General features: G+C 42.2%; 3 protein-coding genes and 2 long non-coding RNA genes across 5 annotated transcripts in view; 2 read left to right on the forward strand and 3 right to left on the reverse strand.

The window, feature by feature from the left end:
* The window catches only part of LOC119887378 (G-protein coupled receptor 4-like), a gene marked incomplete at its 3' end in the record, with an annotated part of 5,142 nt that extends 4,625 nt beyond the window's left edge, over window positions 1-517 (reverse strand). The window contains exon 1 of the mRNA XM_038698190.1: window positions 321-517. Coding sequence (XP_038554118.1) covers window positions 321-487 — 167 coding nt within the window. The remainder of the gene's footprint in view (window positions 1-320) is intronic.
* Window positions 518-22,602: 22,085 nt separating this feature from the next.
* Window positions 22,603-25,088, forward strand: LOC119887375. The gene is made up of 2 exons (XR_005441699.1): window positions 22,603-22,650; window positions 24,574-25,088. It is a non-coding gene; the product is annotated as an uncharacterized LOC119887375 (long non-coding RNA).
* A 1,072-nt stretch (window positions 25,089-26,160) lies between these two features.
* LOC119887377 (piggyBac transposable element-derived protein 4-like) lies at window positions 26,161-27,508 on the reverse strand. The gene is made up of 2 exons (XM_038698189.1): window positions 26,490-27,508; window positions 26,161-26,365 (listed from the first exon to the last, which is right to left on the reverse strand). The coding sequence occupies exons 1-2, from the start codon at window positions 27,372-27,374 to the stop codon at window positions 26,162-26,164; spliced, it is 1,089 nt and encodes a 362-aa protein (XP_038554117.1). The 5' UTR covers window positions 27,375-27,508; the 3' UTR covers window position 26,161.
* Window positions 27,509-33,563: 6,055 nt separating this feature from the next.
* On the forward strand, window positions 33,564-37,980 carry LOC119887376. The gene is made up of 3 exons (XR_005441700.1): window positions 33,564-33,698; window positions 36,961-37,173; window positions 37,797-37,980. It is a non-coding gene; the product is annotated as an uncharacterized LOC119887376 (long non-coding RNA).
* Window positions 37,981-44,831: 6,851 nt separating this feature from the next.
* Window positions 44,832-58,669, reverse strand: LOC119887374 (G-protein coupled receptor 4-like). Its single transcript, XM_038698188.1, has 4 exons — window positions 58,539-58,669; window positions 56,029-56,180; window positions 45,492-45,679; window positions 44,832-45,382 (listed from the first exon to the last, which is right to left on the reverse strand). Exons 2-4 carry the CDS (start codon window positions 56,029-56,031, stop codon window positions 44,869-44,871), a joined length of 705 nt encoding a protein of 234 aa, XP_038554116.1. The 5' UTR covers window positions 56,032-56,180; window positions 58,539-58,669; the 3' UTR covers window positions 44,832-44,868.
* Window positions 58,670-63,877: the final 5,208 nt, after the last annotated feature.

Consider the following 63,877-nt stretch of genomic DNA (forward strand, 5'->3'; position numbering starts at 1 on the left):
TTTCTTTACCTAATTTTATTTAAATTCAATTTTATTTATATAGCGCCAAATCACATCAACAGTTATCTCAGAGCGCTTTTCATAAAAGAGCAGGTCTAGACTGTACTCTATGATGATATTTACAGAAGCCCAACAGTTCCCACCGAATGAATTTAAAATACTAGTAATAGTATTTTAGAGAGTAAAAAGCCCAAAGGAAATCAACCCTAACTGGTTTAACCTCAGTATTCTGTCCACCTACAGTCCAAAGCTGTCTGCTTGTTCATTTATCTGTTTAATTCGTTCTACATAAAAGAAAAAAGGAATCTGACTAAATGTACCCGGAAAATCTGCCAGACCACCTGAATGAGTTCCTCCTCCAGAGTCCGATGTTTTGTCCTCTGCAGCCAAACCTCAAACATGGCCAGTGACAACATGCAGCAGGGTGACGATGATATATTGCTGCTCTTCTGAGACAAGGGAGTGTCTTATCCATACATTCTCTCATGAGAGGCTCCTTCCTTTGGCATCTGTAACTGCCAAATCTGGGCAAGTTGGGTCAAGTCAACATACTAGGTGTGTTTCATAATATCTCACATCAACACAGAACGAACCACATTTTAAACATCCAACATTGATCAATACCCAAGATATCTCCAAACACAGGACATCAAAATGTGCGATTCAAAGTAGGAGTAGAATATGTGATACATCTAATTAATGATACAAGTATAACTTCTTTGAATGTAGCTTAAGGACTCACATGTACAGGCTTGCCTGCCAAAGCAACAGGCTGATAATAATCTCTATCTGCTCTGAGATGTGATTGGGCCAGCCCAGTGTCAGTATAGAAAATTACCAAATGGGCCGTGTCCATGCTTTTACGACAAAGAGAAAAATACACTGCTACAGACTACCAAGGGTAGTCTGATGGTGTAGAGATTTAAAAAGAGGACAAGGGAGAGGATGAGCTTTCTGCGGAAGAGGACACACAGAAAACTGATGAAAAGGAAGCAGTAGAGATCTACATTCACACACGAGATGTATTTAAGCGCATGCCTGAACACAATCAGCGTGGCAGAGAAAGAGATTCCTTTTAAACTCAGGTTCAACAGAATGAGTCATCGTACTCTAACACTAAGCAGAATATTGGTGCTTTAAACTCGTCTTCAGGACTTTAGGTGTTGTTTTAGATTCAGTGATTTTCTTTGAGTTTCACTCTAAACGATTAGTTAGTTAACTTGGAATATATCCTGGTGTCAGAGGCCGAACTGGAGACGATCATTCATGCCTTTAGATTACTGTAACAGACATTTAACTTGTTTGAATAATGTGACAGCAATTCTTGTTTTCAACACCTGAGGCAAGCATACCAAAAAAAAAAAATCTGTAAATCCGTGTGTGGCTCGCTCTTCATTATTCAGTTTTGTAATGGAAATTTCATGATAACCATCTATAAAACGCTGCCATGTAACTAATCTCACTAGGGGCCTCCAGCCTCTTGGGTATGGGGTCAATGGAAGGTAAATGTGTGTGATACTTTAACATATGTCCAGAGGGGTCAGGACTTTAAGGGGTTCACCACATGTACCTTGGACACGGGTGACTTTCTATAGATCCAGATTGAGAGTCCCCAAGGGAACACTGAAAGACACCATGTTCCTCTATTATAGCACTCTGACCCTGAGACAAAGATAAAAGCTGCATGAGCGGTTACACTGCAGCTCACTCGGATGATACTCTCTGATGTGTATGTGTCCCCGTGAGTTCCTTCTGCAGAAGACTTGAATAAAATTCACAGAAAGAAAAGTGTTTGCCTGAGCTGTTTATTCAAACACACTTTTCCCACCACAATTTTGGCGTTGTCGGCTCGTCACACGCGTGAGACGACTTGGACACTCGGAGCTGCAGGTGAAAAACCGTACGGCCGGAGTCTGAGAATCTGGGACTTCAAACCTCCCCTCCAAAATACAGGTGAGACGTTGAGGGCCTGACGCCTGAGTTTCTGAGGCTCCCTCACCGCTGTGATCCAAAAAGAACCTGGTGGCTGGCAACACTCTCTTTTTGGTGAGTAGACTGTTCAAGTGGAACGAGATTTAGAGATTTAGGACCCTGGGTGAGAACGTGCTGTGAGGCCGGTGGGTGGGGAAAGACATCAGATCAAAATGTTGACTTTCAAAGTCTACAGGTACATTGTAAAATATTTTCTTTGTAGTGAATGAGGTAAGAACTGTTCCAGAAACAGATTTTCTGATATCAAATTTGATAACCATGAGAAAGCCCTCTAAGAGATTTAAAAAAAAGTCATGACAAACAAATCTTTGTGAAAGATGTCTCTAGATATAACACCTTCCTGATGATGACCATGAAGCTAGCAGATCCAACCTGCAGTCTGTTTCTGAATAATATTGTTGATTGTTGTGATCACTGCAAAAGGGAAAAAGAAGAGCCCTCTCACCCCAAAGCACATTGAAGCATTTTAGACCATCCTAAAATGAGAGGCAAAGAAACAGGTAAATTAACTTTTTATGGATGACAGTGTTCACATTAAGGCACCATCGGCAGAAACCGCACATGGGGAAGGCCTGAGATTTTTTGTTGATTTAAAACTGGCTCTTCAGTCTCCACCGACCCTGGGTCTCCCCGACTGTAACAAACCTTTCACACAGACTGTTGACAAAAAGGGAGGGTACATGACCTCAGTACTACTACAAGACCATGGGGGACGATTGAGACCTGTAGCTTATTTTTCATCCAAACTGGACTTTGTTGCAGCAGGACTGCCAAACTGCCTGAGAGCTGTGGCAGCTGCTGGAAAAGCAGCCATAGCATCACCTGACATTGTGGGTTATTCAGAGTGGACACAAAATCAATAAACAATTTCACATGTTTTTGAAGTGTTCAAAAGCAAGTTATTTTCCTTGCTCCATTGAACAACATTCTCCACCTCCTGGCGATAATGAGATTCATCGTTTGAACTAATCAGCCCAATGATAGTTGTGTCATCGGCATATTTGATCATCACATTATTAGCATTGGATACTTCAAGGTCATGAGTATACAATGTGAACAATAGGGGACTCAAGATACACCCCTGCGGTGAACCAATGCTAACATAACTCATCTGAAATACAACCATTAACTTTGACCCTTTGGTCGACAAGTGAGAAAATTAAAAATCCATTTACAAATGGCATCATCGAGTCCAAGATATTTCAATTTATGAGAGAGCTTTGTTGGGACCATTGAATTAAAAGCCGAACTGTAGTCTAGAAATAGCATTCTAGCATATGAAAAGGAAATAGCATCTTCAACACTTCTTTTTTTCCCATATGCAAATTGTAGTGGGTCCACAGACACAGGGATTTGATCTTTAATAAAGTCCAACACCAACCTTTGGCACTGGAATTATGATTGATCTTTTAAAGCTAACTGGAACAGTGCACCTCGCAAGTGACAAGTTGAAAAGATCAGTCAGAACAGGACTAAGTTGCTCAGAGCACAGTTTAAGGACACGAGGAGGAACACAGTCCGGTCCAGGTGCCTTCTTGACCTTCATCCTGGACAAAATCCTCTGAACGTCCTCCTGAATGATGGTAAAACTCTGCTCATTACAGGCAGGAAAAACAACAGGTTCAACATTTCCAATTTCAAAACGACAATAAAACTTCAGTTTAATTTGTTTGGCAAGGATAGGTCATTAGTAATGAGTCCTCCTTTAGGTTTCCAAGCGATGATAGAATTTAATCCTTGCCACATACATCGTGGGTCCGCCTCCATGAAATGTCCTTCTATCTTAGCTCCATAGGCTCGTTTAGCAGCTTTAATTGCTCGCTCCAAAGAATATCTGGACAACTTGTAAGCAGCAGCGTTACCTGATTTAAAAGCCACGGCCCGCTGTTGCATTTTCCTATTCACATCACCATTGTAGCACGGGTTCTGACTAGCATACCGTTTTCTGACCTTTTTTGGAACACAACAATCAATACAAAAGTCAATGTACCCAGTCACTGCATCACAATACTCATCCAGATTATCTGAATGGAACACAGACCAGTCAGTAGCATCAAAGCATCCTTGTAGTTTCTCTTCACTCTCCTTCGTCCAGCACAGAACAATCCATGACGAGGGTTTTGACTGTTTATTTCTCTGTATATATGTAGGAAGAAGTAACACAGAGGAGTGATCTGATTTTCCAAAAACTGGTCTGAGACTAGATTGATAAGCAGATTTTGCATTGCTGTAACAGTGATCCAGGACATGTGCTCTCCTAGTTGGATGTTTAACATGCTGATAGTAGTTGGGAGAAACAGTTTTAAAATTACTCTTATTAAAGTCACCAGTTACTATAACCACAGCATTGATATGTGAGTTCTCAAATTTGTGTACAATGTCACTTAATTCCCTCAAGGCAACAGAAATGTCTGCCCGTGGATGTATATAAACACCACACAGGAATATAACCAAAAACTCCCGTGGCTAAATGGACATTTTACTCTGCCCGGTAAAACAAATAAACATATTAATCAGCAACACAACAAATTCTGGAGATTCTTAAACAATACAGTAAGGTAACACAAAGAGAAAGGAACAGCGCGTCAGCCAGGTGTCACGGTTTGGTGTGGGTGAGGCCGGTTGGAGGACCCAAACGCAGGACGCAAGGCAGGAAGAGGTACAGTACAAAGGGTTTTAATAAACAAACAAAGGCGAGCACACTTACAAACTGACAAGACAGAAACACCAGGTATATATACACAGGTACTCACGAGCAGGGCGTGAGCAACACAGGTGAAAGACATGAGACTAACGAGGCAGGCAGAGAGAGAGACAGTGAGCAGAGGGAAACAGAGAGACTGACATGCAGGCCGAGTGACAACCGGGGGAACAGACGGAACACAGGTCACTGAACACAAAACAGACCAGAGTGAACACTTAACATGAACTAAGGTACAGGACTGGGAACAAGGACAACGAACTAAAACGCAGGAACAAGAGTTAAGGCAGTGACTAAGAAACAATATAACAAGTAGAGTACCAAACCAAAGCAATATCAAAACAACACAGGACTACGAGCTAGAACACCAGACAAGACATAAACACTAAGGACAAGGAAACGAGAAGAACAGGTAAACAGAAGGACACCAGAAACAAATGGTAAAAACTCAAACTCACAGGGAAAGACTACAACTCATGACACCAGTGCACTCCTGGGCGAAATCACCTCAGTAGCCTTCAGTATTAGACTGAGCTACTACATTAAGTCAAAAACCCAGCTCATTTGGAACTTCGCTTGAACCGGACCGTGTGGGACGCAACGAGATGGCATAGGAGGACGAGCTGCCTTGTTGGCCTTTGGATTAAAGCTACACTGGCAGATGCAGTCAGCTGTTGGTGAAAGGACAAGCAGGAGCTACGACGCTAAAGCCGGCTGTCGGGCAGCGGATCACCGGAGCATCGCAAGGCGCCCAACGCAAGAGGTATTTGTAGCGCTACACTTCTTGGCCATTTAAATTGTGTGCACACATAAAGGGGGCATAAACCCAATGCATTGGTTGCCAGATAAGGCGGACAATAGACTTCTCACTGACTGTTATGGCGAACTTTGAGTGACTGACTTTTTATCATGGAGACGCGCGACACAGCATCGGACACTAGCGGGACTGGTGTGCTTAAAGTTACAGCTGGTAAACCCAGTAGTGTGACTAGAGGTGTTCAAGCACAAACTGGAAAACGGGTAGTGAAGCTAACTGCAAAAGCGCTTGCTGATAAATTGGACAGGTTGCAAAATGCTAGAAAGGCTAAGCTTAACAAAGCCAGTGTGTTAAGAAAATCAATGCAAGCCCTGATATTAAAGGGTGATAAAACACAGGTACTGAATGCTCTTGGAGAATTGATTGATGTATGTGATGAATCAAAATGCATGCATGAATCCTTGCCACATGAGGAAAATGAAAAACATGAAACGTGGTTTAAAGCAAAAATGCTGTTTAATGATGAGTGTATTGCTGATACAAAAAGGTGGGTTTCAAGCAATGACGGTTATGACTTTGCAAATGGTAATATTGATAGTACTGACGTTAATCCTTATGACAGCGTTTCCCAGGTTGGAAGTAAACGTTCAAATCAGAGGAGTGTTAACAGTGCATCCTCTGTACGGATTAAAGCAGAGGCAAATAGAGCTGCACTGGAAGCTCGTGCGGCAGCGTTAAAGGGGCAACATGCTTTAGAGGAACAGGAGCAGCGGCTGAGGAGGAAAAGAGAGCAGCTTGGTTTGGAAGCTGAACTAGCTGCATCCAATGCTATGCTGGCAATATTACAGGCTGCTGATCTGAAAGGTTCTTCTCAGGCATTATCAAATGGTATGAATTCCTACCTAGAAAGGGAAAAGGGCAAAAAGTAAACTGTCAGTGTCTTAAACCCTATGGCAAAGGAATATCAGCCTGGAGCCAGGAAATCAAACCAACAAAATGACATGACAAAATGGTCATTTCCACCGGATAAACAACTATCAATGGATGTGCGACAAAAGGAAACTGATCAATGGGTTTAAAGCAATATGTTGGGAACACTGCATTATTCCCAATGCCAACCAACAACTGCTCAAACGAGGGATGTGTAAGGAACGCAATCCTAATCTGGGATCCGTCAAAATCCGCCTGGAGACATACTTAATATCATGCACAGGCAAAATGAAATATCAGCTGCTTTAGTGCAGCTGCAGCGTTCGTTGTCTCTGACACCGCGAGACATTTCCATCTTTGAAGGTTACCCTCTCCAATACAGAGCATTTATCAAGGCTTTTGAGCAAGGAGTGGAGGAAAAAGCAGGAAGAGCAGATTGTTTGTACTATTTGGAACAATTTACAAGAGGACAGCCACAGGAACTGGTGCGTAGCTGCCAACATATGGAGCCTGGGCGTGGCTATGTAGTGGCAAAGGGCCTTTTACAGGAGCACTTTCGCAATCAGTATAAAATTGACAACAGCTTGAAAGGGTTTTTACCTGGCGACGAATACGAGCTGAGGATGTAAAGGCAATTTAAGCCTACTCCTTATTCTTGCGTGGCTGCTGTAATGTAATGGAGGAGCTCCAGTACATGCAGGAACTGGATATGCCTGTTAACATGAGAGCCATTATTGGAAAGCTGCCATTCAAAGTAAGAGAGCAACGGAGGACCATGGCTCATGATATAATGAAAAGAACTAACCATAGAGTTCATTTTGAGGATTTGGTCACATTCATTGAGCGTCGTGTTAGTATTCTTTCCGACCCTCTGTTTGGCAACATACAGGATTCACCACCCGACGTAGCTGGTACGAAGACTCTCACCAGGTTTAAATCCCAGCCCAGGAACAGAATAACTGGAAATATTGTTGCCACCACAGTAACATCTAGGCACTTGTCTGAGAGAGTAAAGGAGCTAACATTGCCTCCAGGGAAGGAAAGGAAAGCTGGATGCCTTTGTTGTGCTCGTAGTCACCCGTTGGAAGAGTGCAAACAGTTCAGTGGAAGGAAGCACAAGGAAAAGATCTACTTTTTGAGTTTGCTTTGCATGTCTAGGTCATGGTCACATGAGCAGGGATTGTGACAGGCGCTTGACATGCCAAGTTTGTGGCCAAACTCATCCCACCGTGCTGCATATCAAAAGGCAAACAGCAGCTACAGTTAGAGGAGCTATCTAATAACCAGCCAACTTCTCAGGAAACATGGGGCCGGTAAGGACCAATGCGTTCTGTCCATTCTCCCTGTAAAGGTGAAATCTGCAAAGGGAAATTGCATCATAAACACCTATGCTTTTCTGGATCCTGGAAGTTCAGCCATGTTCTGCATGGAAGATCTAATGCAGAAGCTGAATGTTACAGGCAGAACTCCTTTCTTATTGCGCACTATGGGGCAAGAAACTGTTTTTCCAGCCTTCTTGTTGACTGATTTGGAGGTATCTGAACTGGACAGCAATGGCTTCTATATGCTCCCGGAGGTTCTCACGCAAAAGAAAATGCCAGTTACTTTGGATAACATGGTAACGCCTGAAGATCTGGCTAGCTGGCCGTACTTGTCAAAGGTACGCATCCCAAGCATAAAAGCAAATGTTGATCTCTTAATTGGAACCAATGCTCCCAAGGTATTAGAACCTTGGGAACAGGATATCTGTGGGTAAACTGGAAGAGATGCTGACTATTCAGTACAATCACGATTTCAATGAAAAGAATATGGAAGGGAAGGAAATGTCCAGAGAAGATCGCAAGTTTCTTGAAACTATGGAGCATTCGGCAGTACTTCAAGATGGAAAATATTGTTTGAAATTGCCCTTCAGGAACAAGGAAGTCTATCTCCCCAACAATTTTGCAGTGGCTAAGCAGAGGATCGAGGGTTTGAAGAAAAGGTTCATTAAAGATAAACACTTGCACCAGGAGTATACAGGATATATGAATAATCTCATTAGTAAGACCTATGCAGAGCAAGTACCTCAGCAGCAACAGCATTGTGAGAGAGGAAAAGTTTGGTATATTCCTCACCATGGTGTCCACCATTCGAGAAAAGTTTCCCTTCGTGTGGCGTTCGACTGTGGAGCCACTTGTAAAGGGGTCTCGCTAAATAGTGAGCTCTTGCAGGGTCCTAACCTCACCAGCTCGCTGCTAGGAGTTCTAACTCGCTTCAGACGGGAACCCGTGGCTTTCATGGGCGATATTCAAGCCATTTTCCACCAGGTGAGGGTGGCTGAGGGAGACAGAGACTTTCTGCGCTTTCTCTGGTGGCCAGATGGAGACATCAGTAAGGATTTTGTGGAGTTTAGAATGACGGTACACCTGTTTGGCGCAGTTTCGTCCACCAGTTGTGCAAGCTATGCACTGAGAAGAACTGCTGATGATAATAATTCTGAGTTTTCAGCTGAAATTCTTCAATGCGTTAAGCATAATTTTTATGTGGATGATTGCTTGAAGAGCTTAGCCACAGATGAAGAAGCTATCCAGATGGTAAGGGATCTAATTGCTCTGTGTCGAAAGGGAGGCCTTTTGGAGAAATGGATAAGCTACAGTCACATCGTCTTGCAAGCCATAGCCGAAGATCAGAGGGCTAAAGACCTTAAGGAGTTGGATCTAGACCGAGATAAATTTCCAGTAGAAAGAGCTTTGGGTCTACAATGGTGTGTGGAGACTGACCCTTTCTGGTTCAAAATGGAGATAAAACACAGCCTCTTACTAGACGGGGTATGTTGTCAGTTAACAGCTCAGTGTACGATCCGCTTGGGTTTCTGGCACCGGTCACTTTGCTTGCTAAATTGATGCAGCAAGAACTCTGTCGGAGACGTTGCTCATGGGGATGATGCTCTGCCACAGGACATCTTGCGCAAATGGGAAAGGTGGTTGAAAGACCTGGATCTGCTGACTGCCTTTAATGTGGATGGGTGCATTACGCCAGTAAATTTTGGAGAGGTCAGGCATGCGAAACTGCATCACTTTGCTGATGCCAGTGAAGGTGGATATGGGACTGTAACCTACATCCGGATGTTAAATCAGGAAAACAACATCCAGGTCACATTTCTGCTTGGTAAAGCCAGAGTGACACCACTGAAGGCCGTAACTGTTCCCCGACTTGAGTTGACAGCAGCTGTCCTTGCTGTCAGAGTGGACTCAATGTTAAAGGTGGAATTGGACTTGCAGTTGGAGGAGTCAGTATTCTGGACTGACAGCACTTCAGTGTTAAAGTACCTTAACAATGAGGACAGGCGCTTCCACACATTTGTGGCCAACAGAATCTCGACCATCAGAGAAATATCTGAACCCTCACAGTGGAGACATGTTGGTTCTAAAGATAATCCAGCGGATGATGCATCGAGGGGTCTGAATGTCTCTGACTTTTTGAAGAAAACCACGTGGCTTGAAGGTTCTTTATTTCTTTGGCAGCAGGAGGAAGATTGGCCTAAACCTGTGATTGAATTGTCGTTGGACTTAAATGACCCAGAGGTGAGGAAAGAGACTACAGCAAATGCCATCAACGCTTGTGCCGTGTCTAGTCCTACTGACCAGCTCATTGCCTACTTTTCTGACTGGAGGAGGCTGGAGACAGCAGTTGCTTGACTTGAGATTAAAGGTCATGTTGTTAGCAAAAGATCGTCAGAGGAAGCAGTTGGAGGCTGCTGTGGCCGACCATCCAGAGGAAACCAGTCAGGATAGGTTAAATAACGGTGAAGGACAACGGGGCACAGTGATATCTAGGAGTGGAATCCTGACACTGGAAGATCAATTAGAAGCAGAGATTGCCATCATTTGCTATTGTGAACAACAGAGATTCAAGGGAGAGCTTTCTGTTCTGTTATCTGGGAAAGCAGCAGTGAGTAGACAGAGTCCCATATATAGACTGGATCCAATGGTGGAGGAGGGACTCTTAAGAGTTGGAGGAAGGTTGAACAGAGGAGCGATGCCTGAGGAAGTCAAACATCCCCTCATTCTCGCCAAGGATCAGCATGTTTCCATGCTTATTCTTAAGCATGTAAATCAGACTCTGGGCCATGGTAGACAGGCTCATACATTGTCTAAAGTGAGGAAGAGGTTTTGGATTACCAAGGCCAATGCAGTAGTTAGGAAGGTTATTGCTGAATGCAGCTTTTGTAGACGTTACAACGGAAGAGCAGTGGAACAAAAAATGGCAGACTTCCCAAAGGTGAGAATCCTTCCTGATCTTCCGCCATTTACGAACACGGAAGTAGATTACTTTGGACCAGTTGAAGTAAAGAAGGGACGATCGACCTGTAAGCGATATGGAGTTATGGTGGATGAGACCATGTAGTGATCAAATGCCAATGCTCTCTCTCTTTCCCATATTTCAAATGTGTAAAACTAATACCGCAAAACTCATCGGGATCAATCTTCTATGAGTAAGTTAACATTTTTACAAATGCAAATTTTACCCTTGCTACTAAGACTTACTACATGACACGCAACAGTAGTCCTCATTTTCTGAGCTGCTTTTGTCAAGCTTTGTGAGACGTGAAAACATTTATTTCAGCCCCACAATGTTTCTACATCATTGAAAAGAGCATGTGAAAATCTAGTTTTGGGGAGAAGTCTGTTTCTGCTTGTGATAAGCTAGCCCCGAATCACACCATCAAAACTTCTAGTTTCATACTATATACTTGCAGGATTTTTACATGTCAACATTAGGTTATTGCAGCAAATGGACAGCAGAACAACAAAGAAGCCCCCTGCTGTGAAGAAGCCATTTGAGTAACATACATTAGTATGTACCACCGGTTGTTGTGGCACTAAAACTGAGTTGATGGCTCACTATGACTCTGAACTGATAGTAAAACACATACTTTTGTATTTGTATGTTGTATTTACCATGGGGTTCATGCCCTTCCCTTCTCATGTTCGCCTGTTTGTCCCTCTCGTCTGTGTTCTTGTTACACGGTGCAAAAGGAAAAATCTTATCCATTTTAACCAAAACAATACATATATATATATATATATATATATATAATATTTACAACTTTACTACAAGTGTTATGTCAGTTACAGGATATTATAAATCTAAAACTTCAAAGCAATGTTAATTACATTTTCATTAGCTTCAGAGTATTCTACAGCAGCTGGCTAGGAGGTGTATTAAGTCATCTGGAAAGAGACATCATGAAAGTGATGGCGATTTTTAGTGAAGTTATTTGTAATGTGCACTTATCTGACCAAATACCAGTCTAAAGTGAAAAGGGCAAATGCTTGAGTGACAAAAACAATGCAAAGCAGGAGAGCAAGAGTCAGAGAGACCAAACTGACATAGGTTTATATGGGGACAAGCAGCTGTACTGTCCAACAAAATACTAATGAAGACACTCATTTTAAATTTAAAGTTTGGTGATGACACTGACTAGCATTAAAATAGCTTTAAAAGCGGCTTGCAAGTTATACGTTCCTATTCGGGCATACCTGTAGAGATGTGCCTTCCAGAGCAGTGTTAATATATGGGGGTGGAAAATAAAAAAATGTATTAAGAATAAATTTAACATAATTTAATAGACATACGGTAGCTTTGCTTGGCCTACATGCAATGAATCAATGGCCTGACTCTCTCTTCCCTGCAGAATGTACAGGCTAGTATACCACAATATAGTTGATCATGTGTTATACGCTAATTAAATAATTGTTTCTTGATTCCCATGTGGAGAGACAAAACTTTTTAAATGACGTGTACATTTTAACTGGTTTTCCACAAATGTAGCAGTAGGTTATATTACTTACTAAAGAGGATGTGTTTAAAGACCGTCACCAGTTTCACCACTATCCTTAACAGACGTGTCTTCAGTATTTCCATTATGAACTTTAGACCGAACTCCTGATACTTGTATTTGCTTCATTTCTCTACAAGTATTTTCAGTCTGTGTTGTGTTGACTGCAGTCTTAGTGTTGGACATTTTAATATCAGGTTCTTCTGAGGGTTGCACATATTTTAAACTGTATTTTACCTGTTTCGGTTCCAGGTAATTCCACGTCACTCCAGCGCGCACTTCAGGAAAGGCAAATTCCTTTCCACCGTACTGCAAACAAAGCCAGGCTTTTCCAGCTCTACACAACCACCTGCAACACCAGTACAGCCAACCGCTCGCTTTCGCATTCCAGACCCAGCACCACGAGCATGCGGCACACCGGAGCATCACAAACCGCTCCAGCCCCCACAGAGGGCCAGGTTGTATCTCCCCCAATGCCTACCTACCACTGTGGACTCCTTCCCTTGGCACTATCCAGAATAGAATTTTAAATCATTCTTCTTACCTACAAAGCTCTTAATGGTCAGGCACCATCTTATCTTAAAGAGCTCATAGTACCTTACTACCCCACCAGAGCACTGCGCTCCCAGAATGCAGGGTTACTTGTGGTTCCTAGAGTCTCCAAAAGTAGACTAGGAGCCAGAGTGTTCAGCTATCAAGCTCCTCTCCTGTGGAACCAGGTTCCAGTTTGGGTTCAGGAGGCAGACACCATCTCCACATTTAAGAGTAGGCTTAAGACTTTCCTCTTTGATAAAGCTTATAGTTAGGGCTGGCTCAGGTTACATTACAATTTTAAATTTGTTGCTTCTTTGCTCTGCACAAACTGGTGTTTTATATGTAGTAAGTATTTCTCATCATTTTATCAATGCCAATACAGGATTTAGTATTATTATTCCTCAGACATAGTCCAAGGTGTTCCACTCAAAGTAGTAGGTGCAGATAACTGCTAGCTTACATCAATCAATCAAACAATCAAGCTTCAACTCAATGCATGAGTCACTGCATATGGATGAACATGAAATTATTTTAATTCTCCATTAGATGTCACTATAGTGCACAAAAAAGAGTAATCGACTGCCAAAAGCATGTCACTGGTTAAAGCCAACCTTCCAGGCCCTTCAATGGCTGCATAGAGGAATTTTTGCAGACAGTATAATGTGGGTGTATTGAGTATGAGTATGTGACGGTGAAAGCGAGCATAGCAGAGGCCATTAGCAGCAAGTTCATTAGGCATGTGATTGGTAAAGGGCAAAAAAGCACGAAAATATACGGAGACCCACCACCTTGATCAATCTGGCGGCACCTCTATTATAACATGGATGGTAAAGCAGGGTCCATGACAATAAGTTATTTGGTGGTTGCAGTGGGAATCAAAGACAAGTGTCTAATCCATCGCTGCTCCATCGCAACCTCTCAATAATTGGCATTGTAATGCACACTCAATCCATACCTCTGGCAGAACTCCAGTGTAGCTGCAAGTTCCACTGGATAGTCAATGTTGTGCAGGTAATATGATGAACATCATCTGGAACGCTTTAGTAAAGCTGGGAAGCTGTTCAGTGACTATAACCTGGTCCACTGCAACCATGAACATCTTGGCAGTGAGTGGGCTGTTACCAGTGAAAAGTGCAAGTACAGTATGATTACCATGGCCAATAAATAGCAGGTATAAGGATCCAATGAGGTTAAGTAAGCCAGGAGCTGTGTTGAGCACACTGCTTTGTTAACTTTATTACTGAATAGCTCACATTCTGTCTATACTGCAAACAGAAACTGTGCCAAGTAAAAATACATAAGACAAGGAACTTTAACAATAACACAAGAAACTATGTTACATGATTTCTTCAGCTCTAAGCATGTTTGTTTTTGCAGTGTACAGTGCAGTCATTCTGACCCATTATATGTGTTAACCAAACGTTTCAAAATAAGTAATTTCACCTACAGATGAAAATCAATTTATAGCACAACCTACCACAGACCACAATGCAGGGTGTCCAGGGTCAATGTTTCCCACATGTTAATTTATTTGTGGCAGCCTGCCACAATATCAACGCTGACCACTATAGATTGATTTTCATTTTTTTTACTACGCGTATTTCATTGCAGAGCGCTGTAGTGCATTCGCGCAGCACTTCCTCTCGCTCTCTCACTCATGGAACACGCTCCACAAATCTTTCCAACACAACACTGTCAATGTGTGAGACCCAGCTTAAAATTTATTAGCCAGAATGCAAGGAGCCTAGCTATTAAGGAGAGCTAAGTTAACGTGAGTGAGATGTGACAGAGCAGCGGTCAACCAGCTCTCCTCGTTGTCGAAGGCAAGATGTTCTGAAGAGCAGCCTGCTGTGAAGTTAGTAACGTCACCTGTAGCCAGTGGGGGGAAAATACAGCACTTGCAATTGTAGTCTGAACAAACTTAAAATGCAGCAAATAACACAACAAGAAATGCTTAATTGTTACGTGAGAAAATCATTGATAATTCATAAACCAAGAACCCTTCTTTAAACTAACACTTGGTGCACATGGTCAGACTGTGCTACCGTTAATGTTAAGTGGTAAGGTATCGTTACTTAGCTAGCTAACGTTAGCTTCATAAAGCCACCGTCGGTAAACGTTTCTAGTCTTGCATGGTAGTTACTTATTTCTTACCTTCTTCTTCAATTGGGGAAACAGTGGAAAAAGTGTACAACAATGTTAGGCCATCGAAGAAAAGACCGCGTCATCCCTGCTCTCAGCAGACTTTGCGATGAGCATCAGTGCGCAGCAGCAGGCAAGCTGCAGAGTCAGTTCCTATTGGTCTGCTTGTTGCTGGGTAAAACTTGATTACCAGTGAGACAATTTAGAATTCTGATGATGCTGAAACAACAATGGCCATTGCACAGTAAAAAAGTTAAGTGTGTTAACATTTATAAAATAAATATGTGAATTAAAAACAAGATTATTTGTGTTTCATTTAACTGGAAAAGGCCTGCTGTTCAGAAAAATCGTGTGATTTCCACATTCTGGAATTGTGCAACAAAACCATACATGCTATTATTATTGATACTTTTCTTAAATCAAATAAAGTAGAATCAGCTTTATTTACACGTGTTAAACACAACACAGTCAATCCAACATCTTTACAGAGACAATGGTGAACAGATGCTCATCCTATACACAAACACACTCATAAGGTATACAACCAGCTTTAAGTGTTTGGTTATCTGATCAGAATGTGAATTTGTTACATGCTCCTGTTCACGCTGTACACCCACAATTCCATCCCAACACGGAGAGAACTCTTTCCATCACTGGCCGGATATTAAACGATGAAACTCTTCATATCTGGAGAACAACCTGTTTAACAGGTATTTTAAGAAAAAGGAGACAAAGGCACATCTACCAATCCACCTACATATCAGAGGAGCTGAGGTGGAGCAGGTGAACAGTTTTATGTTCCTGGGAATCAGCATCACAAAGAACCTGACAGGGACATCTCACATCTTCACACTGGTGAAGAAAACACAAACGGCTGGATTTCTTAAGGAAATGTAAAAAGGCTCAATTCCTGTGCCAAGTTCCTGATAACCTTTAAGCTTCCTGACTGAATCCATCACTAACTGGCATGGGATGCGGTCTGCAGTGTGTAGATCATTGGCATCCATCTTCCAAGCAACGGAGTTAGGAAGGATACTTTGGAAATGTAATAGGTTACCGATTACAAGTTAGCCTATTTAAAATGTCATAGTAGTGTCTTTCAATTACGTTTTCAAATTAATAACACTTATTGTATTTAATTTCTTTTTGATTACTTATAATAAGAAGTGTTTTTTTTATGTGTTAACTATTTTCAAAAGATTGCTTCAGAGGCAGTACAACTGGCAGACGGACGGTGCTGCAAATTCAAACAGGAGAACCAATCAACACATCAGAACAGCATCAAACTTTACCAAATGGCTGTGTCTGGAAACGTCAAAGGGAGACATTGTGCACGTGAAATACATGCAAAGCAACAAAATGAGGATTACTCAACATATGGGCTAGTTTTATACATAATATATTCAGTAAGCCCCAATGTTATCATGAACATTTTCATAGGTAATTGTTATTTAATTACACATTTTTACCTATTCACTGTAGAAGATTACAGCTACATGTAACACTGCTGAGCATCAGTGATATTGGTGAGGTAGCCCAAAGGACATTAAAAGACCCACCAGCCGAACCCTGTTAATGCTGCTGCTGTTTGGCAAGAGATAAAGGTGGATCTGCTGTTGCACCACCAGACTAACAGAGCAGCTTCTTTTACCCAGGCTATGAGACTCCTAAATTCATCTTCAGCACTGCAACATTTAAAACCGTTTTCTTTCTGTGACTTCACCCATGTAGTGTGTGATGGCCACAGCCGTGGCCTCACAACCAGATGAAGAGCGGTAACCTCATGCACTGAGTTTATGTTGTGTTCTTTAGGATTAGTTTATATACCTTCATACACATTAGACATTTGTTGTAAATATTTATTTGGTTACAAATAAACTTACAGGACACTTAGTTTATTTTGCACACTTTATTTTAGTTGACTATACAGAAGCATCTTTTGGAACCATTAGTTACTTTTGGATTGTCATTTTGTTATAATTCTTGTTTCTGAGCTTACCAGTGTTGGATGCCACACCCAGGAGAGATCCAGGAAGTCTGCTGGCTTAAAGGGTTGGTGCTTGGAGCAGGAGCAGCTTTATAGGAGAGGTGGCCTGATTGGACACTACCACTGCTTGCTATGTCTGGGGGGTGGCTTTATTCTCTCCTTAAATATTTTGGGGTTTAGATTTATATTATATTTGAGTATTTTTGAGTTAAGGTTAAGTAAATGTACATTTCTTTTGGAATAAGTTTTTACATAAGTTTTGTTGTGTTTGTAGTTATGATGTAATGTTGTTGTTAGTCTTCCCCTGTGTGTCAAAACTGGTCTGATCAGCCAATATATATAAGTCCCCTTTGTTTGGTGTGTAGAAGGTCAGTTGTATTTTTGAGTCTCTTATGTTCAGAGCTTTAGTTATTGTTTGTTTATTTGACCTCTTTTATGGGCCCAAAACTTTATCTTTTGTTGCAATGATTTTTTGGTAAATAAAACCCTTTTTCTTTAAATTTCCCTCTTGACTCCTCATGCCTAACTGCCTGGTCCCTCACATAGTGTATATCATTTTTTAATATAATGTTATGTGTGAGTAGCATAAACTACAATCTTCATCTTACAACCCTGTAAAATATTAAATAAATCAACCTTGTACTGTATGTACTGGTGAGGAATTAATAAAACTTCATTGATCATTATTCATTTTTTAATCATTCACTGCAATGAAAACACCAATAAATACACACATTTATTTTCTTTTAAAACCAAATCATCTTTCACAGTTGCTACGTTACAACGCTGAAACAATTGCTATTGGCTGATTTACCGTGAAGCTTTGCGCATGATTGGTTAATCTGACTGAATCATTCAGGTAACTGGCCAATGACAATTTTGCGCGCCTCTTGGTCAAGTTTGAAAATACGTCTGTTTGAGTTGGTGTGCTGCTGCTCTTCATCCACTGCAACATAACGTTAGCCTGCTAAGATATTAAGGATTTCAGGTAAGAAAACTTTTACCCTGTTGTTTTTTCTAACAACCTAATGTTGGCTGTTTAGTGTTCATGTCCTTCATTCAACATTATGTAACGATAGCCCAGTTTTAAAAAAGTATATCATTTTGACTCATGAATATGTAAACAAATAGAGATGAATAAATACAGTTAAATGCTATTTTTTAAGAGTGAAATAGGGGAATAAATACATCTTTGTCATTGTCTTTACATATAATTTAGCAATTAGTGCTCAACCTAAACCCAGAGGGTCTACGGCTGTCTATCTTGCATTTTGTTAATTTCATTGGTTCTTAGCAAATTGTCGACCAATGGGAAAGGTCGATGGGCGGGATGTAAGGCAACGCAGTAGAGTCGCAGGATAGCGAGAAAAGAAAACACACCGGCAGTTAGTGGTAAAAGCTGAACTAGAGTAACTATGGACATTAAGAGTTTTAACAACGGGTAACTGACATATTGTAACCTGCCGAATGCAAGTACCTCTTTGAGTACCGCTTGATCAAGATGTAGTGTGTTGCTAATCGTGAATATGCTGCTAATAATGGTGATATTAGCTCCTATTTGAATGTAACGTTAGCTGTTGTTACTGTGTCTTGCTAGTAACTTATGTGCTAACGCTGTCAGTCAGTTTAAGTTCGGCGTGAGAAGTAAGGAGCTCTGTAAGAAGATAAGATGTTTCCCGGTCAGCTGTTAACTTCATCTGGACTCCTCGATATGCTTCGCCCAGTTTCTCCACTCATGTTTCACATGACATCTCAAGGATGTGTAAGTAGTAACACAGCCAACCAATGAAACAGCTATTTTAAAATAATTGGTTTCCGCAGTGTCTAAAAAAGTGTAAAACTGTGGAAGTGCAGAACTCGGCTTGGTTAAAACCAGTCGCTAGCAACGTTTTTTTTTTTTTTAAACCTGTCCTGCCCAGCAGCCTGGTATAGAGTATAATGAGCTGGATACCATATTGTGCCAGACAGATTTTACTTTAACAAGAGAGTATTAAAATACTCTTTTGTCTGTTTTATTATTTATTTAATTATGTATTGATTTGTCACCGGGCCGGACAGGGGGGCAGACACGGGGATGGGGGGGCACAAACAGGCAGCACAGAGAAAGGACAAGACCTGTAAGAGAAGAGGGATGGAAGGTGGGGACAACAGGGAAAAGCAGAGGGAAACACCAATTGCAGAAAGCAACGAAACTTGCAATAGAACAGAGAGGGGGGCTTGGGAAGGAGAAAAACAACAACAAACAAACACAAACAATAAAAATAATAATAATAGTAAAAGACAACCAGCCGAACAGCAGCAATGAACAGCTGACATAGTAAGACAACTAAGAGAACAATGAAAACAAGAAACAGTCACACACACTAAATAAGCAACACAGCACGAGAGCTGGAATAATAATTAATTTAAATAAGTAACTGAAAGAAAAGCATCAGGAATAATTCTACCAGGGACAACCTACGTTTGTTTGTGTGTGTGTGTGTGTGTGTGTGTGTGTGTGTGTGTGTGTGTGTGTGGGTGTATGTGTCTGTGTGTACATGTGTGTGCGCATAAGCCTGTTAAAGAATGTAGTTGTTAGTGAGAGTGAGACGCCACGACTGTAACAGGCAGGCAAGAACCCCAGTAGCCAATAGGGGTGGCTAGCAACGTATTTGAAGCATCCTGTCGCGACGCCGCTGATCTCACTCTCCTCATTCTTCAAAGGAAGATCGAATGTGAGAGAGCGGCAGAATGTTTATTAGAATTAAGTTGTCAGGTTACAGCTCTGTAACCTGTGCATCTTGGTAGTTAAATTAAATAGAAAGGACAGTGGTGACCACACATACAGAGGTTAGTAAATGTTAAAGAAATTCAGGGATGTAAACTAGTCCTTTTAAGGTAATGAGGAGATTATTCTTTTGGATTTTGATGTACAAATGAAATGCTTGTAGTTATACAGAAGGGAGGTGGTTCCCATGTTGCCTATTTTTTTTGTTAATGTTAATTCTACAAATGTACAAAGCAATACAGACACAAAAGGCAAACGTGAACGTGTCCTATCTGTAATAATTGCCTTTATGCCCTTATAAGGGGGTGAGGCTCAAAACAGTGTGGTGCTGTGCAATGTAAAATTTATTTTGGAGAGCAAAAGTAATTAAATGACTTTTCCCAGATCTAACGGTAACCCCCCCTAGACTTCTTTAGTTTAGCTTTTGGGGTGTAGTTTATTCAAAATCATGTGGAATTGCATTTTTCTTTATTGGAAAACAAACATTTTCTTGGGGTCGGACCACCAAACCCCCACTCAAATTTGTGGCAGAGCAGATTGATGTAGTGCGCGTACACACATACACTCACTCAGAGTCAGGCATCCACAAACTTATGCTTATGTTTGTTTGTTTTTTTAACAATGCATCTTAATTTGTTCAGTACTGTTACATTTGAATACATTTATTTACTCTGCATGTAATTTTTTTCATTGCATTTCCTTTGTAGTTTTATTCTTGTGATGTCGTGATAGAGATCCTAAATTTCATTCCTAACGTCTAAAATTTGATGGGGCACGTGCCTTCTTCCTTGCCTCCTGACCTCTCTGTTGAAACACCTTTACCTGGCGCGCTCTTCTTTGCGTGTCGTCATGGACATTCTCTCGTATTTCTCAGACGCCCGCACTTCACCTGTGGTCGTGGTGCCTCAGAGCCACAGGGGGGTGATGCTCATGCACGCTCATTACTCACCTTACAAAAGCCACAAAGGGTTCAGTGCAACACACAGTGAACTTAAACAAGTAGCATATTGGCCAAACATGCAAAAAGATGTAGCAGACTACATCAAAACCTGTAAGGTTTGCTGCCAGTCTCAACCAGCAAAACCATCACACAGAGCCTCCTTACAACGGAGAGGCATTTCTTCTCCCTTGTCAAACCCACAATTTGACAAGAGGGAACCCCAAACTGAACCAGCCAGAGGAAATAAACATGTCCTCACAGGCCAAAATAATTTAGACAACAGCACACAAAGATGCAAAGTCTATAATGACCAAAACGCATCTCACAACAAGCTCCGAAGGGGGGACAGAGTTTGTCATCACATCTTTGCCCCACTAAGGAAACAGGACGGCCAGAGAACAGGAAGACTTGCACACAAGTTCTCTCCCCACTGGACCGATCCTTCTGTGGTCACAGACAAACATTCACCTGTTCTGGACCAAATCAAGTTTCACAAAAATCCCATGGGACTTGTCGGGAACGATAACGTCCTAATAAATTAATAATTAACAGAAATCCTCAGTAGCTGCTAGTGGTTAAAAAGGTCATATTAGAGTTCTCGTGCGTGCCTTGGTAGTGGGACAACGGTGTGGATTTGTGCATTTTTATTAAATAAATGCCCTAAGAGTTTGACCAGCGCAACAGGCCTTTGTTCGCTTGAAGCTAACAACAATGCAATTTCAACAATGCATCTTAATTTGTTCAGTACTGTTACATTTGAATACATTTATTTATTCTGCATGTAATTTTGTGATTGCATTTCCTTTGTAGTTTTATTCTTGTAATGTCGTGATAGAGATCCTAAATTTCATTCATAATGGTCTTAAAACGTCTAAAATTTGACCAGGGTAAACCTGCAGAAACCCTGGCTAGCTTGGACTAGCAAGTGAAGAGCTGTTTATTTTTATGTTAGGTCACTACGCTCACAAACAACGATTTAGACCTGCATCATTTTGTTTTTGCTTTAAAATAAGCAAAATAAGCTTGTGTTGACTCTGTGGCCCTTCAGTTTTTCAGGAGTTTTTGAATTGGTAAATAAGACAGAAAAATGTAATATTTCAGAACTGAATTTAAAAGAACAGATCAATGGAAATTGACTGTAAATTAAAACATTTTAAGGAGTTTGAATTCTAAAGGGAAATGCATTACAGTGTTTTGGTACACTATTTTATACCTGTTTTATTATATAAAAGTAAAATATTTGTTTTTCATGTAACTAAATTCTTTATTATTTGTAATTCAGCTACAGGCAGCCTGATTTGGTCTCCCATAACATAATAAAGAGCCTAAGTCCCTCCCTTTCTGGAGGATCACCATGTTCGTTTACCATTTAGAGGGCTGTAATGCCATTATAAAACAATTATTGATGCATCTTTTTCTTATTCTATACAGGATTTCTGGATAGTTTTAAACATTTTATTTGCATATTAAAATCCAAAAGAAAGGTCTCTTCATTAGCTAAAAATGACTATTTTGCGACCCTGATGTGCCTTACGAACCTCAGGTCCTCCATTGTTACCACTGTCCTTTCTTCAACAACCAGTTGTCAGACTTCTTTGAAAACTCAAGATGTGCAGGATGTGTACAGGACATAGCTGTACACCAGTTTAATCTAAGGTTGTAACTGATGTTCCCAACCCTAGACAAGGAGGTAGTACTGACATGTAGCTAATTAACATTACTTTGTCACTAATTTAACTAATGTTACATAACAGCCAAAAACGTGCTGTACAGGGGAGATGTCTGACAGCGCTAACTGCCTTTACTTTTCCAGCAGTACCGTTTGACCACCCTGGAACTGACCAGTCTGACATTGGTGTTGCCAATAACCAGGATTTGTGTATCTACTGGGGATGATGTTGCAGAGCGTTCCCATCAGTAATAATAAGAATGTAGCTGTTGAATAATATTTTAAATGCCCATGTCTCTGTCAGTAAGTTAATAGTTAATGTGTGTGTGTCTGTCTCTCTGTTTTTCCCCCCATCATGATCCAGATGTTTCAGGAATGAAAAGTTTCCTGCCAAAAGATCTTCAGAGGCAGTGAGTATTTATGGCATTCTGACATAAAGACAATGAATGGATAGCATGTACACTAGTAGCCTAACTAAACCATGACTGAGAGACTGGAAAATTATTTAATTATTTTCTTGGAGGCTTTTTGTTAATTACCTTTTAAGACCACCGTGTCCGCGTCTTTAACGTAAAACAACAAGCTGTAACAATAGCCAGTTACGGTCAGTGCTGCTGTGCACCCCATGTGTGTAACATTCAGTGTGACCAGCAGAAAATCGGACATTTGTTACTGTTCACCAGTCATGGTGAAGATGAAAATGGCCAATTCTGGTCCCAGCCGATCAATCGGTGCATCCCTAAAAATGTGTGCCTATGATGAGTCCCATCACGTCCATTTATTGTCTTGACTGGGCCCCACAGAGTTTGCAGCTGGAGTTTTATTTTGTGCAAGCATACATGAACAAATGTTCACATGTGACATGGTTATCTTTTATTAGCTATAGTTGATAAACACTATTGTTTTCATTTATTAACACAATAAATAGTTATATTTCACTCTCACTTTTGCTACTTTTACTTGCTGACATCAAACTTGGAGATGAAAGAACACAAGCTTACCAGGCAAGGTTGAACGTTACCTGATTGGGCAAGTGTGTCAAATATGTACTTGCACAAAGTAAATTTTTACTTGCCCCTATACAATATTTTTTATTTATAAGCAGCTATCAAATAACAGGACTTAAGTTAATAATTGTGGAGCTGCATGATTAAATTAATCACAATTTCAATTGCGAAGTCTCCCTGTGCAATTACATAACTACAAATGTGATTTAACTAAACAAAAAAGTGCTGTGTGACACTAGTTTCTATGTGTGCTGCTACTACAACCTAACCTTCGCTAAGCCATGCCCTGAATACAGAGCTGGCCAATCACAGCGCAGTATAGGACTCGCTCTAACCATAGACTGTATATAAGAAATGCACGTGACGTCATCTGTTGGTTTGTGGACCGCCGTTTTGAAGCCTCAAGTATGGCCGATAGGGCGCCGCCATGTTGAGTTTTTGCAACCAGGAAGTGTGATGATACGGAGGTGCTAACAGCTGTATGCGGAGCTAGCTAGGTTGCTTAGCTAGGTGCGTCTGTAATTAACTGTCATGATAACTTTGTCTAGAGAACTACAGTCTTAAATCTAAATGTACTCACCAGAGAAAGTGAACAGCCGACTCCTAATAAGCTTTTTCAACAGTGCTGGTTAAATTTATACAGAGCCGAGGGTACGAGTCACTCTAGCCTGATTGACAGGTCACTATGGTAATGTCCATCAAGCCCTGAAACATACTCTTTCTGGTCTATTTTAAAACAAATGGGACCATAATTTACTAAATGAACATCATGCTGTGTTGAAGAAGACTTGAAACTAGAGACTGAGACCATAAAATCATCAGGAAAGTGTTTACTGAGGGAATAAATCAGCTGACAAGTAGAAACATTTTCTACTAATCGACTAATCTGCCGATTAATTTAATGATTATTCGACTAATCGTTTAGTCTATAAAATGTCAAGAAATTGTGAAAAATGCTCATCACAATTTTCCAGCGCACATAGTGACGTCTTCACATTGTTTAATTTGTCCAACCAATAGTCCTAAACCCAAAGACTTTTCATTTACAACCATAAATGACAAAAAATAGCAGCAACTCCTTACATTTAACAAGATAAAACTTAAAAAATTACTGAAATGATTATCAATCATTTTCTTTTGCCAGACTAACCGTTGCAGCTCTACAGTGTATCGCAATCACAATGTTGTCCATAATAATCGGGGTATATTTCGTTTGTTTTACATATTTATATGATAAGCCAGAGATGTTACATATGGCCCAAAACCGTTATGCACAGTATGTGTAAATGCTAGTAATCATAAGAAACTTGCTTCCATTTTTTTTAGATCAAGCATTGGAGCAAGGTTTACAGGTGGAGAACAGCGAGAAAAGTCCATCACTAGTAAGTATCAACTACAACATATAGGACAAAGTTTCTCTGATGTTTTTTATTTTTAAATGGATTAATCTAGTGATTATTCTAAAGATAATTATTTTATAACTCAATTAATAAAACATTTAATATATCCCAAATCAATATAAAATTATCTGCCATTCTATATCTTATTTAAAAAGTTACTCATAAAAGCATATTATAAAAATGATAGTAGCATATTTTAAAATTAATCTAATTTTCAAGTCAAACCCTAACAAACCCTATTTGTCGGATGCCTGATCATAAAAATACTGGACGTCAAATTCAAAAGGATTGCTGTGACACAGAGAAATTTAAACAATTTAAGTCTTTCCCTGAACAAGTGAGTCAGTATTTTTACTGACGTATTTGACTAAAAACTTGACATTTCTGTCTAGGGGTGTGCAATATGTTTCGTCTCTGATAATAAATCGTACATTTTAAAAGCACCACATTGTTGAGTCTCTGTCTAAAATACATACAGATTTTAAATGGTACATTCACAGTGCAGGCTTTAATGCTCAATTTGGATTTATTGCCCAGATTTATTTTTTTAATTGACTGTTCATAATTTTTTTAATGTGGCCCATATTAGACCTCAATGTGAACTGGCCATGGCCTGAAAGTGACCTGAAAGTGACCCGCAGCGCAAAAAAATAATGTGACGTCACACACAGCACGTAGTACAGAAGTAAACATGGAGGAAGTTAGCAACAGTTTTATTTGATTGATGTGTAAGAAAGTGAATTGGTGAGCAAATGATAACAAGGGCCAGAATAATTTTTATTTATTAAGTCGCTTATACCTAAGGACATTTTTGGCTTTTGCAATTTTGATTTTATTGCCATTTTGAGTGTGTTTATGCAATGGGCATGATTTTTGGTGAAGTTTTTTTTTTCTAAATTTTTAAAAAAGTTTTGAAATTTTTTTTGTGTGGAAAATACACTTTTGACAAAGTGCTGTGGAGCTTCCTCCGCTGGAGTTCCGTGTGCATCTGTGGGACTTGTAGTTCCAGTATTCCTAGAGCGTCGTGTTGAGAATGAGAGCCCCCTCTGAACTACAAGCCACACAGAATTGGAAGTGTGGAAATCCACTACAGCTTTTTATTACCATACCAGATACATTTATGTAGGCATTTAGGCTACAATAAAAATGCCTATTTGTAGCCTATCATTTATTCATCCTGATCATAAAATGACCTAAAAATGTTTGTTTAATGTGCATGTATTCTCCATACTGTAGCCTGTGTTTGAGTTTATTATTGTATAGGATAAGTAAGCACACCTTGAGAAATGTACAATCCAGAGTCAAGTTCCTCATATGCGCACACAGCAGATGGCAAATAAAGCTGATACTGATCGCAACCAAATATTGTTGCATTTTCTAGGCATACCATTGAACGTTTTTACTTTCTAAAAACACAGGATATTACATTAGCTATTTTGCTCTAGAAATAAATCACAAAATGTTAACTTTGAACAAGAACAATTTTATTAACACAATTTAGGCTAGAACAACATTTAGAACGTGTGGATGGGGGCTGGTAGTGTGTGTGTGTGTGTGTGTGTCTGTGATTGTGAGGGGGGGGGGGGGGGGGTCTTCCTGGCGTTCCAGTGCAGGTCGACAGTGGTCCATACAACAAAGGCGTTGTATGCCGAGACGTCCAGGAGATTGTGGAAGAGCGTAACCGGCCAGCGGTTTGTTTTTCTCCTGCAGCTGACAACCTGCAAATGATAAAAACAAAAAAATAATTAGCCTAGCCTAAAATTTATGTCAAGCAGATATTCAGAAATAAAAAATAGCCTATGTTGCCTTTATGTAGAATAACTACTGTGAAATTGCACATACCTTGTCGAGGTTGTCGACACCACCCTTGCACCTATTGTATGCCAGGATGATCGCCGGTTTCTGTTTTCCCAGGCGGATCTCTGGCCGGTGGTGCTTGGCGCTCAGGAGCAACACATTCCTCCCCCGCTTTGGGATGTAAGACACCGCTGTGGCCGTGCGGGTGAAGGCGTGGATCGAGGAGTGTGTCGCTCGTCCCCTCACCTGCAGCAGTTGGGGAGGGAGCTTGGGCTTGTTTTTTCTTATTGTGCCCACAAGGGCTATCTTGCTCTTGAGGTGCTCCTCCGCTGCTCCATATGATGTAAAAAAATTTCGCAGGTGACAACACAGCCCCGGAGCCCCTCTGTCATCTCGCGGAGGACCCGCTTCCCCTGTCCCACCTCTGCGGGACGTCCAGCCGGCCTCCCCGTATATTAGATAGATTTTGAGGCCATATTTTGCCGGCTTGCTTGGGATGTATTGCCTAAAAGCACATCGGCCTCTGAACGGCACCAGCTGCTCATCCACACAGATGTCTCTCCCTGGGTTAAAATTTACAGGGAGAATGCTGGTCCATTTCTCCCACAGTGTCCGGAAGGCCGCCAGCTTGTCATTTCTGAAACACGCTCGTCTGGTCCTTTTATCATCAAATCGAACATTGTCGCTGATGAGGCGGAACTTCTTCAGGGACATGGTGGCCCGGAAAATTATCCGCCCGGTCTCCTCTTCCCACAGGCTCGTCAGTGACTCGTTTTTTGAGCGATATACTCCGGCTAGAAGCAGCAGCCCAATGTAGCCCCTTAGATCTACCAGGTCCAGATCCATCCACTCCTTGTTGGCCCGTCTCCCCTGGAGGTTTGTCATTTTCAGTATCAGGTCCATGATGTCTTCCGTAAGAAACAAATCCATACTGGACTCCAACGTGGCAGCGTTTTCGCGTGGGAGGTAGACCACCTTATTCCGTTCTTTGACAGCCAGATTTCTTCCGCCTCGGTCTCCTCCGTCTCTTCCCCTCTCTCAGGCGAAGAGTCCTCCTCCTCCACACTTTTCTCCTTTTCCTCCTCCTCCATATCCCCACTCACAACTCTCTCCTCGCTCTCCATCTCGCTATCTTCATTCTCGATCTCGCTATCTGCATTCTCCGTCTCGCTCCCCGACTTTGTGCAATACTCCACCGCTTCCTCCAATCTTACATTCTTCCTTCTCTCCATCTTGTGCACAAAATTAAGACTGAGCCAGCTAGGTATACTTATAGCTTTGGCTGCGATCGCAGCTGCATAAACCTACGGAAGGTCTCAAAACAACCCCCGGGGATGTTTTCATAATCCCCGAAGCTGCATCTTTGAAATAGCCTAAGATGTCCAGCTGTTTTATTACTTGAAAGAACGCCCGTGTGTACTGTGTACATGCCAATAATATGGACAGACACACACAAACACACACACACATACACATCAAAGCTTAGCCTGAGAGGGGAAGAGAGTAATTTCTGGAAAATTAAGCCTATTCTAATTCTTATTTCTGAATAGCCTGTCACAACTGGACACACACACAGCAATGTCAGTTCTCTCTTTTTTATTATTAGACCATACAAGTAGGCTATTCCAGAGTGGGTTAGAAACAGATAAAAGGAGAAAGGGATAATAAATAAAGCTATCACCCGAGCTCCATGGGTGACCGGCGCTGGTGCATATGACCGACCGCAAGAGAGTGACTGCTTCCCGTGACACTAGTGCTGCTAAACAGCGCCGGTTTACTCTCACGCCAGGCTTCTTATTGTATTGTTAGAACGTGTGCACGTGCACCCGTATGTGAATGAGGAACAGATAAACTGCAGGAGAAAGAAGCAAGAAGCAAGAAAAAAATTCTGTCGGAGCTCCGTCGTGACACCGACACTACGGTCCATGTCGACCCGGCGGAGGAGCGCTTGTAGGCGGCCAGCATTTCCGGGAACAGCCGGTCTCTGGTTCTCCCATCACTCTGATTCAACCACATGCCACACAAAGGTAAGCAGTGCCATCTGCTGGGTGAAACTGATAATCGAAACTTACATCTTTATTTAACAGACAGAAGGGGTGAGACACTTTCAAAAATGTTTTTATGTGGTAATTTAAGCTAAATATTTGAAATATTTTATAATGGATTTAAATGAGGACAAATTCGTCTTCGGGGTTGGCTTCGTAACAGCTATTAAAGGGATACATGAGTGACATCTGAGTCGTATTAATTCCGATCTGACTGTCCAGACTGATGGATCTTATATGGAATACAAATCCGAACTGAAAAAGATCAGATTCTTGGGCTGTTCACACTGTTCATCAAAAATTCATCAGATCTGTCACATATGAGCAAGAATCATCTGAATGGGTCACCTGTAGTCCGAACACAGCCTGTCCTCTAGGGGAATTCCTGCTTTAACTGGGCACAACACATAATCGATGACTTCATAAGATTCTTGCACCTTGGCAGGCTTCCACAAGTTGGCCAATCAGAAGAAAGTGGGCTTTTAGGCAGAGGAGCCTTAAAGAGACAGGAGCTAAAATGTAATGTCCAGGGCTGAACAATTTTGGAAAATAGTCTAATTGCAATTTTTCAATACGTTTTTCAAAATTGTTTTTTAAGCTCTTTATCTTCTGTATTATTCAAAACAGACAAGCAATAAAGCATGATATTGTATGACGCACCTATAGCATGGCTAAATTAGTTATGAATTTTAATAAATGTATGAGAATTAATATCCAGTTATGAATTTTAATATTCAGAAAAATAAAAAAAATCCATAAAAGCTCTCGTTAAAAGGGCACCACCGGAGTTGTTATAATCCTAGAGTCTACGGACCTCTAGGTAGCTTTTAATAATTATTACAATTATTACTAGTGATCAATTAGTTTAATAATCGCTAATAATTATCTTAAATCAATCAGTCAGTCTCATATCTAAAGGGTCAATTCTCTTGGCAGGGACGTGGAAATAGGCAACACACAGTTTCCTGATTACAGTGAATTTATTAATAACTAAAGTTAACTAAATCGATATAAACGGGTGGTTAAATACAGGGAAAATAAACAATTGCTGAACAATGAGAATGGAGGTTCGATTGTGGGAAGCATTTGACTCATACGGCAGAGGAGAACTAATGAAAGTAAGCTATGAGTTTAGGAGTTAAAAAGCGAAACATTAACGGACATCCCTGATCACAGAATGTTGTTAAGTCTTACGGCTTGTCGGCCTGCTTTGGCCTGTTGCACGGGTCCCACGCTAGCTGCCCGATCCTGGCTTTTTGCTAGGGATTCTCCGGGGTTCGCCGTCTCTGACTGAAGAAAACACCTCCTCCGTCTGGCAATTCGGCTGTTTTCAGGTTACCTTCGTTGCTGCTGGCAAGACCACGTGGCTTGGTCTGACCTCGGTGAAGTTGGCTCAACGAAAAAGCTTAAAAGGGAACTTGGTCGTTCCTGAATTAGTCCAGTGTAACTTAACGGACTGATAACTTCAACAAAAGAAAGAAAGAAAATAAAACAAACTGAGGGGCAGATCGATGTCGCGGCACTTCGCGTGTGTAGCTTCAAGCGAACAAAGGCCTGTTGCTCGTCGACTCTGAGGACGTTGCCTGGAGAGATACCCCGGACGCGTGCCGAAGCGTCCAGAGAGCAGAGCGGAAGGCCGAGGGGAGGAGAAGAGCAGAGAGCGGACAACGTCGCGTGTTGCTCTTTTGTTGCCTGGGGCGTGGTTCCCCAGAGGGCGTTTCAGGTTTCCCGAGGGACTGCCTTTCTAAACTTAATGTCTAAAAGAAAAGAAATCTATTTGCGCGTATTATAATCAAATATTTTGCACAATCTAACCTCAGCGGTCAAACGGTTGTACTGTTCTAAGTTAAGCATTTGGTAACAGGAAACAATTGTCACATTATTGGTCAGGATATTTTTACATTTAACGGCATTTCCAATGATGGTATGTAATACTTATTTTGTCCACTTGGGGGAGCTCAGATTACATGAGGAAAGCTTAGATTAATCCAAGATCATCTTTCCTTAGAAACTGGGGAATTTAGTTATTCAGCCTTAAATTCAAGCTGGATAATTAAGAGTATAGGATGACATTTCTTTATCATCATTTCTAAAGGAATTATGTGAGAAAGTATTGTGAACAAGTATTGGTTACACATTAGATGAAGGAGTGTCCTTAATCTTGCTGAAAATAAAAACACTGCAAAAATAATTTATTTAGATTCTTTTCAGCACTAATATCAACAGATACAGATATAGAACAGATAGCAACAACATGTTAACATAAATATTCAAATTGAGGCAAACGTAATCAAGTAACTAAAGATTTAATTAAACTTTATTAAATGCTTTGAGTCTTTGGAGACTGCAGTCTTTGGTTATTTAAAGTTCAGGAGGTTTATGTCACAACTAGGCGTAAAGGGGGTATCCCTTTGATGGGGTAATGAAACACGGAGCAAGGTCAGTTGCCACGGTTACATGGGGGGGCAGTTTTGATGGGCTGTTCAGGGAAATGCTAACCGTTGGTTAGTTTCCCTTTTGTCAGTTTAACAGTCAGGCACCCCGTTATCAGCTTCGTAGATCAAAAAGGTGCCAGTTTTATGGTCAGGGATTGCACTTAGAGAGAGCAACTTTTCCACCCCCCCTGCCGTTGGGGTCTCTTCAGCAGTCTGTTGAAGTTGATCTCCCAGAGAGGAAAAGAGGGATTTGGAGTAGCTCCAAATTTATTTAATATAAAATGCACAAATCCACACCGTTGTCCCACTACACAACACAATATTAGATAAAAATACACTGTTCCCCTTCGAGGGACCTCGAACTGCGTCGGTTACGACACTATGGGAACGCCTCTAGGCGAAGCAGGTCTGAACTTGAATGAAATCACTCCAATCCTATTGGCTTGTTGCTAGAACGGTAAGGTGTGACGGAATAACCGGAGGAGTATAAAGCACACCTGTACACACTCATCATTAGCTTTTTTCTATTCAGCTGGCGCTCTGTATGTTGTTTGAAGAAGCTCCAGTCCTACAAGCAGTGAATGTCTTACCTGAGGAAGAAGTCTGCCAGCATGTCCGGCAATCAGATGTACAGAAGGTGTGTTTTTTTCCTTGCCCTCGGTACATCACGGATGGAGATTCTCATGAGATGTGTGTCTCATGTTTGGGGATGGAGCACGCCCGGGCAGCTCTCGAGGGGGCTGCCTGCGGCCATTGCAAAGCCCTTTCCGTGTGGGTACTGAGGTCCCGCATGGCTCTCTTTTCTGAGGATGGCCGGATGTGTTCTTTTTTTCTTTTCGGGACGGCTGAGGCTTTTACATGGGTTTCGACTACAGTTCAAAACCCGCTCTCCAAAATTCAACAGAAGAGAGGGGGTTGTTTGGACTGTGGTCCACCCGGAGCAAGGTCCGGTGTTGGGACAGGAAGTTCGTACTCTGCTGAGGAAAGGAGACTCAGCTGTGGCTGCAGGTCTGCAGCAGCAAGACGGTTGTGAGAAGTTCAGTTGGCTCTGGTAAGCTAACATTAGCTCATCCGGCTAAATTTAAGCCATTAACTGAGGAACTGCTTCTCTAAATTAGTGAACAGGATACTTAATCAGCAGTATTAAATTGGGGATGTTACTTTTTGAGCGTGGAATATGTGAATTACTGAATTACAGTAGGCTATTTCAAAACTAGCTTAAAAAGCTTGGTATGAAATATTACAGATATGAGATGACATGTTGAGTGCATCATCAATGTGTGTTTAAAGTGTGTTAAAGTACCAAAACTGACCACTAGTTGGTGTAACAGCAAATGAGCAAAAAACATAAACACACTTACACACTTCATGTTGCAAAATTGTGATGTTTCAGGACATGGGAGATTTTTGGTTTAGAGGCATTCAAGGAGCATCTAGAACTCTGTAGTGAGCTTGGAAAAATGAGGACCTCCAAAATGTCTTCATTTTTCCAAATGTCCTGATATTGAAGGTGTGTTATCATAAAAATGTCCTTGGTTGTCATGAAAACAATTGCACACACACACACACGCTTGCTGATCTGTTGTTTGTGTTATGTTTTTGTATGATTTGTTTTATTGGCTTCATTTCATTTTGCTTAGAATAGTTAATAGTGATTTACTTGCTAAAGTTGTTGATCATTGATCTCTGCTTGAGTTGAATTAATCCTGTTATAATTTTAAGAAGTCGTTGCCTGTGATTATTTGTGTATAATGTTGTAGTAGGAGTTGGTTACCACGGCCAGTGTACAAACCCTCTTTTAGACTGATCATACTTGGCTCATATTTGGTTATTGGTCCCTGATTCAAGGGTGGTGCCCCGTATTTATTTATTATAATTAATAATTTTGATTATTAATAATTTTTAAAAAATTTCTAGAATATCTTTGATATTCAGCTAATAACCAAACCTGGCTGTATGACAAAACCCCCAACATACCAGTATATACTGTTACTTATACTACTACTTCTATTACTACAAATACTAGTACTAACTAGTACCACAGTCTTCACCTATCCTACCAGTACAAGTACTAGTAGGTTTGGAGCAGGTTTTGGAGATACGGTTTCACATGAGGCCCGCTGAGAGTAACGATAGTGGCGCGGTTTGCTCTGTTAATAGCATGTTAGCGTAAGATGCTAGTGTGGGCCACACGTCTCCACTGTTTTAGGTTAGAATAATATACTGGCTGGCTCCATAAACGATATGTAGCATGTTGGAATATTTTGGAAATGGTGTTATGTATTTATGTGCTTTAGTGATGAATACTGTTATACTGTCAGCGAGTCAAGAGTCATATTTCGTGGCGTCAGAGTATCCAGTGTATTTTGCACTGCAGTAATAGCCAAAAGTATTTGGACAGACGAATATGGAAATGGTTGTGAAATGTATCCTTTAAGAGAAGTGAAAAGAATGCATTTACAGAAACAGGCGGGCAGATATCTTCTGTGTTCATGTGTACCATGTTTGGTGTGATAACAGACCATTTACAGGTGACCATGACTCATCTGCATTAGAGATCAACCAATCAGCAAACATACATCATGAGCTGTTCTGTCACATCCTGTCTGTGTCTGTATATAAGTTGCAGTTTCTGGTATTTTGAAAAAGCAGAACTCCGGTCGACGCTGTTTTGCTCTGTTCTTTTCTTTTTTGCTGATTGTACTTTAATAAAAGACACTTTGAGTAAAGAATCTCAAAGATTATTTTTCCTCTCCTCCTCCTCCTGCTGCAAGGTAAGGTTCTTCCACACTGCCACACACTGAGCCGAGGGCCACACTGGTCTTATTCTCTAGATCTGGAGTTTAGGAACTCGTTCCAGGTTGTGTTTGAATACTCTACTCCCTGATGAGAAACGGGGGAGAAGCGGGGGACGGCGAGGAAAGGTAGAAAGTCTGGAGTTAGACTTTTGATACAGAGGTAGGCCAGAACCGGATATTGAAACTAGCTTGTTATCAGGGGCCTCTCTCTGTCCTGTGGAGGATCTGAACATAATGCGCCGGGGTCTTTGGGTGGCGACCCGAGACAGCCGGGTTTCTAGGGGTTAACACGAGGCTACGTGGCGCCCGACAGCGTGGCTGGAGAAAAAACAGTAGTTGGTTCTCCTGTCTGTACACAGGCAGGGTGCTAAATGAACTGTTTTGTCCACCAGCCAGTAAACGCTCAAAGTCTACCACTCAGTAGATTACCATTGTTTTTAGCTGCTGATGAAGTAAATCTAGCAGACATTTGCATATTTTACCAGTAACTGGCTGGTAGATGGTGCCATGTTTTTTTATTGAGTTAAACTACAAGAAGCTAAAGTGTCTCTGAGATATTAGAGGTGTCTTGAAACTGAGTAACAAAGCAGCAAAAGCAGGCTGCTGCCCTGTGCAGGGGGGACTGAGCCTTGTCCTGGAGTAAAGCTTAAGAAAAGAAGAGGATGCTGCCTTCACTCTCCGGGGGTGAGCGCTTCACTATAAAGGTTCTTTGTTTTAAAGAGAGGGTGTTGTGTATAATTCAGTTTCTTAATGTTTAACTATACTGCAAAGATGAGCATCATAAAGTTAGCATATAAAAAGTATTTGATAGAATTGGACAGGAAATGTGTTTAACTGTGTTTCACTTAACAAGAGAAATCATCTAAAGATTATTCTTCATTTTATTTCTTTGTTTTTACCCTTTAAGGAATCATCTCATAAGATAAGATTACTTGAAGTAAAATTGCTGAACACATTGCTAAAGTCACCTTATAAACGTATGTTGCTTAAACTCATTGCTTCATCACCATGATGATAATGTTGTGTACTCATGATGTTTTGTAAGTAAAGAATGTATTTTTACTTTAACACTTACTCTTCACTCTGACAAGAAGTATATCTTTCAGTCAGTTTATATCAAAGTTGATTCCTTGAGTGTATTTGCTTATATGCACTGTTGAATCAAGTGTTGCTTTAGTGTATTTGGTGATCAGGATTTTTAAATGTTCTGGAAATTAGAATTTTTTTTGGAAATATTTTATGTACTGTTATTACAAAATATTTAGAACGATAGAAGATGACTTTTGGTTTTAACATTTAAAGACATGAAAGTCTGACACACAGCAGTTTGCTGCCTAACCACAGGGGCGAGCCTCTGAAGACCGACAGGAAGTCCGCCTCCTGCCATCAGAGATAGGGTTTGTTGGTTGTGATGAAATCAGCTCTATAAAATGTGTGAAATGTATTAACATGTGATAAACCCGATGTTTTAAGAATGTAATAAGAATGATCAATAACTGAGGATGCTGTTTTTAATAATAAATGTACTTTACCTGACAGAGTATCAGGATACAGAAAGTGTATTACTGGTATTAACCGGTTTATAATTATTTAGTTTAAATAGTTTGATCTGATTAACCTGCTTTAATGTTAAAGAAATAGTTTGATCCTAGTATTTTTTATTATTATTTTATTATACAACAGTTCAGCTCTGTGAAGCTGTATAATCCCAGTTACGTTACCGATCCGTAGAGGAAGACATTGGGTTGTCTTGCTAGTTGTTAGCCGGCAGGTCCATTCAGTCTTTTGCTGTGTCGTGTTCGGATCGTCCAGATGAGAGGGTCTGGCCCTTCGTCTGTTCTCCTCAGAGTTAGCAGCTTAGCTAACTCAGCTGGTGGCAGGAATGTATAGCAGAACTTTATGTTCTGCTCCAAGCGAATTGCATGATTTAATACTATATAATTTACAACAGGCTGAATAAAAACTGAAAAAAAATATATATACTGACCAATCATAAAAATGGTGTTGAATTAAACTGAGAAATGTTTTTAGATAGATTATGTCTGTGTGGTTTCATTGTTTGGATGGTATTACTGCAAACAATGACAAATATTTTAGCCAAAATCTCTGTTCACACCACCCTTTACAATTATTCAGATTCATTAGCAATTTCTCAGCAAGAACATGAGTTCTGTGGAGCTCATTAGGAGTGAGCTTTTTCTGTTCATAGTTTTACTGCAGCTGTTTGAAAGACAGCTACTCAGTGCTGTGCGAGTCCTGTACTTCTGATTAGAAATCATTTATAAAAGGAAGACATGCTCCAATACTGCACACAAGGCCTACTACTTCTAATCCACTGATGTTCATGAAAAATCCTCTGCAAAAGTCTTTTCAATCAAAGCATTTGTTTTAGCCTATTTATAGTTAATAAGTTATGGACATGTTGATTTAATAAGTGAATAAAATACAATTCACATCCCTTTTGTTTTTTGTGTTCTCCCTGTCATACAATGCTGGCCTGTCTTTATTATTGTCAGCTGTGTATTCAGCTCTGACTAACTGACCACTAGTCTATTGAGTTGTGACAGAGAGAGACTGAGTTCATCTGTTCACACTGATTTCAATAGCAGATAGCTTATTATAATGTCCACTGGTATCAATCTTAATACTTTCCTGAAAACATGTTTTAACTTATGATATACCACCACTGGCACACCATTCTGTTATGATCACAAATGAACAGCTTCCTCTGTGAGGTCCCTGTGATCCCAACAATATGCATCAAGTGTTTGTTCCAGAAATAATGTCAGAACAAACACCAACAAGGAAGAGTGCACAGTCTGTCCCCTGTCAAGTGGATTAATCATCATGTAAACCTCCTGATCCAAACTCAGAGGGCAGAGGGGCATCGAGTACAGGAGACAGGCAGGATGTCCTAAACCAATGAGCATTAACATTAAACATTAATTACTGAAACAGCTGGACGATGTTCTGTGGCTGCAGTAACGACCTCACATCAGCACGTACAGATATTTGTTCTTCTTTTCTTATTTGATTAAATAAAAGTTAAATGTGACAAATGTAGTGGAATGATGATAGAAAGTGAAAGACAGCAGTTTGTGATTTGATATGATTGTGGGTAAACTATAGGTACACTGTGTTTGTGTGAACTTCACCTCACAGCTTTAGTGATGTCACTGAACAATGTTAGGTAGATATTAAAAACCTGCTCCCTTTAATAACCTGATCTCTCAAACAGGTTTCACTCTGAAGAATGGAAGGTCTCTACGTTACCAGCAGCTCACAGGACCAAAGCTACGATTACAGCAGCACCACCTTCAACTACCAGGATTACAATGAGCACTATGAGTATCTCAAAAAACTTCGTCTCATCTTAAATGTGGTCACATGCATAATCATTGCTGTCGGCCTTCCTCTGACCCTGGTGGCCATCTATGCTCTTTATTCTATGGTATGTACATTCTGACTAAGAGTTATTTATTTCCTGTTGTGTGGTGTGTCTGTCCTACAGTCTGTCTGTCTGTAAAGGATCTGGATCTGGTTTGGGGGCTGGGACAAAGGCTTGGAATGATCTATAACCTGACAGGAATAATTGACTCCAGAATTCAAATGTCCATGAAGCTGATTGGACCCTAAACACATGCAGTTTCCATGTGTGGCTCCATTCCAGCCTTCTCTTAAACTGACTCTATCAAGTTCTTTGCCTCCAGTTCCTATTTGTGCGATCCTCCCTGAAATGCTGATTCAAGGAGGAGAGATTCTCACCTTGCAAACACAAACATGAGCCTCAAACTGCAACTCCGGTCTGGATAAATCCAGCTCATGTGTTTGAGCCAGAATGCTTCATATCTGTGGCTGAAAAACTGCTGCAGAAGCTGCAGGAAATCTGGCCTTTAGTCTTGTTCCTGCACTGATTGGCCAGTGGGTCATATCTGAGATTCCTGTTGGATGGAAAAAGTCAGAAATGTCTCTGACTGCAGCTGCTGGGCAGAGCAAGATGACAGATTTGGGAGTAGGTGGACTTCACAACATGTTTCCAACTGCTTGTTGACTTTTACCAATGTTTTCCTGCAGGTGAGAAGTGATCAAGTTGCTCCCATCTACCTCATCAACCTCCTTGTTTCCGATATCCTTCAGTTCTGCTGCATCATTTTTCAGGTCGCACCAGATGTGGATTGGAAGATAATAAGATCTTCAATGATATTTACGACTCTGCTCTATTTGCCAGTGTTACTTCATGGTCTGCATCGCCCTGGAAAGGTATCTATCTGTCTATCCAGTATGTGTGGAGCTCCTTCTGTGTCTGAACATTATATTAGTTTATAACTCTGAAGCTCCTCAAGACTTTGTGTCCATCTTGTATTACAGGTATTTGGTCATCGCCCACCCACTGTGGTACCGCTGCAGACGAACCATCAAGACCTCTGTGGCGCTCTGTGTCCTGGTCTGGGTCCTTACTCTTGTCTGTTTCATCCTTAGCTCTGTCTTTTTCAACTACTTATATTCTCAGTATCGGGTGACATTCTTAATCGTCGCCCTCGTCCTCCTCCTTCCCTTCCCTCTGTTAATATTCTCCCTGGTTGGGACCCTCAAAGCCCTGTCTGCTTCCATCTCGGTCCCCTCTGATGAAAAACGACGAATTGTGGGAATTTTAGTTCTGGTGCTGCTTATTTACACTCTGCTGTTCCTGCCCAGCATCATTTGCTTCCTGCAAGAAAACTATGACCTGACCCTCGACCTCCTGTCTATCATCTTCATTAGGCTGAGTCCTCTTGCAGACTTTTTCCTGTATGTCTTCATGAGGAAAGGGTTCATAGACAAGCTTTTGGCCTCTGTGTGTTGCTGCAGAATGGACAGCAATGATATCAGCAGTCCACCAGTATGAATGACGACAACATTTCCACAGTCAGCTTCATGTAGGCAGAGAAAGGGAGAGGGAGAGAGAGAAAGAGGAGGAAACAGGAGGAGAAATGGAGGCCAATAGAAAGGATAGAGACGAGACAGATCCTGTCATCTACTGAGACCATTTCCAATAAGACACCTAACTGTAGAGAACAGGAAGCACTGTTTGGACTCTGCTGTGGGAGAAGTGGCTGCTGGGAAATGTTTTGGTCAACTTGCTCTGGTTCACTGTGATGGCTTCAACACATGGAAATAAAATGTGTTTTATTAGTTTGGAGCTGGAAGTTGATGTCTGTCATTATTCTCCTTTAATCCCAGAAGCAAAGCAGATATTATTTTAGATGAACTGAGCTCATTCTAGCCGCTGTTGTGTTTTTGGCAATCTGGATAAAATCTTAAACCACAGTTTATGTCAGTTTCAATGAAATTGTACATTTTCTGGAAATCCAATAAAAATGAGTTTGTAGACCAAACTGTGAATGTTTGTCTTTGAGCAACTCAGTGAATTAAATGTTGACAAATGAAGGTTCAACAAAATCTCTGCTGGTTGACAAATCTCTATTGTCTATATGAACATAAAGCCCAACCTGCTGTTACCAGGGAGGCATCCTGCACTTTCTGACCAAATGAGGTTTCCTCACAGCTCTTAAAGCTTTCAGACTTTTTTAGATAATAATTTGGGGCAGAAATGATAAAGTGTGACAGGACAGTCACAACAGATTAATATCTAATATGAAACTAAAACTCTGTAGACGGAGGTCTGGTGAGTCATTGTTTATTAACAAATAACAAAAAACTTACAGTTCAGCGGCGAAGGTGGCAGTCTGAGATGAAGAAACAACCAGAAAAACAGTGAGCACAGACACAGGAAGTGAAACAACACAAGGGGAAGAAAAACTGCAAAATAAAACAGGAAACAAGAAACACAAACAACATCAGCTTGATTAATGTGTGTGTGTTTTCAGACACGGTTTAGACAAAACCAACATCAGTTTCTTCTCCTTCATCAGTAGAAAGACATGGTTTATTGTTCAAGTGAAACGTTTTATCTCATTTCTCCACTTTGACTGAGCCTGTGGGACTTTCAGCAGGACATCAGTGAGCTGTTTTACTGCTCGGACTGCTGCTATATTTCCTGTAAACCACCAGATGGCAGTGTGCCGGCTGAGTTCGCTGCCCACAAGCTTCAAATCTTTTCTCAGCACAAACCAGAGGAAAGCCCACAAGCTGCATGAAGCTCTGCTCAGCCCACACTGGTTCTGATGGTCCAGGTCAGTCTGCTTTAGCTAGTTACTATAAAACAAAGAAGAAAAAGGCCCATAAACAGCTGTAGAACCTGGAGACAATAGTACCTAATTATCTAAAGTGCAGACTGTGAATAAGAGTAAGAAGTCTGTGTGATGGACAGCGAGCATCAGCCACAAATGCTCCAGGGTTTCCTCCTGGGAGCAGACAAGGCAGCCAGCACTAGTTGTGGCGTCGTCATGTGCCACATATCTGTTCGTGGCCACAGCCCCATGCAGGATCCTCCACTTGAGATCTGCAGTACGTTTCTCTATGGGGGTCTTACACAGCGACCTCCAGCTGCCCCGAGGAGAAGAGCCTGGTGCAAACACTTCTGACCACCTGGATTCTTTCAGTTCTGCCAGTGCAGCCAGGTCGAGGACTTTAACACTTGTGATGTATGATGTCTCTCTGTTTAGCCCATTCAAGGTTCCACATTGGGTTGTTTTAAAGGAAAGGAGTAACCCTGCTTTCTCCTCCCAATCTTCACTGGCCGGTGAAAGGTGCAGGTGAACAGGGTAAGACTTTCCTAGTTCATTACTCACATAGAGATAATTTTGCATTACAGGTTTTCTGAAATTGTGTCTAAATATGAAAATGAGGCAGTATCTAATGAAGTATGAGCTCATTTGAATCTTTTTCAAGAGCTGAAAACTGAACACTGATTAAGTCGGGTTCAAAATGATTGTTGATATAGATGTGAAGATTCTCAGTCATCCAGGTCATAGTTATCCAAAGGAGGTTAAAGTCAAGGGCACCAGGACTTGGTTGAAGATACTGGAAGACGTTTCGTCCGTCATCCGAGAGACTTCTTCAGTTCTGACTGACTGGTAGGGAAACTCAGCTGTTTAACCTCTGAGAGGTAGTTTGCCAGGATCGTGATACCGCTGGTTCGTTAGTGCTCCTGGCTGTGGTAACGACAGTCTTCTAGTATCTTCAACCAAGTCCAGTTGCCCTTGACAGAGGGAATTTTAGATATCTATTTTCATTCCTCCATAAATCAGAAAATAATGTCGACAAGCAGAAAATTAAATGTTCCATAATCCAGGCTGTGAATGATATGTGAACAAACCCCTCAGTAAAAAGTCTACTGTACATCAAAAAGCAATTCATTTCGGTCACTGGCTTTATTTGGAAATATTTCCGCTTTGTCCTAGTCCATCTCCAAGGCCGCTGCAGGAGGGCCCGAGAATTCACCTGAGAACACAAAATGAGCCTAATTGTTTTTGTAATCTGTAATTCGTGTTACTGGCAATTTGGTAGATTTCCCCTGTAATGTAGCTCATTGTTCTGTGGAAGGTAATGAAGTCAAAGGGCAAAGGGCCATTCGACAGGTGGACAAGATTGAAGAAGACAGCCTGAACATCCTAGAACAATGCTCCACACCTCAAATCACTCCAGTAGATGGACAAGATTCCTGCTGATGTGGCTGCAGTACGGCTTCACATCACATCTAAAGAACATGTCCACACATCACAGGAAGTGTTGTTATTTTAATGTTTGTTGTTTTATTAAATCATTCAAGCTGGTAATCTGACAAATATTGGAGACTGACTATAACATAAAAAGACACCATGAGACACGTTCTATTCATAAGAAATAAGAAAACAATCAGCTCTCGTGCTGAAACTTTGTTTTATACACAGGCAACAGGTGTGACAGCAGAATGGATCATAAGAAACGACAAACAAGCTGAACAAACCACAAAATAGCTTCAAACTGGATCTGTTAAGTATCTAGATGTTATCTAAATGTGTCTTTCCTCTGTTGTTCTGATGGACTTTACAGACACTGTGTACATGCTGCCTTAATTTCTTTAGAAGCAGCTTTGTATTGTGAGAAGGGTACATGATGCTCACTTTATATTGTATGTAACTTGTGTTGCAATACTTTGAGGCTTAGATAAAGGAAGTTGTGTGACACAAACACATACCATACCTGGTGATTCATCATCCACACCCAATCACAAGCACACATATGCATATCACTAATCACACAGACACACAGACACACCACTCTGGGTGCGGTTACCTCTATAAATTGTCAGGCTGCATAGGAAGAGACAGACTCCTCTGCTTACTGCTTCAGAGTAGACTCTGAGTTGGTGTGAGCAGTCTCCAGATATATATCTGCAATTGCTTTTGTTTTGGTAATAAAGATCTCGAAACTTAAGGCACTGTCTCATTTGATCTCTTCTCATCAACGGACCCGGTGAAGTCGGCGCACTTCAACAGTATTCAAAGCACAAAGCATCAAACTGTATATAGAACTCATGCCACTCATGACATAGTTTACTTGCATGAACCATTTTTTAAAGAAAACATGAATATGCTGAGTGTGCAGCAGCTTAGAACTGGAGGTGTACAGCATACTGCTGTTAAATCAGTTACATGTCATCTAATCTGCTTCTCTCCCTCACACACCTGATCCAGATCCACAATCACACACTGGACCAACATTCACCCCGCCGGATCATTGAGTCATCATCCATATGGCTGTTCACGCACCAGCCAACCAGACTTTTGAACTTGTTGTTGAGAACTTTGATTTTTGATCACTCGTCTGCCTGCCTTGCTCACTCTAATCTCTCTCACCGGAAACATCACTCGACACCAGAGACAGCTTTAGACTCGGACTGAAGTTGCCCTTAAGTCACACACACAGTGACTTCAGACTTTACTTAATTGACACTCCCACACCTGAGGCTGATCTCCATTAACACATCTGCCCTCCATCAATCACCCCCACTATTTGAGACCAGACCAGCTGTCCAGTCTGCACCAGATCGTTGAGTCTTTCGAGAAACCACGCACTCTCTTCACAGAGTTTATATACAGGAAATCATGCTCAAAGAGCCCAAACTTGACCACAGTGATTTTAAGAATTCTAGACCTACTTCTTAATGACCGGTTTAATCAAAAGTCTTAGAGAAGATTGTCCATTTATATTTGAGTTGAACACAACGTTCTTCATAGTTATGGATAATGCCGCCTATTTTTTGGCCCCTGTAACCTGTGGTAATCAAGACGGCTCCCTCAGACCCTCAGTTGGCCTGTTTATATATGCTGCCATTAGGTCACACTATACAGAAACACAAAATAAAATACCATTGTTATGCTGATGACACACAACTGTACGTCCCATTAAATGGAACATACTGTAGATAATCTTCTCTGCTCTATGGCTGAAATAAAGTGCGATGTCCCCAAACCACCTTCAATAAATGAAAATAAATCTAATATCATTGTCTGTCTAGAGAAACATCTTGGATCTGTGTCTGCAAGTATCACAGCTTCAGCCAGAAACCTGCATCTAATATTTGACTGAAATTTCCTTTGAAAAACACGTTACACAAGTTGTTCAAACATGTTTTAACGTGTTATTAATTGAGAAACACCACAAAAATCTGATCTTTTCTCTCATGGCCTAAACTCGAGCAGGTCATCCATGCGTTTATTTCTTCCAGGTAAGATTTTTGTAATTCACTTTTTGCAGGGTTAAACACAAAAAACTTCTGCAGGTACATAACGCAGCTTTTAACAAACACTAGAAGACAAGATCACATCAGTCCTGTTTTAGCCTCACTCCACTGGGTACCTGTAAGTTTTAGGATTGATTTTAGTGATCACTTGCACTTGCTAAGGGACTACATGGTTCTGCTCCTCTTTGAACCAGTACGCAACCTCAGGTCCTTGGGCAGGGCTCTGTTGGGTGTTAAGGGCGCTTTCACACCTGCAGTTCGGTTCATTTGGAGCAATTGAAAATAATGTTACACTGTTGCATTTCAGTTCTTGTCCGGTTCATGTTCACACTGCAGTTTTACAAACGAACCAGAGAAGTAACCATGATGTTACACAGACTTACAGGTAGCTTGTTGATTGGACAGCTTTGGCGATTGTCATCCTGCATCATCAGGACCCACGTGGGGAAATCAAACTCCGGTGACTGATTTTTGTATGATACTATTTATTTTTAACTATGTATGTAACTTTGATGGAAGTTCTGTATAAATAAAGTTTATTATTATAATATATCCTGCTCCCTGAAGTGCCATGCTAACAAGAAAATCAGTGTCAGTGTTCATAATGATGTAGCTGATCAGTATGTGTGTCATCTGAATGGAACTGAAATTACTTAATCCTGAATTAAGGTTTTGATCTGTGTTCACTGTGCAGCTGATCAAGTCATTTAAGATTTTAGCAGTTTATCTTCCAGAAATGCAGTTTGTAGTTTCCAAAGTGTCCCCTGCAGAAAGCCAAGGTATTTAAAGAAGCAGTCTGACAGTTTGGGAAATCTGCTTGTTCTTGTTGGATCTCAGCTAATAATGAGCTAAAGCTTAAAAAGGGGAAACATACAGTAGACTTTACTAACTTCTACTGAAACATGTTGGTCTGATCTGTTGTGACTGTCCCTGTCACACTTTATCATTTCTGCCCCAAATTATTATCTAAAAAAGTCTGAAAACTGAAAGTGCAGGATGCCTCCCTGGTAACAGCAGGTTGGGCTTTATGTTCATATAGAGATTTGTCAACCAGCAGAGATTTTGTTGAACCTTCATTTGTCAGCATTTAATTCACTGAGTTGCTCAAAGACAAACATTCACAGTTTGGTCTACAAACTGATTTTTATTGGATTTCCAGAAAATGGACAATTTCATATAAACTGACATAAACTGTGGTTTAAGATTTTATCCATATTGCCAAGCACAGAACAGCTGCTGCAAAACAGCTGCTCTTAATCCCATCCTAAACAGCAGCCACTTCTCCCACAGCAGAGTCCAAACAGTGCTTCCTGTTCTCTACAGTTAGGTGTCTTATTGGAAATGGTCTCAGTAGATGACAGGATCTGTCTCGTCTCTATCCTTTCTATTGGCCTCCATTTCTCCTCCTGTTTCCTCCCCTTTCTCTCTCTCCCTCTTTCTCTGACTACATGAAGCTGACTGTGGAAATGTTGTCATCATTCATACTGATGGACTGCTGATATCATTGCTGTCCATTCTGCAGCAACACACAGAGGCCAAAAGCTTGTCTATGGTCCCTTTCCTCATGAAGACATACAGGAACAAGTCTGCAACAGGACTGAACCTGACAAAGATGAAAGACAGGCTGTTGAGTCTCAAGTCTTCTAGGGTATTGTCATTGAATACTTTCAGGCACCAAATGATTCTGGGCAGGAACAGCAGCGTGTAAATAAGCAGCACCAGAACTAAAATTCCCACAATTCGTCGTTTTTCATCAGAGCGAACCGAAATGGTAGCAGACAGGGCTTTGAGGGTCCCAACCAGGAAGAATATTAACAGTGGGAAGGGGGGGAGGAGGAGGATAGGGAAGATAATGTATCTGATCAGAACTCCAGAGAAAAATATAAGAAAAGCACAGACAAGAGAAAGGACCCAGACCAGGACACAGACCGCCACAGAGGTCTTGATGGTTCGTCTGGAGCGGTACCACAGTGGGTGGGCGATGACCAAATACCTGTAATACAAGATGGACACAAAGTCTTTGAGGAGCTTCAGAGTTATAAACTAATATAATGTTCAGACACAGAAGGAGCTCCACACATACTGGATAGACAGATAGATACCTTTCCAGGGCGATGCAGACCATGAAGTAAACACTGGCAAACAGAGCAGAGAAGTAAATACAATAGAAGATGAAATATATATTCTCATCCACATTTGGTGCCACGTCAACGATCATGCAGCAGAACTGAAGGACGTCAGTAATGAGAAGGTTGATGAGGTAGATGGGAGCAACATGATCACTTCTCACCTGCAGGAAAACATTGGTAAAAGTCAACAAGCAGTTGGAAACATGTTGTGAAGTCCACCTCCTCCCAAATCTGTCATCTTGCTCTGCCCAGCAGCTGCAGTCAGAAATGTCAGAAAAAGTCAGAAATGGCTCTTTCTGACTTTTTCCATCCAACAGAAATCTCAGATATGACCCACTGGCCAATCACTGCAGGAACAAGACTAAGGGCCAGATTTCCTGCAGCTTCTGCAGCAGTTTTTCAGCCACAGATATGAAGCATTCTGGCTCAAACACATGAGCTGGATTTATCCAGACCGGAGTCGCAGTTTGAGGCACATGTTTGTGTTTGCAAGGTGAGCCTCTCTCCTCCTTGAATCTGCATTTCAGGGAAGATCGCACAACTAAGAACTGGAGACATGTTAACAGAGGTTCATTATGTTTTCACTGGACTTACTTAGAAACATAATAATAAGGTGCATTACATATAGGCTTACATTTAACAACAAACAGTTATTAAACTCAGCATAGGGTTGGGTTTATGTGAGCAGTGGTTATCGTTAGGGTGAGTCTCCAGGGATCAAAAGTGATGGAAATAGGACATTTTACATTAGAGCTTCCACCACACAGTGAGGATCAGTGTCAGTCGTCCTACGAGCAAGGGCTCATTCAAATGATCAAATACTATATATTATATAGTTAATACTATAATAATTATTTACAGGATTACAATAACAAAGTTATATACAGCAACATATATATAATCTGGTTATAACAGAAACAGGCAATCATTAAATTATTAAGTTTTAATAAGCAGATAAATTATAGAACTACCCATCAGGCTGACTGATATCAGTCTCCTGCTGCTGCCAGTTACTGTCATGATTAGGCTTTGCCACCTCCCCTTTCCTTTTGTTTCCTCTGTTTTTCCCTTCCCTGCTGTCTCTGTCAGTGTTTTGTCTGTCATGTCCTGTGTATGTGTGTGTGTGGGCGTGTCTGGCTCTGGCTCGTCACCACCTGCAGCATCAGTTCATCAGTTTACCTCCCTGGTATATTGCTCCGGCCAGCTCTCAGATCTCAAAACTTTAACTAGGTTTAAACTCTGTTTCAAACAACCTATTTCTTTGTCTACTCTAGTTGTTTCCAGTGTGTAAGATGCTGCCTGCCTACCTGCCTGCCTCTCAGCCGCCCAGCACTGACTCCCAGGATGCCATAGTCAATCCCCACAGTATCTGGAGTCCTCCGTCCCATTCCCAACCGTCTGGTTATCTCTGTGCTCTTGGAAAATAAACCTGCCAGTGTTTTTGACATCTAGCCTGTGTCCGTTCTTGAATCCCTAGTGAAACCTAACAGCACGAACTGGCCAGTTATGGATTCAGAGGAAATGGCGCCAGGTGCTCTGGAGAGTCAGTCAGCCCTCGCCAGCCAAGGAATCCTCCCCTTCACCGTGCTTCTCGACCAGTTGTTGCGACTGAGTCCTACGTTCAGGACCATGAGCCTTTTTCTGGGAAATTTTCACTGTGCCGTCGTTTCCTGCTTCATTGTGCCATGGTGTTCGCCCAACCAGACCTTTGCTTCAGATCCTGCTACGGTACATTACATCCTGGGTCTGTTAAGAGGGAGAGCACTAGCCTGGACTGAAGCAGTAAATGTTAATATTCCCATTATGACTCTGTTTTTGCTGCAGTTTAAGGCTATGCTCCAACAGGTTTTTGACCACCCTGATCACTGTGGTGATACATCTCAACGAGTGCTGAACTCCAGCAAGGAAACAATACAGTGGCAGACTACTCAGTGGAGTTCAGAACTCTGGCTGCTGACGCTTGCTGGAATGATGCAGCACTTCAGTGGGTATTCAGGAAGGGGCTTAATGAGAGGATTAAAGATGAGTTGGCTTCACGAGATGACCCTGCCAGTTTGAACTCTCTGATTTCTGTCTATGCGGCTCGACAACTGTCTGCCTAAGCGGCGCAGGGAGCGAGTAAAAATGTCCACCTCCACTCCTCAGCCCCATCACACATTCACTGTTGCTTCCCCTGATATTCCAGCTACTTCCTCTGTGCCCGACCAACATCAAGCTCCATACCTGAGCCCATGCAGTTGGATCCGGCCTGCCTATTCCTAGAGGAACGCTCCCGCCGAGGTAGCTCGGGTGAGTGCCTCTATTGTAGCGTCAAGGGTCATTTTGTTGCCTCATGACCTATTTAACCAAAAGGTCCAGTTCCTCAGTAGGTGTGGGCATACTAGGCCAGAACCCTAGTCTCACTAACAATCCTCTTCGTCTACAAATCCCTGCTAAAATGGTGCCCACCTCAGCTTTCTCTGCCACTCCAGGCCTTGGACTCCTGTACAGAGGGAAATTTTATTGATCAAGATTTGGCCATCCAGTCTGGGTTTCCTCTCGAGCCACTTCCAGAGCCCTGTAATGCCCTGGCCTTAGATGGCCATATCCTAGACCTTGTCCCCCGGTCTACTGAACCTCTCAAGGTGATACTGTCTGGTAATCACCATGAAAACATCTCATTTAAACTAATCTCAGCCCCTCAGACCCCTATCATTTTAGGGTTCCCTTGGCTTAAACTACATAAACCCTGTGTCGTTTGCGCTGCCTCCAGAATCCTGGGCTGGAGCCCTTATTGTCTGTCCATCTGTCTGCAATCTGCACTACCACCAGCAGAGTGCGCTAATTCCCCACTCAACTCAGAGCCTCCCGACTTAACAAACATGCCCTCTGAGATCCTTCTGAATATCATGACCTGAAAGTCTTCATCAAGGATCTAGCGCTGTCCCTTCCGCCTCACAGACCATGTGATTTTGAAATTAAACTGCTCCAGACGCCCCACTTCCATCCAGCAGGCTCTACAACCTCTCTTGCCCTGAAAAAGAGCCCATGGAAATATAAATCAGAGACTCTCTGAAAGTGGTCTGATCCACCCCTCTGCTTCTCCCATTGGTGCAGGCTTCTTTTTTGTGGCTCAGAAAGATAAGTCCCTCCGCCCCTGTATTGATTACCTCAGCCTCAACAATATTCTGCCACTAATACACCCAGCCTTTGAACCCCTGCAGTAGGCCACGTTCTTCTCTAAGCTGGATCTTCAAAACGCCTACCACCTGGTGTGAATAAAAGGATACAAATGGAAGACAGCTTTCAACATCCCTCTCGGCCACTTTGAGTGCCAGGCAATGCCTTCTGGGTTGACTAATACACCTGCTGTATTCAAAAACCTGGTTAATGACGTACTTTGTGACTTCCTGAATCGTTTCATCTTTGTTTACTTGAATGATATTTAGATTTTTTTCAGAGATCCCGTAGAGCACGTTTCCCACGTCCACCAGGTTCTTCAGCGGCTGCTGGAGAAAAGGCTTTACATCAAGGCCGAGAAATGTAAATTTCACTCCAGTTCCGTAAGCTTTTTTGGCTATATAATCAGACGAGGGTAGATGCAGGCAGACCCAGGTGAAATCAAGGCAGTTGTGGAGTGTCTGGTCCCTGCCTCTCGTAAACAACTAGCAGCAGTTTTGGGGTTCGCGAACTTTTACTGTAGATTCATCAAAGATGACAGTAAGGTTGCAGCCCCTTTAACCCAACTAACCTCCACCAAGTCACCTTTCTTCGGGTCTCCTGAAGCCCAGGCTGCTTTTGACAAATTAAAGTCCCTGTTCACGTCTGCTCCATCCTAGTCCATCCAGATCCCTCCAAACAGTTTCATGGAGGATGACACATCACACAGTGGGGTGGGTGCCGTGTTATCTCAGCGTTCAGGCCCAGATCAGAAGATGCACCCCTGCGCCTTCTTCTCACGTCGACTAAACCCCGTGGAGAGGAATTATGATGTGGAGCATCGAGAACTCTTGGCGGTGAAATTGAAATTGGTATCAGAGTGGCAAAGAACAACCCCTTATTGGATGGACTGATCATAAAAACCTTGCTTACATTCTGACCGCCAAGAAGCTCAACTCTCGCCAAGCACGTTGGGCTTTGTTTTTTGGTTGATTTAAATTTCTCACTTACCTACAGACCAGGCTCTTTGTCTGTCATGTCCTGTGTGTGTGTGTGTGTGTGTGTGTGTGTGTGTGGGCGTTTCAGGAGTTTAAATCTAGTTGAAGTTTTGTGATCCGTTTCTTATTCTACTCTAGTTGTTTCCTGTGCATAAGATGCTGCCTGCCTGCCTGCCTCTCAGTCTGCCCAGCATTAACTCCTGGACACCATAGTCAATCGTTGCGGTATCTGGCATCCTCTGTCGCATTCCCAACTATCTGGTTATTAGGCCTATTGTTGTTATTATACATTCTCATTAACATTATAATAAATATCTGTACCACTATTACCTTTATTGTCTGCATTTCTATATGGATATTGTGTTGGTGCGTCCCCAGATGCAGATGGCTGCCCACCCTGAGCCATGGCTCTGCTCAAGGTTTCTGCCTCTTAAATTAATTTTTTCCTTTTCTGTCGTCTAGTGCTGTTCATGGTGGGACTAGTTGGTCTCTGTAAATATCATCACAGAGTACAGTCTAGACCTGCTCTAAATTAAAATCGCAATGAGATAACTGTTGTGAATTGGCGCTATATAAATAAAATTGAACAGAATTTTCACCAAAGAAAAAGATTTAATTTAAATAGGTGGTATTATGCTCATTTTTACGTTCAAAATCCTATTTAGGGGTTTTACCAGGACAGGTTTACATGGTTTCATTTTCAAAAAACACCATATTTCTTTCATACTGCACATTGCTGCAGCTTCTATTTTCACTCTGTGTAGAAGGCTTTGTTTTAGCTACGGAGTGATACATCTTGTCTCAATGATCTTTGCTGGGAGTTGCACATGCGCAATTCTTAGTAGCCAATCAGAAGTAGAGAAGGGCGGGTCAGTGAGAAGCAAACACGGCTTCGATTCAGCTGTACATGTGGCCAACCAGCTTGGCAACATCGACTGGTGCAAGAGTTTGAGTGGTGAGTCTGTAACAAATGTATCTTTAATCCATAAAGTTTTAACTGAGCTCTGTCTCTACATCACAGGAACAACTTTATGTCCACTGACTGCCTGGAGGGTAGCTAGTGTTTGGAAGGGAGAGGAGAGCTGTGTGCTGCAGCTCAGTGTTTTTCCGATTATGTTTTTGAGGGCGTGTCGGACTAGCCATTTGGCGAGCGTTATGAGGCGCGTTAAGCTTTCATTCCTGTGTTGTCACAAGGAAGAAACGGAAGCGGCTGGACTACAAACAAGCTGTTTTCAGGCAGTTCAGAGCAGAGTTTTCTGTGGGAGACAGAAAAGGTATATAACTCAATAAAGGAGAGGGAGTAAGGCCAAGTTAAACAGTTAAAAAGAAGTCAATTGAGAGATGTGTTTCTCAGGTCCCACTGGCTGTTCTCAGGTCAGGACATGCTATAATACATTTTGCTGCCATCATCTCACGTTTGGTGCAGTGAAGTCATTTGCACCTTTCTGAATAGAGAGTATAGTGCACTATGTGTATGTGGTACTTCCTTTAGTGATGTGATGTGCGGAGATGTGTGGTATTGATGCAATACTGATGTTGAATATGTCTTTTAATATCTATACTGCAGGTAAAATAAGTATTGAAGACGTCACAATTTTACCCAGTAAACATATTTCTAAAGGTGCTGTTGATGTGAGTTCAGAAATTAAGTTATGTGTAATAATGTATTGAACAAAGCGAGGTATAAAACAAATGAAGATAGATAGAAGAAAATGCCTGGAAAGCCAAGACACCAGCTGAAATCTATAAGTATTTAGAAGGGAGTCCTGCCCCTCTCAGTGCAGATTAATATCAGCTGGTTCAGTCCCAACTGATGGCCTATTAAAAGGTGTGTCATTACCAAGGTGCCACATGAGGAACTTCTCATGATGGGTGAAAGCAAAGAGCTCTCGCAAGACCTTCACAGCCTTATTTTTGCAAAACATACAGATGGCACTGGTTACATAAGGATTTCTAAACTTCCAGTGAGCACTGTTGGGGCCATAATCCGGAAGTGGAAAGAACATCATTTCACCAGAAACTGGCCATGACCAGCTGCCCCTTGCAAGATTTCTGACAGAGGAGTGAAAAGAATTATCAGAAGAGTCCAAGAGCCAAGGAGACTTGTGGAGACCGTCAGAAAGACCTGGAACTGGCAGGTACAAATGTTCCAAAGAAAACAATAAGTAATGAAGGGAACCACCATGGCCTGTATGCACACTCACCACGCAAGACTCTGTTACAGAATAAAAAGCACGTTGAAGCTTGTTTAAAGTTTGCTGCACATTTGGACAAGCCTGTGAAATACTGGGAGAATACAGTCTGGTCAGATGAGAGCAACATTCAACTCTTTGGATGCTATAATACACACCATGTTTGGAGGACACATGGGACATCACCCTAAAAACATCAAGGTGTGGGCTGTTTTCAGCATAAGTTGGCGAATGATGAATGGAGAAATGTACAGAGCCATTTTTGGTCAATTCTGATGCCATCTACCAGGATGATGAAGATGAAACGAGGGAGGACATTTCACCAAGACAATGATCCCAAACACACAGCGAAGGAAACTCTGTTGGTTTCAGAGAGAGAGAGATATATAAAGCTGCTAGAATGGCCCATCCTCCCGTGTGTGGAGGGAGTGAACACACAAGGCAGCGTAGTTGCTATCTGGTGGGGGAGGAAGGCATAGGCAGACACAGTCTCCACGTAGTGGGGGGGTGATGTGTTCCTCATGGGGTGGGGCAGCCACACTCGTGGGCTCATAACTATACTGCTGCTCTGACGAGGGGGAGAAGGGAGGGACAGGCAACAAAGGAAATGGTCTGCCCACGACATCCGCGCTTGCAGCCAGGCACTGCCGGTGGAGCGTACATAATGTGAACAGCATCACACACTGCCCGGCAGATTTCTTGGCTCACATTTCACCTGGCTAACGGCAACTGGCTCACACAGTGTGGAGAATGTGTTTGATGTGGCTGATTAGACTTAGACAGACACAGACAGCGTTTGCTCAACAACTTCCAGAAAAGGAGCAACAAGATTACAACACAGCTTTTTCTGACCCATAGCTTACCAGTCATCTGCTCTGAGCGCAGAGGCAGCAGCAAGCAATCCGGATGCTAGATGTCAATAGCCGCGGCCAATGTGGAGCAATGTGAACACAAGGGGTCTGCCTGGTCGGCTGGTCCAGCGGCAGACTGCATGTCGGCCACAGGTTAGTTTACCATTAGCTTAACATTAGCATCCTGGTTGCCTAACGATCACTTGCCTCGCCATGGCAACATAGCAACGTCGAGACCGGCGTCGCCCGAGGTTGGAATAGGGAATCGGGGAGCGGCTTGGAGACTCCCGCTCTTCCGGTAACAAGTTGAGGGCTTTGTCCAGTGAAAGACCACCACACCTCCTTGTCCTTAACAGCGCTGCCTCTCTTTGGGGGAGAGAAGGGTGCAGAATGAGCACCGTGAGCCTAGGGTGAGTGCTCAGCCGGCGTGCTCCGGTCCGAGGTGTGGCGGTATGGAGGTCCTTCGGCAGGACGAAGCCTGTGTCACAAATGCCACACACCCGTACGGATGTAGTGGCGTCCCACCCCACTCGGGCCTACTTGCTGGAAGACATTGTTCTTCTTTTCTGACTGGAAATCTTCTGCTCTTTAGACAGTTCAGTGCTTGAAAAAAATGGGAGCCGAGGGTCAGGTCTCACCGTTGTACTTATCCAAGGTGCGGACATAGGAGAGGCCCACGCTGTGGGTGGGTATAGACAACTTTTCTCAGTGCCGCACAGGTGCGCGTAGGGGTAAACCCAATAGTGATAGCCTTAAGAAGGCGAAGCCTATACGAAATAGAACAAAGTAATTAACATTGTCGATGTAGCTAACATTGGGCCACAGCTTCGTGTCATTTAGACACTCCATCAGAAGAGATGGGTGAGGAATTGTTATGGTACTATACTATAGTATGTATAGTAAGCAAAACACCCAAATGCCATGCAATCATCAACATCAATGCACAAGTGACGAGCCCAATGCGTCCACGCACTGCGACACCCAATGCCCCCCCGCGAATCCAGAGGTCATGCAATAAGAAGAGAGAGAGAGCGAGTGGCAGAACACCTGCAGCAAGTCCCAGGCCGGCAGCAAACACCTCGCGCAGGTCACCGTGCACCCGCTAATAAAAGTCTGCCGTCCCCCAGCCGCCGGAAAAACTAAGGCCACCCGCGCCAGCCGACATCCCCCATGCGCAGCATGCCCCCAGGCCGCCGTGCAACACCAGCCAAACCAGCAACTACCAACCCACCCACCGGTCAAGGGCCGAGAACTCCAGGCACAAGCCCATAATAAACCGGAGCACAGCCCTGCCCCTCACCCACACTGCACATCCCGACAACTAACTTTATACTTCAGTATCCAGAGGGGTCCAACAACTGGCCGACAGAGAAATGGGGAAGCATGGATCCGAGGCCAACGAAGCTTGGAGGGACCAGTTTGCAAAACAGGGACGCAAACTGGTCCCTCCAAGCCAACGAGGAAATGCCTCCCCCGGACTCCCATGCACAAACTAAACGCCCAGCAGCCATTCAGAGACCGGGGAAAAAGCACAATGCATCAAGATGCATCGACAATCGCTCTACAATCCCACCGCAGCCCTCCAAACCGCAACCGGATCAACCCGCGCAGCGCCCAGAGACCCCCACCCCCAGTAGCCAGGGCACCCCACGACCCCCCAAAGCGCAAAGGAACCCAGACCGCATGTCCCGGGGGAAGCTGCACCCCGCTTATGTTAATGCTTTTAAAGCAGGTATGACGTACTGATGAATGGCATATCAGAAATTTTAATTTCCTTACAGAATGTTTGTTCTATGTCAATCCATGAGGGGGCTCTGATTGGTCCATTTTGAGAGATATATATTGTAGTCTATTGGACAGGAAGTAATGATATAAATTTGGCAGTTCTAAACCACCACGTCTTTTGCTTTTTGTATAGTTTTGAAACTGATTTGTGGGGGTTTATTTTTCCACAAAAATTTTGAGATGTTTGAGTCCAGTGATTTGAACCAGACAGCAGAGGGTTTGGTGGGTAACATTGAAAACAGGTAATTGATTTTAGGTAGGACCATCATTTTTATGGTGGAGACTCTTCCCATGAGTGATATAAGTTATGATGTCCACCATACAAGGTCATCCTCTATTGATTTAAGTAAAGGCATGTAGTTTAGCCATGTCAGTTCTGACACCCTGGAGGAAATATTGACACCCAGATATTTAATATTCCCAGACTTTAGCAGTGTGGTAGATATACTCTGGAAATCACACTTTACAGGTAAAACTATGGATTTACTCCAGTTAATGGAGTAGTCTGAGATGGATGAGAATTATTTTAAGTGTGATTGTCTCAGAAAGAGAAGTTTGTGAGTTTAGGAGGAAAAGTACATCATCTGCATAAAGGCTTATTTTGTGGTGTATATTTTCTGTTTGAATTCCTTTAATATTATTATTTTGTCTGATAGCAGCTGCTAGCTGTTCTATAAAAATAGTAAATAGTGAGGGAGAGTGTGCAACCCTGCCTGGTACCCCTCTGGAGACTAAAGCATGGAAAAGAATGATCATTTGTTTTGACAGAAGCTCTTGTTGAACTGTATAAGATTTTAATCCAATTTATGAAAGAGTTTCCAAATCCGAATTTCTATAAAGTAGCGAATAGAAATTTCCACTTTACTCTGTCAAATGCTTTCTCTGCATCCAAAGAAACAACTGTAGTTTCCAGGTTATATAATAGTGGCACAGTCTATTACGTTAAGTAGCCTGCGTGTATTGTTGGTGGAGTGCCTGCCCTTAATAAATCCTGGTCAGAGTGTATTATACCAGGAGTGACCTTCTCTAGCCTTCTTGCTAGGGTTTTGCAGATGATTTTAAGATCTGCGTTAATAAGTGATATTGGGCGATAACTGGTTGGGAGTGTGGGGTCTTTGTCTGGTTTAAGGAGCAGGCTGATATTAGCAGAGTTCATTGTTGGAGGCAACATGCAAGTACCCCTAATTTGCATAACCATCCTATAGAATGTGGGCGCAAGTATTTCCCAGAATTCCTTGTAGAATTCAGCCGGAAAACCATCTGGGCCTGGGACTTTATTATTCGGCATATATAAGCGAGCTTCCTGGAGTTCAGCCATTGAAATAGGTGAATCCAGAGCCCTCCAGAGAATCTTCCAATCAGCTTGATATACATTTTAATTCTGGAGTCAATAATTCCTGTCAGTTTATAAATCATTCCAAGCCTTTGTCATAGCCCCCTGACACCTAGCCCCCAAACCAGATCCAGATCCATTACAGACAGACGGACTGTAGGACAGACACACCACACAGACAGGAAATAAATAACTCTGTCAGAATGTACATACCATAGAATAAAGAGAATAGATGGCCACCAGGGTCAGAGGAAGGCTGATGGCAATGATTATGCATGTCACCACACCTGTGATGTCCTGTGATTATAGCTTTGGTCCTGTGAGGTGTTGTTAAAGTAGAAACCGTCCATTCTTCAGAGTGAAACCTGTTGTTTGAGAGATCAGGTTATTAAAGGGAGCAGGTTTTTAATCTACCTAACATTGTTCAGTGATATCACTAAAGCTATGAGGTGAAGTTCACACAAACACAGTGTACCTATCACAAACTGCTGTCTTTCACTTTCTATCATCATTCCTCAACATTTGTCGCATTTAACTTTTATTTAATGAAATAAGAAAAGAAGAACAAATATCTGTACGTGCTGATGTGAGGTCGTTACTGCAGCCACAGAACATCGTCCAGCTGTTTCACTAACTTAATGTTTAACGTTAATACTCATTGGTTTAGGACATCCTGCCTGTCTCCTGTACTTGATGCCCCTCTGCCCTCTGAGTTTGGATGAGGAGGTTTACATGATGATTAATCCACTTGACAGGGGACAGACTGTGCACTCTTCCTTGTTGGTGTTTGTTCTGAAATTATTTCTGGAACAAACACTTGATGCATATTGTTGGGATCACAGGGACCTCACAGAGGAAGCTGTTCATTTGTGATCATAACAGAACTTTTATCTTTTCGTCGATGAACTCAGATCCCTGAACTCAGCTCTCAGCTACGATTGGCCGGGGACCTGTTACCTATGATGTCACCTCATTAATAAAAACTCGGCGTCATGTCTTCGCTTCTCTTCTGGATGTGACGGCTGAAGCCGCCAACCTGACGGCGCGCTTGGAGCAGAACATAAAGTCCCGCTATAGATCCCTGCCACCAGCTGAGTTAGCCAAGCTGCTAACTCTGAGGAGAACAGACGAAGGGCCAGACCCTCTCATCTGGACGATCCGAACACGACAGAGCAAAAGACTGAACGGACCTGCCGGCTAACAACTAGCAAGACAACCCAATGTCTTCCTCTATGGATCGCTAACGTAACTGGGATTATACAGCAAGTGTTGGAACGTTAAAGCCTTTAGATCGCACAGCGGGAATTTGATTTCCATCGGATTCATTCTCTAGGAGGAGTGTATTAAAATAATTAATATCATCAACACCAGTGATACACTTTCTATATCCTGATACTCTTTGTCAGGTAAAACACATGTGTTATTAAAAACTGTTGGAAATTCAGCATCCTCAATGGTTTATCAATTAAACATCATATTCATCACTTGTTAATACATTTCATCTTAACCAACAAACATTACTCCATGGTCTCTGCTGGCAGGAGGCTGACTTCCTGTTAGTCTTCAGAGGCACGCTCCTGTGGTTAGGCCACAAACTGCTGAGTGTCAGACTTTACATCACATCTTTAAGGTTAAAACCAAAAGTCGTCATCTATCGTTCTAAATATTTTGTCATAACAGTGCATGACGCAGTTCCAGAACAGTTTTAAATTCCAAACATTTCCAGAACATTTAAAAATCATGATCATTATCTACACTAAAGCCACACTTTGACTGATTCAACAGTGCATATAAGCAAATACACTCAAGGACTAAACTTTGATATAAACTGACTGAAATATACTCTTCACTGTGACAAGAAGTATAAGAGTTTAAGTAAAAATACATTTTTTACTTACAAAACATCATGAGTACACAACATTATTATCATGGTGATGAAGCAATGAGTTTAAGCAACATACGTTTATAAGGTGACTTTAGCAATGTGTTCAGCAATTTTACTTTAAGTAATCTTATCTTATGAGATGATTCCTTAAAGGGTAAAAAAAGAAATAAAATGAAGAATAATCTTTAGATTTCTCTTGTTATATTTTCTGTCAAGTGAAAAACATTTAAAGACATTTCGCACCAATTCTATCAAATACTTTTTCATGTGCAAACTTTGTGATATAGACTCATCTTTGCAGTATATTTAAACATTAAATACAGAATTAAGGTTCATTTATTTTCTGTGGATACACAACACCCTCTCTTTAAAACAAAGAACCTTTATAGTGAAGCGCTCACCCCGGAGAGTGAAGGCAGGATCCTCTTCTTTTCTTAAGCTTTACTCCAGGACAAGGCTCAGTCCCCACTGCACAGGGCAGCAGCCTGCTTTTGCTGCTTTGTTACTCAGTTTCAAGACACCTCTAATATCTCAGAGACACTTTAGCTTCTTGTAGTTTAACTCGGGTCGCCACCCAAAGACCCCGGCGCATTATGTTCAGATCCTCCACAGGACAGAGAGAGGCCCCTGATAACAAGCTAGTTTCAATATCAGGTTCTGGCCTACCTCAGTATCAGAAGTCTAACTCCAGACTTTCTACCTTTCCTTGCGTCCGCCGTTTCTCATCAGGGAGTAGAGTATTCAAACACAACCTGGAACGAGTTCCTAGACTCCAGATCTAGAGAATAAGACCAGTGTGGCCCTCGGCTCAGTGTGTGGCAGTGTGGAAGAACCTTACCTTGCAGCAGGAGGAGGAGAGGAAAAATAATCTTTGAGATTCTTTACTCAAAGTGTCTTTTATTAAAGTACAATCAGCAAAAAAGAAAAGAACAGAGCAAAACAGCGTCGACCGGAGTTCTGCTTTTTCAAAATACCAAGAGCTGCAACTTATATACAGACACAGACAGGATGTGACAGAATAGCTCATGATGTATGTTTGCTGTGATTGGTTGATGCCTGTGCAGATGAGCCATGATCAGTCTCTTGTAAGTGGTCTGTTATCCAGATCACACCCAAGATGGTACACATGAACACAGAAAATATCTGCCGACCTTTTTCTGTAAATGCATTCTTTTCACTCTTTTCTCTTAAAGTTAAATGATAAAGTTGAGCAGGTTAAACAGACACACCTGTCATATCAAAATCAATTTCAATGAATCAATTAATTAAATAGGTCATATTATACTTTATGGCCTTTTCCCCTCTCCTTTATTGAGTTATAAAACTTTATTGTGCATGTAATAGGCTTGTAAAGTGAAAAAGCCCAAACGGAGTTCCCATCTCCCGCAGAAAACTCTGCTCTGAACTGAACACAGCTCATTTGTAGTCCAGCCTTTTCTTCCACTTTCTTGTGACGTCACAATAAAACACGCATCATAAAGCTCGCCTAGCGGCTAGTCAGACACGACCTCAAAAACAGTGGTGGAAAAACACACTGACCTGCAGCACTCAGTAGTCATGTTTCCATCTAATTGTCATATGAATTTTTTAAGTACAACCCAGGCTACAACAGGACTAGTTATGTCAGTAGTTGACGATACACATGTCTGTCATAAACAAGACATGTGGGTTCAAACCAGAAACAAAACCAGTCGCATGAACCTGAGGACCAGGGATCTGAGAAACATAGACAGAGGTCCTCAGGAATGTGTTTCAAACGGGCAAACTGCTACCTAACATGTCTCCATAAGTTCTGGGAATATCCGCCACGACGCCGATAGCAGAAACAGCTGATCAGACGTGAGTTACAAGAACTTATTCGCCAAAAGCGTTTCCATCTCCCATTTAGTGCATTTACTCTTTTTCGACAAAGGCAAAAATCTCCTCAAGCGAGTGTAAAACTTTTGAGAAATTAAGGATTTTTTTTTCAAATTTAGCTGTTTCCATCAACTTTTCTAATGCAATACTTCAAAATGCACATAAACAAACGACGATGGAAACATGGCTAGTGACAAGACATCCACCTGCTGCCTCTCCTCTCTTCCAAACACTAGCTACTCTCCAGCCAGCCAATGGACATAAAGTTGTTACTGTGATGTAGAGACAGAGCTCAGTTAAAACCAAAAAAGAATAAATCAACACTCTTGCCCCCGTTTATGTTGCTAAGCTGGTGAGAGGAACATATTCAGCTTAACCAAAGCAGTGTTTACTTTCAGGACTCGCCCTACTTAAGAAATTACACTTTACTACAATGTAAAGTTTTCACACCTGAGACCTTGTAACACTAACGAATCACATGACACCGGGGAGGGAAAATGGCTAATTGGGCCCAATTTGGACATTTTCACTTAAGGGTGTCCTCACTTTTGTTGCCAGCGGTTTAGACATTGGCAATGGTTACACAATGGCTGTGTGATGTGTTATTTTGAGGGGACAGCAAATTTACACTGTTATACAAGCTGTACGCTCACTGCCTTAAAGTAGTACGTAGGAAGTAATTTCTTCAGTGTTGTCACATGAAAAGATAGAATCAAATATTTACAAAAATGTGAGGGGTGGACTCACTTGTCAGATACTGTACATATGTTCAAATAAACTGTAGGTAATTTAGCATCCTCAGTCATTTATCAATTATTTATCATCCTTATTCAGTTCTTAAAACATGAAATGACTTCCCGTCAGTCTTCAGTGGAAGGCTCCTGTGGTTAGGACACAAACTGCTGTGTGTCAGACTTTAATCACGTCTTTAAGTGTTAAAACTAAAAGTACATAAAGCAAACAGTACATGAAGCATTTGGCCGATGTCAGAGCCAGGAGCAAGGCGACCTTAGCCGAAAAGAATCACAGGTCCGCCGTTTCCAAAGGCTCAAATGGGGCACTGTGGGGCAACAGGCCACATCACTGGCCTGCCTCCGCACCCCCCTAAGGAAACGCTACACCAGGGGGTGGGAGAACACAGTCCTGTCCCCGAAGCCCTCATGACAGGACGAAATGGCGGCAATGTAGGTTTTAACCATACTGAACGGCAGCCCCAGTCCATCAGCAACTGGAGGAACAAAAGCACCACTGGCAGCGGACAGGCAACCAGGCCCGTCCCCTGGTCCATACACGAGCTTTGGAAAGCCTACCACTTAGAGGAGTAAGAGGACTGAGCGGAGGCGGCCCTCAACCCCTGGATGGTGCGAACCACCTCCCGGTAGAGACCTAAGCCCTCCAGGTGTCGCCTCTCAGCCACTGGAGAAGGGGAAACCAGGATGTGCTGGTGCGCTTTGGAGTCACCAGAGTCACCGCCAAGGTTGAAAACTGCAGGCAATCCAGAAGGCACGGGACCGCTCGAGGGACAGCACGGTAGAGCAGGAGAGAGGAGAGCCAAGGTATGCGAGTCTCTCGGAGGAGAAAGGAGCACTCTTCTTCCAGTTCACCATGAAGCCCAGGTAAGACAGGTGTGCGACTAGCTGGGCTGTCTGCACCACCGCTTCATCCCGGGTCCCAGGTTGTCCAGATAAAACAGGACCCTGATGCCCGACCACCGCAGCGGCTCCATGGTCATCTCGACACACTTGTAAAAAGTGCGCAGAGCCAGGGAGTAACCGAAGGCGGTTGTATTGGTACTGGGCGCCCTGGAATGAAAACTGCAGAAACTTCCTGTGTCCGGAAATGAAAGTACGCATCCTTCATGTCGATGAAGGAGAGCCAGTCTCCCTGGCGCACACACTCCATCACCTGTTTCACCGTTAACGTGCAAAAAAGGTCTCACCATAATCGCCCTGTTGAACAGTGACAGGTCCAGGATGGGCCTCTCACCACCCGTCTTCTTCCTGACCAGGAACCCAGCGGATCAGTCTGTCCATCCATCTGTGCATCGAGCACGAAGCAAGCTACTCCGAGTAGTGTCTCAAAAGTGGTCGGACCTGCTGATGAGGCGCCCTGGTGGCCCTGAAGGGAAGCCACTCTGCTGCCCTTGCCGCCGTCACGGTTCGGGGGGGGTTGCCCAGCCACGACCCATGGGGGAGGGGTCCCCTAAAGGCCAGGGATGCCAGCCATGGGGGGGCCTAGCAGGGAGGGTCATGGGCGCACACCACCGCCATGCAGGAGGGAGCGCCTCCCTACTGTTGGCAGCTGGCTCTGGGCTTTTATCCATACTTGTCCTTCTAGACTTGAGCGCTGCTTTTGATACTGTCTCACATAAGATACTTCTTGACAGATTAGCTTCTATTGGTATTACTGGCACTGCTCTGTCTTGGTTTAGGTCATGTCTATCTGGACGCAGTCAGCGTATTGAATTAAAAGGTTTTCGATCAAGAACATCTATAGTCACCACTGGTGTTCCCCAGGGTTCTGTCTTGGGCCTGCTTCTTTTCATTATTTACATGCTCCCTCTTGGTTATATTTTGAGGAAATATTGGATTATTTCCACTGTTATGCGGTTGACACCCAACTCTACTTGTCTGCCAAACCCACTGGTTCTTTCCCACCACCATCTTTGTCCAGCTGTTTAGCTGAAATTAAAGATGGGCTTTCTGCTAACTTCTTGAAGGTAAATGGCAACAAAACTGAGGCTTTTCTTATTGGCACTCGATCTGTTTAGTCTAGATCTAATTGTCTTTCTTTGTACATTGACAATACTGTAATCTATCCTTCTTCACAGGTTAAAATTTTGGGTGTCATCATGGATAGCACACTATCCTTTGAAGCTCAAATTTATAATATCAGGCGGATCGCATACTTCCACTTGCGTAATATTAACCGTCTCTGCCCCTTTCTTTCAAATAATAATACTGCAGTTCTTATTCATGCCCTGGTCGATTCACGTATAGACTACTGTAATGCTCTTTTCACACTCCAAATTGCTACATAAGCTTCAGTTAGTTCAGAATTCTGCAGCTCGTGTTCTTTCTAGAACTCCTTATACTGAGCACATTTCTCCTGTTCTTCAGCGATTGCACTGGCTTCCAGTAAAGTATAGAGTTGAATTTAAGATCCTGCCACTTACTTATAGGCACTTCATAATCTTGCACCCCCAATACCTTACACAACGTCTCCATGTTTACACCCCTTCACGTGCTCTCAGATCTTCATCTTCAATTTCTCTTGTGGTACCTCGGATTCGACTAAATACCATGGGTGCCAGATCTTTTAGTTGTGCTGCGCCAGCCTATGGAACTCTCTTCCCGTTGATGTTCGCAATAGCGACTACTTGTTGACTTTTAAAATGCATCTTAAGACACATTTATTACATGTTGTACTGAGTTTTTAATGCATTTTATCTGTATGCGGCTTGTTTGTTGTGTGTATTGTTTTATGTAGTGATCTGTTTATTGTTTGTAAGGTGACCTTGGGTGTTATGAAAGGCACCATTAAATAAAATGCATTATTATTATTGCATTATATTACATTACATTTTCACCTGCGTCTCATTCACTAGGTGTTTCGTCACACACCTAATCTGAGCCCTTAAATGGAAGTCTGGGGTATTGGTGAGATGTGTCCAGTTGATTTTGGTGGGCCACCTGGGCCAGAAATGCCAGGGCCATTTTTTTGTCTCAGTCCAGCCCTGGCACCACATGCTCAGTGTCTGCAAGAGAGGACAAATAAAAACATGCATGTGCTGATCTCTGATGAGCCACGACCCCCTCCCCTTCATGCTCCATGTAGCAGTTTGCCCCTTTGCTGCCTAATTAATAATAATTCATAGACTGTCAGGTTGTAGGTACTAACTTCCTGCTCACAGTACTCCACTGAGTGGTCAGCGCTGGTTCAAGATGAAAAGCGACTGTTCTGTGTGTCTCTTATAATGTCCTAACTGTGGCATCGTGCTGTGTGATGGAACTGCACATTTTGGAGTGGCCTTTTATTGAGGCCAGCCTAAGGCACACCTGTGCAATCCCCATGCTGTCTGATCAGCATCTTGATATGCCACACCTCTGAGGTGGATGGATTATCTCGGCAAAGGAGAAGTGCTCACTGACACAGATTCTGACAGATTTGTGAACAATGTTTGAGAGAAATAGGCGTTTTGTGTACATAGAGAAAGTATTAGATCTTTGAGTTCAGCCCATGATGAATGGGGCAAAGACAAAAGTGTTGTGTTCATAATTTTTTTCAGTGTAAATTGAGACATTTTCTCATAAATTGGTA

The sequence above is a fragment of the Micropterus salmoides genome, unplaced genomic scaffold (assembly GCF_014851395.1).
Source record: "Micropterus salmoides isolate LMB-PRFRI ecotype aquatic unplaced genomic scaffold, ASM1485139v1 Ms_hic_scaffold_4159, whole genome shotgun sequence".
Classification (NCBI taxonomy): domain Eukaryota; kingdom Metazoa; phylum Chordata; class Actinopteri; order Centrarchiformes; family Centrarchidae; genus Micropterus; species Micropterus salmoides.

Coding starts and splice junctions, on each gene's coding strand:
- LOC119887377 (XM_038698189.1), bottom strand. CDS start 27,374: ATGGATTTGTTTCTTACGGAAGACATCATGGACCTGATACTGAAAATG. Junction 26,366..26,489: donor GTGTCGACAACCTCGACAAG/GTATGTGCAATT, acceptor TATCATTTGCAG/GTTGTCAGCTGCAGGAGAAA.
- LOC119887374 (XM_038698188.1), bottom strand. Junction 45,383..45,491: donor GTCTGCATCGCCCTGGAAAG/GTATCTATCTGT, acceptor CTTGTATTACAG/GTATTTGGTCATCGCCCACC.